The sequence below is a fragment of the Budorcas taxicolor genome, chromosome 11 (assembly GCF_023091745.1).
Source record: "Budorcas taxicolor isolate Tak-1 chromosome 11, Takin1.1, whole genome shotgun sequence".
Taxonomy (NCBI): domain Eukaryota; kingdom Metazoa; phylum Chordata; class Mammalia; order Artiodactyla; family Bovidae; genus Budorcas; species Budorcas taxicolor.
In genome coordinates, this window is record NC_068920.1 from 42,300,023 (window position 1) to 42,371,168 (window position 71,146).

General features: G+C 52.2%; 1 protein-coding gene across 1 annotated transcript; it reads right to left on the minus strand.

Moving 5' to 3' along the window:
* Positions 1–35,742: 35,742 nt before the first annotated feature.
* VEGFA (vascular endothelial growth factor A) lies at positions 35,743–52,483 on the minus strand. Its single transcript, XM_052648204.1, has 10 exons — positions 52,391–52,483; positions 51,566–51,716; positions 50,575–51,257; positions 47,541–47,589; positions 44,188–44,384; positions 43,323–43,399; positions 42,968–42,997; positions 41,000–41,071; positions 39,782–39,913; positions 35,743–37,668 (listed from the first exon to the last, which is right to left on the minus strand). Exons 1-10 carry the CDS (start codon positions 52,481–52,483, stop codon positions 37,647–37,649), a joined length of 1,506 nt encoding a protein of 501 aa, XP_052504164.1. The 3' UTR covers positions 35,743–37,646.
* Between the last annotated feature and the right edge of the window lie 18,663 nt (positions 52,484–71,146).

A 71,146-nucleotide genomic window follows, 5' to 3' on the forward strand; every position in this document is an offset into this window, starting at 1 on the left:
GTTGGAATTCCCCACAGCTAGTCTTTGAACCCCTTTTCATCCTTATCTTCACTCACTCCCCTGGTGATCTCATCCAGACCAGAGGCTTTCAATATTATTTATAAAAAGATGTCTCCCAAATTTAAATCTCCAGCCCAGACCTCTCCTCTGAATCCCAGACCCACATGTCTATTTGTACATTATCATCTCCACCAAGATGTCTAAGGGGCATCTCAGACTTAGCATTTCACACCCTGACCTGATCTTCCCACTCCCTGCTGACATGTCCACCCATAGGCGGCACATGTCTCAGGATCTCGGTCACCTCAACTCCATCCTTCCAGTTCAGTTCAGTCGCTCAGTCATGTCTGACTCTTTGTGATCCCATGGACTGCGGCACACCAGGCCTCCCTGTCCATCACCAACTCCCAGAGCCTGCTCAAACTCATGTCCATTGCATTGGTGATACCCTCCAACCATCTCATCCTCTGTCATCCCCTTCTCCTCCCGCCTTCAATCATTCCCAGCATCAGGGTCTTTTCAAATGAGTCGGTTCTTCTCATCAGGTCGTCAAAGTATTGGAGTTTCAGCTTCAGCCTCAGTCCTTCCAATGAATATTCAGACTGATTTCCTTTAGGATGGACTGGTTGGATCTCCTTGCTGTCCAAGGGACTCTCAAGAGTCTTCTCCAACACTGCAGTTCAAAAGCATGCATTCTTCAGTACACAGCTTTCTTTATAGTCCAACTCTCACATCCATATATGACTACTGGAAAAACTATTAGCTTTGACTAGACAGACCTTTGTTGGTAAAGTAACATCTCAGCTTTTTAACATGCTGTCTAGGTTGGTCATAGCTTTTCTTCCAAGGAGCAAGCGTCTTTTAATTTCATGGCTGCAGCCACCATCTGCAATGACTTTGGAGCCCCTCAAAATAAAGTCTCTCACTGTTTCTGTTGTTCCCCCATCTATTTGCCATGAAATGATGGGACCAGATGCCATGATCTTAGTTTTCTGAATGCTGAATTTTAAGCCAACCTTTTCCACATTTCTCATTCACTTTAATCAAGAGGCTCTTTAGTTCTTCACTTTCTGCCATAAGGGTGGTGTCATCTGCATATCAGAGGTTATCAATATTTCTCCCAGGAATCTTGATTTCTAGAAATCTATAAATATCCTTCCAGTGGCTCATACCAAAAACCTTGCAGTTACAGTCAACTCCTCTTTTTCTCTCCCACTGCATATCCATATCAAATTTGGCAGCAAACCCTGCTGGCTTGCTACTGAAAACATATCCAGATCCAACCATTTCTCGGTCACTTCCAATCCAGTTCAACCCGCTATCATTTCTCGCTCAGATTTTTGCAAGAGCCTCATGACTTTTGCCCTCACTCTTTGGATTAGTACGGTTCCCTGCTCTGCCCTCCCCCACTAGAGTCTATTCTCAACACAGCAGCCAGAAGCATCCTATTGAAATCTAATTCAGATCCTAGCCCTCCTCTGCTCAGACCCTTCAATGGCTCCTGCCTCACTCAGAGTAGAAGCTGAAGGTCTTCACCGCAGCCCCAGGCCCTTCATGACCCAGTTTCTCCTGCTTCTCTTTCCTTCTCTACTCCATCCCCACTCGCTCCCCCTCATTCCCTCTGCTCCAGCCACACTGACTTACTCGCTGCTCCTCCAACACTCAGCTTGCTTCAGCCTCCAAGGTTTTGCAACTGCCCTCCCTCTGCAGATAGCTACATGCTCCCTCCCTCCTTCCAGTCTTCACTCAAGTCACGTTCCAAGGCCTTCCCTGACCACCATATCTGGAACTGCCCGCCCACCTGTTGGCACTGCTTATCATTCCTTCCCACTTAATTTCTCTCCCTAGCACTTTTTTTTTTTTTTTTTCATTTCTAATTTACTATACGGGGCTTCCCTGGTGTTTCACACAGTAAAGAATCCACCTGCAATGCAAGAGACCCAGGTTCAATCCCTGGGTTGGAAAGCCACCCACTCCAGTATTCTTGACTGGAGAATCTCATGGACACAGGATACTGGCAGGGGTATCAAAGAGGTATGCATGGGGTCACAAAGAGTTGGACATGACTGAGTGACTGGCATGCAATATACTATATGCATTTCTTATTTTGTTACTGTCAGTCTCCTACCACTAGAATATAAGCTCCAGTGGGGCCAGGGTTTTTGTCTGTTTTGTTCACAGCTATATCCTTGGCTCCTAAAACAGCACCTGGCATGCAGTAGAAGCACAATCAATATTTGTTGCATGAACAAGACAGGACTAAGGACAATCCTTGGCCACCATGGCATCCATTGGAAAGTGGAAACTGTCCTCTTTTAGACCTAGCAATACCCTTGGCATATGGTCTTCTAATACACTACATAATTTACTTAATTGTTCCTGGTTTTCATTTATTGTTTGTCTTTTCCTGTAGAACATAAGCTCCATGAAGGAATTTGGGGGCGGGGGGTGGGCACTATTTCCTTCACTGATATATCCCAGTGACTAGGGATATATCAGTCAAGTTGGTAGGCCCTCAAAGAATCTGCTGAATGAGTGGATGGCCATTTATCCAGCTGCTGATTCATAAAACCACTTTAGGATCCAGCTACATTTCTCCATCTTGACCATCAAATTGCCTGAGAGACTGTATCAAGAATTCTGTGGAATTCCCATACTTCCCACAATTTCCACATCTTCCAGTCTCCAATCCTCCTGAGAGTCAGAAAGTCCATTAGTCAGAAATCTTAATATAAGCATATGAAAACTGGAGTCTTCTGTCTGATTACCCAGCACCAGTAAGATCTAAAAGTTTGAAAACACAGTGTTAGCCAAAATACAGGGAGACAGACCCACTCATATCTTCAAGATGGGGACAAAAATTGGCACAACTCCTGTGGAAGCTGACAATTTGACGATATTCTATCAAAATTAAATATGCACAAGGACTTCTCTGGAGGTCCAGTGGTTTCGAATTTGCCTGCCACATGCCGAGGGGCAACAAAGCCCATGAGCCACAACTACTGAAGCTGGTGCACCCCAGAAACAAGAGAAGCCACTGCACTGAGCCCACACACCCCAACAAACAGTAGCGCCTGCTCACCGCAACCAGAGAAAACCCATGCACAACAACGAAGACCCAGCAACAGCCAAAAATAAAAACAAACGAAAAAGAAAAGCAAACATGCACATATTCTTCAGTTCAACCATTCTACCTCTGAGTATTCTATAAAAACACACACGTATCACAGGTATCAATCATACAGAAAGTGACATATATACAAGGTTATTCGCTGTAGAGATGTTGATGACAGAGAAAGTCTGGGGACTGTGGAGGGCTGGCTGAATAAACAATAAGAGCATTTGGATCATGGCTACGCCCAGGGCGTTAAAAAGTGAGGCAGGTCCACATGCATGGCTATGTAGAGATCTCCAAGATAAATTGTTAAAGGCAGGGAAAGATTTTTAAATGACAAGTGAAATATACTTTGCCTTTTTAAAGGGTAGGTGAGTAGGTAGGTAAATGAATGGATGGATGGATGGATAGATAGATAGATGATACCACCTACAGATATCATCTATGGATAGATAGATAGATATCACCATAGATGATATGCATCAGCGATGGTAACACCGATTGCCTTTGAGGATGGAAACTGGGAGGTCAGAAGGCAGGGGTGAGAAAGAGACTTTTCACTGTATACTCTTTGATCTTTTTGAATTTTATTCCATTTTATCCTTATCTATTTCTCAATACTCTGGTTTTTAATTGGGAAATAGCAACCCATTCCAATATTCTTGCCTGGAACATTCCATGACAGAGGAGCTGGGCAGGCTACAGTTCACTGGGTTGAATAGAGTCAGACACGACTGAGTATACACGTACACACACACTCACACACACTTGTTTTTAATTGGCTTGACCCACTAGTCACAGTGAGCCCTTCCTGGTGACCCCTTCCTTTTCTAAGTACCCACAGACCATTTCTCTCATAGTCTATAAGTACCCTGGCCCAGGACTGCCCTCGGCTATGTAGTTGCAGGTTCCAACCTCCTCCTCTTTTTGGGTACTCAGAACCACATTTCCTCTTTACCGCATACCCATGCTTTAAACTTCTGCTGAGGGCGCTGAGTGGACCCAACAGACTTGTTCACAGGCTTCCTTTTTGCCTGCAATGGCGCATTATGCGAGGAGGCCCTGCTACCTCCCAAGGGGGCTTCTCTTTCCTCTCCCAGCGGGGTCCTGGCCTCTGGGTCTGAAGGCAGGTCTCCTGGCTTCTGGAAGAGGGGCAAACCCGAGGAGTGCCCCTCTCTCCACTCCGCATCCACATTATCCCACCAGGCCCAGCGGCAGCCTCTTCCTCCCTTGGTCTCCCCCGGGGCTCTGATCCTGGCCAAAAAAGCTTGAGTAGCCGCTAGTGTCTTTCACAAAGTTCTGCTTGTTCTTGTCTTCGAGGCACCAGGTTCCCAGGCCCATAGCCCTGTCTCATATGTGCCCTTCGCGTTGCTCCTCAAACCCTCTCAAACCAGCAATCTGGCAAAGCCTGCACTGCCCACTGTTTCTTTGGCCACCTTCCCCTCATCCTTGAAACATAAACCAGCCTGTGTGTGATTGCACAGTCTGATGGACACTTTTGGGAGCTTCCAAGCCCCCTTGAGACATCTTTCCCTCCCAGAGATTCTTTTCATGGAATCATGCCTATCATCGCTGAAATATTCCCAGGCTGACTATGGAAAGACTTACTCCAGGCCCTCGGAAGCACTCATCAGGATATTTGCAAGAACATTCCTGTTTCAGTCTGAGTTCCTTGGCCTCTCTCATCCATTCTCTGCACCAGCACTGAGTGATCTTTCTAAGATGCATGAATAGGGACTTTCCTTGTAGTCCAGTGGCTAAGATTCCACGCTCTCAATGCAGGGGGCCTGGGTTCAATCACTGCTCAGGGAACTAGATCCCACATGCCGCAAGTAAAGACTCCAAGTATTGCAACAAAGATCAAAGATTCCGAGTGCCACAACTAAGACCTGGTGCAGCCAAATTAATAAATATTCAAAATAAGATAAAATGCACAACTAGCCAAGCCCTTCCACCATGGAAAGCCATCCAAGACCCTACAGGATAAAATCCAAGGTTGCCGCATGACTTGCAAATCCCACCATGGTCTAGTTTCCATAACACTTCTCCATCTGCACCTCCCACCTCTCTCTTTCTAACTTAATTATTATTATTATTATTTTTTATTGGGATACCTAGCCAATTAACAGAAAATGCTGTGATAGTTTCAGGTGAATAGCAAAAGGACTCAGCCGTACATATACATGTATCCATTCTCCCCCAAACTCCCCTGCCATCCAGGCTGCCCCCATAACACTAAGCAGAGGTCCCTGCGCTGCACAGTAGGTCCATGCTGGTCATCCATTTAAAATATAGCAATGTGTACTGTCCATCCCAAACTCGCTACCTATCTCTTCCCTGTATCCTTCCCCCTGGCAACCATTAGCTCGTCCTCGAAGTCTGTGAGTCTGTTTCTGCTTTGTAACTAACTCCATTCTTTAACTAAATCTCTAACTGTGCACACTTTCCTAGACACAGTACATTATTTCCCATCTTCATTTTTCCTCTCTAGCTGTTCCTTCAAATTAGGACAAGCTTCCAACTGTTCTTGATAAAGGTACTCTGGGCCTCACTCAGGGGCCCCCTTTCCCAGGAAAATGTTCCCCTTCCCTGACCCCCTCTTCCCCGGGTAAGACTAATTCTCCTCTGGTTTCTCTTTGCTTCCTGGGACTGAACTTGGCTCTTTTTACACATGGAAGACCCTGCTCGTTCTCCTAGCCGCCATGCCCCCTACCCCTACGCCTACCTCTACCCCAGAGCCCATATCTTTCCAGGTGGTGATGTATCCAGGCCCAGAGGATGAACAAAGCTTCATCTGAACATCTTGTTGCCAGCCCCCTGACCCTCACTTTCCCTACCTCCCTTGCAGCATCCTCTCTTACTCAACCAGTGAAATACAAGAGGTCATTTTCTAAGGGTGCTTCTGGGGAACATGTTTCTTGCCCAATGAAAATACAGTCCCATTACCTAGAGATTGTCATATTGAGTGAAGTAAATAAGAGAAAAACAAATACGTGTTATTGCTTATAGGTGGAATAAAAAAAAAATTGTACAAACGAACTTCACAAAATAGAAATAGAGTCACCGATGTAGAAAACAAACTTATAGTTAACCAGGAGGGGAAGCCAGGGAGAAGCGGGGGTGGAGGAGAGGGATAAATTGGGAAATTGGGACTGACATACACACACTACTATACATAAAATGGATCATCAATAAGGACCTACTGTATAGCACAGGGAACTCTGCTCAGTACTCTGCAATGACCTATATGGGGAAAGAATCTAAAAAAGAATGGATATTCTGCCTGCCAACGCAGAGGACATGGGTTCAGTTCCTGGCCTAAGAAGATCCCACAAGCAGCAAGGCAGCAAAATTCGTGTGCCACAGCTACTGGGCCCATGTGCTCTAGAGTCCGTGCTCCCCAACAAGAGAAGTCACTGCAATGAGAAGCTCACACACTGCAACTAGAGAGTAGCCCTCAGTCACTGCAACCAGAAAAAGCCCTCAAGTAGCTACAAAGACCCAGGGCAGCCAAAAATTTTTTAAAAAATTAATAAAAAGTGAAAGAGTGAATACATGTATATGTATCATGGACTAACTTTCCCATACATGAGAAACTAACACAACATTGTAAATCAACTATATTCCAATAAAAAAAATTTTTTAAGTACAGTTCCATTTTCTTCTTGGTCTTTTTCTTTTCTTCCTTGAATATAAATGTGGGAGGTACCATAGCTGCCAACTTGCAACCATGAAGCAACAAGCATTTGGAAAAACAGCTGATATATTGAAGATGGCAGAGCAGAAAGAAAAAGCTGGAGTTTTTTATAACCTGGTTGAGTCCTGCCACCAAGCCTGAAGCCACCTGCCTCCAGACTTCCTGTTGTGTGAGACTGATAAATGTCTTCATTGCTCAAGATACTGTCCACTATGTATTCTCTTACTTGAGACTAAATCCATTCTAAACTGCCCTAGCATGGTACATGAAAAAATTCTTGTTGGACTCTGTCTCCATGACGAGGTGGTATGCTTTTGAGGGCAGGAATGGTGTCATATTTCTCTTGGTGTTACCAGAACCTAACACAGAAATGATGGTTCAGACCTGGTGGTCCAGCGGCTAAGACTCCATGCTCCCAATGCAAGGAGCCTGGGTTCAATCCCTGGTCAGGGAACTAGATCCCACATGCTGCAACTAAAGATCCCACATGTTGCAACACCCAGCACAGCCAAAATAAATAAATACACTTTTTAAAAAGAAAGAAAGAAAGAAAAGAAATGATGGTTCGACTGAACTAAACCAATTTCCCTTCCCTGACTATTAAGAATACGAACAAGCTCACCTTGATCCCACATTGCCCACATCAATGCCACTCTGTCCACTGATCCTGCCTCCATCTACCTCCCCAGCCCTCTGAGAGATGGAACGGTCCCCAGTAAGAACTAGTCAGGCGCGGCGAGTGCTCTCAGATGAGGTCCCCATCTGTTGCGTCCCTCCCTGGGCCAGGTGGGCATTGTGCATCAAGAAAGCACCATACCATCCCTGCCCTTCTGTTACCCTGGTGGCCCCGGGAGCAAGACACAACCTGTCAGCCCAACTGGATGGCCCCCCTTACCAGCACCTGGATCCAGATCCCTACGGTTTCAGGGAATCTCACCACCTTCACTCTCTTTAGGAATAGATGTTCCTCAAAGGCAGAAACTTGGCCTTCAGGATGGAGTCCAGCCTCACCAAGTACAGCAGACACCTCAGTAACAAACAGGGCACTCCTCAGCCACTCCCAAAGGCGCTAGCTACTACTGCCTCTCCCAGGGCTTGACTCAGGAAAATGAGAAGTTCCAGAGTGAACCGCCATCCCTGCCCACTCATTATTAATAGAGATACAAAGCATACTTTTTAAACCTAATCAAACTGAGCATTTCAACCACTCAGCATTTCATATTGATTCCCAAGGCCTCCGAATATGTGTACTTAATACTGAACACAGAATTCATCTTCTGGTTAAATATAACAGGGTGTCACCCCAGAGACAGTTCTCCCACTTGCCCACATTCTCACCTGGTGGCCCGCCTTGCCTGAGGCCTCATCTGATAACTCTGCACTGCCACTGAGAAGCCTGAAAACCGATGCCCTCTGCAGGGAGGGCTTGGGCCAGCTCCCCCTCCCTAACCCTGGGGAAGCTCTCCAACATGCCTGTCCATCTCCACTCCCACCAGTCAAGCCACTTGTGTCCCAAGAGCCATTGTGTTTGTCCCCAAATCTGTCTGCCAGTTGCACTCATTATTATAATTACGTAAGTTAATTAAATATGACACAAAGCAATGCAATATGACTGTGAAAAGAAAATTTTTCTTTTTTAATTAGAAAATACAAGTTGAATGCTTTGGAAGGTTTGGTAATAGCAAACCACTGAAAAAAATTGCCATTGAGTCAAGTGGAAAACAGATAGATGGTAAAGAGGGAAGCTGGCAGGCTGTTGTGGCGGAGAGGGCTATTGGGAGGGCAGGAGGGTCTAAACATCTAGAGGAATCTTGCCCTCAACTGGTTCTTAAGTGGTATGATATTCTACCTCTACTTTAAATAAACCAGAACTGGAACCCAGAGAAGACAGAATGTCACGGGGAGGTTTCTGCAAGAAAGATCATTCAAGGCTCAGGAGGGCATGGGCCCAGGGGAGGGACCCAGTCACACATCTAAACTCAGGCCAATGTTAGCGCATCCATGAGTCTCCAATCAGAATGAAATATTTGCCCTGCATTCGTCTAATTATTTTATGACCCCCATTCTAACCAGCCAAGTGTAAGCCTTGATGTTATTAGATAGGAGGGCTTCACAGCGCCAAGTCTAAACCCTACAGCAGAGGGCTTATCACTCTACGCCTCCGTTTCCTCATGGATTATCATCTGACCTGCCTCAGAGGGCTGTGAAGATTAATTGGGAGAGTGAAATAGCAAATCGCTCAGCACATGGGAAACACTCGATTCACCAGCCAACCAATTAAGCAACTCGGACATTTTGGAGTCTCTCCCAGCACCTCCCTCTCCCTCAGCTCCCAAACTCCTTCAACTCAGCCTATCCTGGTAACCCAGCCAAGCCCGCTGCTGAGAAGGCTCCTGACTCTGTCCTAGGAGCTCCATCCTCATAGCCACCACCCCAGGCTGAGCCACCTCCTCTCTGGAGGAAGGTACCAGGTCCCTACCCAGCCCTGCTGTTTGCCCTCTCAACCCAACACCAGAGTCCAACCCCCTCCAGCAATGGGGAGTATTTTTGAAACACAAATCCGATTATTGTCACTCCTTTGCTTGAAACTCTTCAATGACTTTGTGAATTTCAAATGACTGCAAAAGCCCTACATACATACACACACACACACATGCACAGAGGAATCCAGCTGCACCAGCCACCTGACAGCTACCAGAATGCATTCTGCCCCACCTGCCTCAGGACCTTTGTACATACTGTGCCTGCCATCTAAACAGTCCTTACCCCTTGTTGGCCCAGTAAATGCCCCCTCACCCTTCAGCCCTCTTAAATGCACTTTCTCAGAAATGCTTTCCCTTTCACTTAAAACCTATTTCTTCAGCACCTCCTACATGCCAGGCACAGTTCTAGGAACTGGAATACAACAGTAAGCAAAGAAGACCAAATAAATGCCTGCCCTCCTCAACATTATATTCTGGTGGGAAAGAAAGATAACAAACAACTAGACTGAAGGCAAAAGAAGGGAGTGGCAAAGGATGAGATGGTTAGATAGCGTCACTGACTCAAGGACTTGAATTTGAACAGACTCCGGGAGATGGTGAAGGACAGGGAAGCCTGGAGGGCTGCAGTCCATGGGTCACAGAGAGTTGGACACAACTTAGTGACTGAACAACAACAATCCAAACACAAATCATTTTCTTATCAGAAGATGTAAATTATTAGAAGAAATGGTTTACATTTTTAATTGTTTAATAAAATTGTTTTAATATATATCAAAGGCATTTATTTTGACATATAGCAAATATATATAGTATAAAGACACATGTGTATATATGTGTGTATGTGTGTATGTATGTATATATATATATATATATATATATAATGGGGACTGCTAGCATTTAATTCTAGAATGCTGTTTCTGTTTGTGTAATTTGGAAAATGTGACTCCAGCATGCTCCCTCAAAACATAAAATAAAATACAGTGTCACAGCTCATGGATATATACATGGGCACACACACACCTCAAAAGTGACACACAGAGCCCATCACAGGCCACAGGCTCACACATGTTTATATACACAAAGATAAACCATACTTGAAACAACACATACACACACTGACAGTCATAAACACACAGAAACCACCCCCCAAAAGCCAGCTGGAGGTGTGATAACCGAGGGTAACAAGTCTCTCCCCTCCTATGTCATCATCGTTTAGATGATGATCAACAGCTGGGGGAGGTTGGGGGTGGCAATAGGAGGCCCTAAATTCTACCCCCATTCCCAACAGTTACCCAACAACCTGACCCCAGCAGAAGCTGAGGTTAAATTAAAACAGAGATCGAGGCACCTTGTAATTTGTGGTCACTCTCTATAGTGACCTCTGCTTAGCTCCCCAAGTCCAGAACCAGTACCAACCCCATTCCCAATACAGACCACCCCACTCACAGTACAAGCACCAGGAGCACACACTCTGCCCACCCTCCACATCACCCCACTCCTCACATCCCTGCACTTACACTTAGACCACACACTCATGCACAAGCCCGCCCCACTCTCACGAAGATGCAGGTCAGCTACCGGGCTTCTCAATCGATGGGAACATCTGGGGTGTGAACCCAGGTTCCACACCCCTTCCACACCCCACATACCCAGTGCCCATGACCTGCCCTCTCTCCTCCTTGCTGCCTGAAAGTTATGACTCATGGCTCTTACACACAGAGCCACCCATGCAGGGCCCATGCCAGCCTCCAAGCCTCCCCATCACCCACTGGCATCTGACCCACCAGCCACTCTGCCTACGAGCATCAGAGGAAAGACCAAAGTCTTCAGGCACAAGGTTCCTCCTGAGTGGGGAGGGGCGAGTCACAGGATCCGAGTGACGTCAGGGGACTCGGGACCTCAGGAGCCCAGGGAGTGCTGACCCCTGGGCAGAGGGCACAGCTGACTGCCCAGGTCCACGTGGGCCTGGCACCCTGGGGCTCAGGTGACTGTGGCAGCAGGGCCCAGTGAATGGAGGGCAGTGGGGCAGCCCGCAGAGAAGTCTGTCCCGCTGTCACCACACCTGGGGAAGCATCAAGGCTGTCCCTCCACCCTCACTCTAGGGCTTGGCTCCCAGCTGCCTCCGGAAGTAACAACAGTGCCAAGGGGATGATCCAAAGAATCATCCTGGGCTTTTCTGGTGGCTCAGTGGTGAAGAATCTGCCTGCCAGTGCAGGAGACATGGGCTGGATCCCAGATCTGGGAAGATCCTGGATCATGCCGTGGAGCAGCTAAGTCCATGCACCACAACTACTGAGCCCATGCTTTAGAGCCAGGGAGCCGCAACTACCGAGCCCACACACCCAGAGCCCAAGCTCCACAGTAAGAGAGGAGCCCCTGTTCCGCGCAGCTACCGAGCCCGCACACCCAGAGCCCAAACTCCGCAGTAAGAGAGGAGCCCCTGCTCAGTACAACTACCGAGCCCGCACACCCAGAGCCCAAGCTCCGCAGTAAGAGAGGAGCCCCTGCTCAGCGCAGCTACCGAGGAGCCCCTGCTCAGCACAACTACGGAGTCCACACACCCAGAGCCCAAGCTCCGCAATGAGAGAGGAGCCCCCGGCTCACCGAAACTATGGAGCCCGCACACCCGGAGCCCAAGCTCCGCAATGAGGAGCCCCTGCTCAGCACAGCTACCGAGTCCACACACCCAGAGCCCAAGCTCCGCAATGAGAGAGGAGCCCCTGCTCGCGGCAACTAGAGAAAAGCTGGCACAGCAACAAAGACCCAGTGCAGCCAAAAATAAACAAGTCCATAATATATTAAAAGAGTCACATCCTAGAACATCTAGGAGGAGACAAGACGTCTTTCAGAACATCTCTTCTCTCTGATTCCCTAGTTCCAAGAGAGAAACAAGGCAGCTGGCAAGCCACACCGAGAACAGGCACGGAGTGGTTCAGGCCTCTCCATGGGGATAGAACAGCCCTGAGACTCTGTGACTCTAGGACCTGGGGCAGGGATACAGAGGACAGATGGAGAGAGGCGGCCCTCTGCCAGCCTCCACTCTTGTGACTGATCACCCAGCCCACCCGGCCCCAGGCTCCCTCCATGAAGGACTGAGAACCAGTTTTCCTTCCTAGAGGTCCTTTCCAGGGTGAAACAAGACCAAGACTAAGCTGAGCAGCAGGACCATGAATAACAGGACTAAGAGTGTCAGGAAGACAGCAGGAGAAACTAAGGTCGCAGTAAAGAAGGACTGCCTGGTGGACAAAAGACAGTTTAATTCAGTTAATAAATACACCACGAGCACCAGCTTTGCGTCCGGCGCTGTTCGAAGTGCTGGGGCCACAGCGAGGTGGGGAGTGTGTTCTCTGCCCTCAAACTGCTGAGACTGTGGTGGAGTAATAATAACATCCAGCGCCTGTATAATGTTTATGATATGCTAAGCGCTATTCTCCGGGTTTTACAAGCCATTTGATTCTCATAACCAATCTTCTAAACTAGATACTATTTTTACTCCCATTTCAAAGACAGCCCAGAGATTGAGGCCTAGAAGGGTTAAGTTACTCACTCAAGGCTGTGCAACCAATAAGAGAGGATTCGAACTGGGCACTCAACTCCAAAGTCCGTGCTCCTCACCGTCTTGCTCTCCTCCTTCTGTTGGCAGCAGCAGGCTGTCTCGTGCCTATTTCTTTTTTTTTTTTTTTAATTTCTATTTATTTATTTATTTTTATTTTTGGCTGCGCTGGGTCTTCATGGCTTTGGGCCGACCTCCCCGCTCTGGGGCGAGCTGGGGCCACTCTTCCTTGTGGTATGCGGTTCCTCATCGCAGTGGCGCTCCTGTTGTGGGGCACAGGCTCTAGGGACACGAGCCTCAGTCGTTGGAGGACACGGGCTCTGTAACTGTGTCTCACGGACTCTAGAGCGAGGGCTCAGTAGTTGTGGGGCATGGGCTCAGCGGCTCCACAGCATGTGGAATCTTCCCGGACCAGGGATTGAACCCGTGTCCCCTGCACTGGCAGGCGGATGCTCACCCACTGTGCCACCAGGGAAGTCCTCTTGTACCCATTTCTCCATAATGCTGGGGCCCCTCATCTCTCCTGCTCCCCCCGCCAACCCCAGCCTGAGTGATCTGTCATCACACGTAGGTCATTTTCACCCATTCACCAAACATACACTGGGCGCCTGTTCCGTGCCAGGCCCTGTGCTGATGCTTCAAATGCAGACCTCAATCAGGTTGGAGCTCGGCCCCAGGGAGCTCCCTGTCCATGAGAGGTCAGCAGGTAAACAGGCCATCAACTCAGGGAGACAGGTCTAGGGGAAGCTTGGATATGGGCTACTCTGGAATGCCATATGAAGGAGCCCACCAACAGCACCAAGAACTACTGGAATTCATGGAGTTTTAAAATACTTTGTGTATCAAAACATACTATCAACAGAGTAAAAGGGTAACCCATAGAATGAGAGAACATATCTGCAAGTTATATATCTGAGAAGCGATTAATATACAGAATATATATAGAGAAAAAAGAGTATATATATATACAGAACTCCCCAAACTCAATAACAACAACAAAATCAAACAACCCATTTCAAAAATGGGCAAGGAGGAACTTCCCTGGTGATCCAGTGGCCAAGACTCTTTGCTTCCTACTCCGGGGGGTGCAGGTTTGATCCCTGGTTGGGGAACTAAGATCCTATATGCCATGTTGTCTGGTCAAAAAGGAAAAGGAGTTTTAATGGGCAAAGGACTTGAAGAGATATATCTCCAAAGAAGATGTACAAAGGGCCAATAAGCACACGAGAAAGAGCTCAACGTCACAGTTTGTTAGGGAAACATAAGTCAAAACTACAATAAGATACCACCTCACACCTGTGAGAATGGCTGCTATCCAAAACACTCCAAATGATATATTTTGGGAGGATGTAGAGAAATTGGAAATTTTGTGCTCCACTGGGAAGAATGTAAAATGGTGTAGCCACTATGGAAGATACTAAACAGAGAATTGCCATACGATCTGGCAATCACATTTCTGGGTATATACCCAAAAGCATTGAAAGCAGGGTCTGCAAGAGATATTTGTACACCCATGCCACCCACAGCAACATTGTTCAGAACAGCTAAAATATGGAAGCAACCCAGGTGTACACGGATGGATGAACAGATAAACAAAGTATGGTCTATGCATACAAAGGAATATTATTCAGCCTTAAAAGGAAAGGGATTTCTAACATAGGCGACAACAGGGGAACACCTGGAGGATATTTTATTAAGTACTGTTCCATTCATGCAAGGTATTTAGAGTAGTAAAGATCAGAGAGACACAACGTGGAATGGTATTTTCAGGGGCCAAGCAAGAGAGAACAGAAAGTTGTGTAGTGGGTCCTGAGTTTTAGTCAGAAAAGATAAAAGTTCCAGAGACTGTGTTGACCATCGCACAACGAGATGAACGTTCTTAATACCACTGAACTGGACTGTATCTTACATGGTAAAGACAGTAAAAGTTATGTTATGTGTGCCTTAGCACAGTAAAATAAGTCAAAGAACTGGAGGCAAAACAGAACTGCTCAGCCAGCCAGAATGTGATGGGAAATTTCCCCGAGGCAGGGACACAACCGAGGCCACGATGGAAGCAGCAGGAGGGTCAGCTGAGCGGAGGTGAGGGCAGAGCTGACCTCTGCCACCAAACCTTGTGTGTCCAGTTACTTCCTCATGCAAAGGTTCAGTTTCCTCTCTGTCTTGTGGGATTGAAAAAAACCCTGCTCTGCCAAACCCATAGGAAATTGCCTGTGCAAAGGGCTTGGGAAAGGATAAACCGGCAGCTTGTATTTGAGTCAGGTGTTCAGCTCAGTTCAGTTCAGGCGCTCAGTCGTGTCCGACTCTTTGTGACCCCATGGACTACAGCATGCCAGGCCTCCCTGTCCATCACCAGCTCCTGGAGTTTACTGAAACACAGGTGAGAACCGTTGAAGGCCACAGCCGGGTGTGGAAGGCGTTAGGTTTACACACCTGGAGAAAGCTTTCCTGAAGAGCTCCATGAATCAGAGGTAGGACAGGAGTGCGAGTTTGAGGCCGCGCCTTCCCAGAGGTAGGGACAGGCCTTTCCCTAGGGGGCTTTCCTGAGAGGGTCATCTTGTCCATCCCTCTGCCTCCTCCAGGCCTGTCCTACTTGACAAGCCCCTCAGAGCCTCTGTCCCTGGCGAGCCCCCAGGGCAGCAGGGAGGCCACAACCACTTGCAGCCACGGATCTCAAGGCAGTGATGAGCGGATCCAGCCCAGCTGAGCACAGAGCACCTAGGTTCTCACCAGGGGAGGACAAGGAGGAGAGACAGAGGCTGGATGGATAAATCTCGAAAGCTCTCCAGAGGCCTGGTTGAGCCAGACCAGCAAGGAAACAGCAGGCCGCAGCCCATCACCCACAGTGGCGAAAAGCTCTGAACTTTGACACAACCCAGGCCAGGGGTCAAGTCCTGCGCTGCTCCTTGCTCTCTGTGTGATCCTGAGCCATTACATAAGCTCTCCGGGCTTCATTCTTCACATGGGTAAAAATGAGGGTGATGTTTGTACCCTTCTTACAAACGGAGAGTTGTTTTAAGGAGTACAGGTGGTGCTATATAGTGTCCCCAGGGTCCCACAAAGTTATTATTATTACTTGCGCTCTGCTTCCCAAGGCTGGGGTGGTAGTGTCTGGGGCACCTTCCAGTGTCTGAGGGTAAGGGGCCTTCCCGGCCAAGTTCTGACCCCCTGAAGTCCCAGATGTGCCCCTTCTTTTGCTGTGGCTAGGAGCCCCTCCCACCTATGGGAATCCCAAACCTGAAATGTTTTTTCCTCTCCCCGAAAATTGCTCTCCTGTCAGTGTGGGGTGGGGGGGCAGCACCCTGGACTTTACCCTCCCTTTGGGGTTCACAAGTTCCATGGGCTGTTTGCCCTTAAAGACCCAGGTCCCTCCTTACGACCCATGCATGGAGAGGAGCCAGGCCCAAGAGGAGGCATTCAAATGAGCCATCTTCCTCCTTTTTGGGCTGCCCTGCCCTGTCCTGGGCCACCCCTCCATTCCCACCTTCCAGCTATTCTTACACACATTGACATCTGGGGCTGTTGGTGACCCAATAGGTAATCATTAGCCCCAGGGAAGTGCTGGCCCTTTAAGGCTGCCCTGGGAAGAGATGACAAAATCACCCCACTGGACTTTGTGCCCCGAGGCAGCTATGGAAAACAAGGTCTGGGAGCTACGTGCAGCCTGCCCAGGCAGGCCCACAGCCGGAGTCCAGCCTGGAGTACGGCTTCTCCTGGCCCCTTTCCCTTTCCCTCTCTCTCCCTCTGATAAACTTGCTCTGCCCATGAAAAACGGAGCCAGGCTGAGCACTCAGGTCTCCAGGAGTTGTATTCTCGAAGATGGGCATCCTACCCGAATAGTGAGGCTCGGCTCATACCCGCCTCCTTCCAACAGGTGTCTCAGCCTGGACCACCCTTTTGGTGTCCATCTTTCTCTGTGCAAGAAGAGGAGCCCTGGAGGGTCCGCCCATCTGTGCCTAGCACCCAGCCCAGAGCTCAAGGGGCTGACTGAGCGAAAGCACTGGCCTAGTAAAGACAAGGGCAGGTGGGCATCTAGCGGGTGGGAGTCAGGACACTTGGGTTCTGAACCCAGCTCGACCTGGAGTCATCCGGGGCCTCAGGAGTGTCTCTGCCCATCTCTGAGCCCAGTGTGTCTGACTGTTGGCAATGGGTCTTCTCTTTGCCAGCCAGTGTCTGTGGCTCTCATCCCTCAGCCTGCAATGATTGGGTAGGGGGTGCTGATGCGGGGCATGGCCTCCACCTTCCTCCTCCTCCCTGTGAACCAGGATCACAGATGGGTTACAAGCATCTCTTGGGCTGACCAAGATAGGCAAAAGCTTTCTTAAACTGCTTACACCAGATGAGTGGCTGAGTAAGAATCTTTGAGACTTCCTCAGGGAAGACTTCTCTGACAGCCCCAGCATTTGGCCGCAAAGCTGAGGCACTGTGCTGGTAAACATCTCTCACCTCTCTGAATGCTTTGTACTCCTGGGGACTGGGAACTGAATCACCTCCGACTCAGTCAGAGCAAGCCCAGTGCCTGGCACATGCAAGGCCCCAGGCAAATGTTTTTTGAGTGAATAAATGAATAAATGTCAATGGTTTTAAAACAGCACTGTACATAGAAGGGAATCCCAGATCTGAGTGATGATGTGCAGGTTGGGCCAAGACAAGACCAGGTTCTTTCATAAAAAAGATAGATGAGAACTTCCATAGTAGACCAGTGGTTAAGAACCCGCCTGCCAACGCAGGGGACACGAATTCGATCCCTAGTCCAGGAAAATTCCACATGCCACAGAGCAACCGAGCCTGCCTGCCACAACTACCCATGTGCTCTAGAGCCTGTGCTATGCAACAAGGGAAGCCACACAGTGAGAAACCCAAGTGCCACAGCTAGAGAGTAGCCCCCACTCACTGCGGCTACAGAAAGCCCACACAGCAGCAGCAGAGACCAAGCACAGTCCAAAAAAAAGGGTAGGTGAACTTGATTAATCTGACCTTCCTGGTCCCACTTTGGCCCATACCCTACAGGCCAGTTAGTTGGTGAGCATCCATTAGGGGCAAGATGGGAGAATCAGAAGACATAGTCTCTGCCTTTGCAGAGCTCACTGGCAGTCAAACGCCCTCTGAAATAATATGAGAGCAACTGCAAGGAGAAATCAGGATGGGGTAGACAGACCAAAGTTAGGAATGGGGGGGCAATAGACCAGGATGGAAGTAATCCCAGGAGGCTGCCCAGAGGAGGTGAGGTTTACACTACAGTGTAGACCCATAACATTAGTCTCATTCATCCAACTGTTGAGAAAGATATTGTTAAAAGCCAGGCTCTGGGGGTACAGTGGCAAATGAGCACGGTCCTTACCTCAAGGATCTTACAACCTTACTGAGAAGCCAGCATCTAAACCCAGATAACCACATGGTCTGAGATGTGACCTGAGATATATACACTATGTACCAGAAACTGGAGAAATGGGGAGCCTCTTGAGAAGATCAGTTATGAAGAAATCCCCACCAAAATCTGCCCAGTGGATCTGAACTTCTAAAGGAGCAGGAGACACAGGTAATGAGAAGGGGCAGGAAGAACCTTGTAAGGCCACAGGTATCTGGCAGGTAAACAAGGTTAATGAGGACCTGCTGTTTCTCTAGGTCCTTGGTGACCTCACCTTTGACCAACAATTTCCTGGCACTGGCTCAGGCTGCCAAGGGGGACAGAGGGGGAGGAAGAGGATGGTAAACAGCAGGTAAGGCCAAAGGTGGCTCTGGAAGGCAAGGGGCACATTCCTAAAAGTCTCCCCAGCCTGAGGCCTGCAGCAGAGCCCGAAGTCCGAGAGCAAACCCACACCTGCATTCCGACCAGCCGAAGAGGTCATAAATACCTGAGAACCCACCAAAAGGGGTGCTTTTGGCTGCCTCGGCATTCCTCCCCTTCCCCACTCCACAGCTCAGTTCCTCCTCCAGGAGGCCTTCTGGGTTCACTTCAGGTCCGAAGGTTCCCACCAGGCCTGACCACCTCCCCCTCTTCTCCCTTCTCTTCACTCTCCTCACCCGGACTGGCCAGTGGGAACCCCAGATGTCTTAATGTGTGCAACCCTTGTGAAATGTGAGACCATCTGTACAAACCTCTTTATCTTTCCAGGTGAGGAATGGAGACAACAAAACGTATACTGACTCGCTTGAAATCGCCCAGATAATCAGTACAGGGGCCAGGCATTAACCAACTCAATCCCACAAGCAGGCACCAAGGACCTACTGTGGGTTCTGTGTCCTGCTGGCATGGGTGGGGCCGCCAAGAATTGATGAGCTGTAATTTGATTGGCCAAGCCAGCCTAAAATCCTTGGAATGAGAGTGTAAACAGGTTACCAACTTTCTGATTGTGTAAGAGAGCTTGCAAAATCGCTAGAAGTTCAGCAAAGGCAGAATTGGAGCCTTCATCCATTCGACAAATATGTATTGAACCCCAAACACTGGACATGGGCATACAGTGATAACTCACTGGACAAGTTCCCTGCTTTCCTGGACTCCGAGAGAGAGAAAGAGAGAGAAAGACAATAAACAAGTAAACATACCAGATTAATTCAACTAGGGATAAATGCTATAAAGAAAGTCAATAGGGTTATCATTGAACAGCTCAGTGATCTAATTTACATTGCGGTGGGGGATGGTCTTCAAGGAAGGCCTCTTGGAGGAGGTGACATTGATCTGAGTCCTGAAAGGTGAGGAGAAGACATCCATGCAAAGGTGTGGAGCCAGAGTGTTCCTTCCAGGAGGAAAGAGAGCAAAGTCCCTAAGGCAGACATGAAACTGATATGTCCAGGAATGGAGAGGTCAGTGTGTGCAGGGGGTGAGGGGCCCCCTCGGGGAGATAGAAGGGGTTGCCAGGAGGCAGATGAGGAAGGCCGGCTTTACAGTACACAGGGAGGGTTTAAGCAGACAGCAGGATGCTGTGTGTGTGCTGTCAAAGCTCATCCTGGCTGCTGGGAGGGGCAAGAATTGGCGGGGCTGGAGGGGGCAACCAAGAAAGCCACGAAGCCCAGGCCAGAGAGTGGGAAAGGGGGAGCAAGGGATGGAAACATTTTTGAGACAGAACAGGCCCCAGGGTTGCTGATAGAGTTGGATGTGGGAGATAAAGCAAAGCGCTGATCAAATATGAACGCCAGGCTTCAGGCCCGAGCCACGGTGGTGATGGAGACACCATTCACAGGCTGAGGAGAGTAAGCGGTTCCTAGGGAACCAAGGGTTACGAGTTGTAGATCAGGGGAAAAGCTCAACGTTCTTTGCTCACAAAACCTGTCCCGTTTGAAAGTGCTATATAATAGTGCATCCATATGACAACAAAAGATAGAGCCTTTTAAAGAATTCAAAGGAGGTTGTGACAGATGGGGGAAGCAGAGGCCAGGCTCTGACAATGGCCAAAAATGTCCAGAAAGGTATCAGTCATGAGTAGAATTTCAAAACCGCTTTCCTTCTGGGTTTTCCACACCGTAAGGCAGACAGCCAGGCCTCTCCCCTGGGGCCAAAGGAGAGCGGTCAGGGACAGCGGGCTGGCAGGGAGACCTCGTGCCTACTGTGTGTGGTTCTTTAACTCTTGCTCACTCTCTCATTCCATCTCTGTGTTATGGGAATGGTAATTATTAGATTTTGATTTTTTAAAAATAAGAGTTCCTTCCTACTGGAAAAAAAAAAAAAAATATATATATATATATATATATATATATATAGGGAAAGGAAATGGCAACCCACTCCAGTACTCTTGCTTAGAAAATTCTATGGATGGAGGAGTCTGGTGGGCTATAGTCCATGGGGTCACAAAGAGTCAGACACGACTGAGCGACTTCACTTACTCATATCAGCTGGAATCAAATATGAAACCAGCACTCTGGGACTTCCCTGGTGGTCCACTGGTTAATAATCCACCTTGCAATGCAGGGGATGTGGGTTTGATCCCTAGTCAGGGAACTAAGATCCCACATGCCTCAGGGCAACTAGGCCCACATGCCCCAACTAAAGAATCCATGCCCCAAAACAAAAGATTCCACATGATGCAACAAACATCCCAGGTGCTGCAACTAAGACCTAACACAGCCAAATAAATAAATATATGTATTTTTAAAAACTTAAAAAATCACACTCTAGGTGCCATGTTCTGCAGGAAATGTGGGCATGGATCCTGCAGCAAGAGCTCCCACTGGAAGCCTTCTGGATTACAGGGTGACACCACCCCTGTGCCTGTCACTGCAAACCCCAGAGGAAGACCCAGCAAATTCCTTCCTCCAGGGATTCTAGTTGAGAAACTCAGCCTCCTCCTCCAAATGTGTATCCTGCAAGGCCCCCTGTGCCTCAAACCCACAATCTTAACCAGCCACGGCCTCAGGCCCAGGCTCAGCCTGGTGTCTCTCCTGGGCTTCTGCTGACTTAAGCCACATCCTTCCTCTTTCTCCCCCATGCCAGCACCCCGCCAACACGTGGTCTTTTCCTTCTGACTGGAAGCGTCAGATGTTTTCCCTCCAGGCTGGTCTATAACCAGGCCACCTCCTCCAGAAAGCCCCAGGGGTTAAGTCTGATACCACCAACATCCAGCTAGATGTAGGGCCCAGCTCCCATGAAACTGGCATTCTGGGTGGGGAGTCAGATTATTAAAAAGGAGGTGGATAGGGGAGTGGAGAGAAGGTAAGAGTAGAGACGGAGAGAGTCAAGATCTCTCTAACAGGGATGCAGTCCGTTCACTCACTCGACACAGTGAATACCTATGATGTGTTGGGTGCTGTTCCAGGGACTTAAGATACAGCAGCAATCAAAGAGAGGGATCTCACTGGTGGTCCAGTGGTTAAGATTCAATTCTTTTGTTGCAGGGGGACAGGCATTTGATCCCTGGTTGTAGATCCTACATATTGTGTGGTATAGCCACAAAACAAAACAAAGAGAGAATTCCTTGGCAGCCCAGTGGTTAGGATTCCATACTCTAACTGCCGAGGGCCCAGGTTCAATCCCTGGTCAGAGAACTAAAATCCCACAGGCCACAAGACACAGCCAAACAAAACAAAGATATCTGGCCTTATGGAACTTAGGTCCTAGTTGGGCAGAGAGACAGCACACAACACACATAACGAATAACTGCATTTTATAATACAAGACTGTTAGTGGTCAGTGCTTAGAAAAAACAGTCAGGTAAGAGAGACAGGGTGGGAAGCACGTTGCCATTTTGAACAGGACACTCAGGGGAGGGGCTTCCCTGGTGGCTCAGATGGTAAAGCGTCTGCCTGCAATGCCGGAGACCTGGGTTCAATTCCTGGGTCGGGAATTTCCCCTGGAGAAGGAAATGGCAATCCACTCCAGCACTCTTGCCTGGAAAATCCCATGGACGGAGAAGCCTGATAGGCTACAGTCTATGGGGTGACGTCAGGAAGGTTTCTCCGAGGAGGCACGTCTTAGCTAGGGACTGAGGGATAGAGTATGGACACTCCCACCCTTGCATCCCTCCTCTTCCTCAGGCTGTCAACCAGGGAAAAGCCTTCTGCTGTCCAGCTACCCCTCTCTTTCCTTCCCACCCCCTCATCCTCTTTCCCTCCCTCCCTCTCCTCTCCCACCCCTTTGCTGACCCTCCCTGTCTCCCCATCTCCCTCCTCCCCCTCACCTACTTTTCTTTTTAGCTTCACCCCATGGAGATAAGGGCCTCTCCCTTCCCAGGATTCTTAGAAAACAGTTGTAAAAAGCAGAAAGAAACCCCGCAGCAGGCCCTTGGCAGGAGGGAGGGCAGCAGATTACAGTGTCTGGTGCTGGTCGCTCACCCTGTAATCTTCAGTGTGTCTTGGGTGGACAGAGACCCTGGGCCACGGGCCTGCTGGGCCAGGACTCCCCTGCCACAGCCAGCCCTGCCCCAAGCCCCCACCTCAAGCACAGGGGAGGTGGGAGGGGGCATCTTTTGAGTCCTGGCCTCAGCCCAGCCTTCAAGCCCTGACAAGGGATAAGCTAAGATGAACCGCCAAGCTTTCAAACACAGCCCCTCATAGTACAGAGGGTGGGACAGAAGCCTCAAGAAAAAAACTGTGCAGCTCCAGGTCACGTGATCAGAGTCGACCCCAGGATGCTGTCCACAGCCCAGACTGTCTCATCCTGTGGCCCAGGCTTTGGTCTCAAGGAGCCGGTCGAGGCTTTGGCATTCCTAGTCTCAGACAAAGAAGGCAGGGCTATCGTGGGCAGACAGTGGGCTCTAAGGGAGGGGAAGGGGGGCGCGCTGCAGGACACCAGTTCCACACGGCCAGGAAAACTCTTTCCCTTGGTGACTGGCCCTAACCCCACAGCTCTGGGAGGTCAGCAAAGGCCCGTCCCAGCCTGCTCTCACCCCATCAGCCAGCCAGTGGGTTCAAGGCTGGGGAGGATGGGGAAACCAACGGCCCTCTTGTCAGCCCCACCCCAAGGGCCCAGGCTCGAGGCCCAAATGAGAGGCCCTTGTTCTCCCAGGAAGGAGACTCCCAAGGTCAGCCTCCTGGGTCATCTGTCTGTCCGAGAACAGGTCCAGCTCTTCTTGGCTGTCACGTGCCACGCGTGGCGGCAGCCTCCAGCACCTGAGTCATCTGTGACTCATTGCCCTCTGCCCTTGATCTCGAGAGGGCTGGGCCAGGTGGACTTGGCATAGGGATGGTGAGACCTGTGTAGTATCCCTGGTCCAGCCTGTCCCTCCCCTTGCCTCCACCCTGTACAGACACAGGAAGAACCAGACCACGCGCAGAGGATATTGTGTGAACACACGTCTGCTCACAGAGGACCCAGAGTGGCTCATTTCTCTCTTTCACACACACACACGCACACACACACACTCGCATGCGGGTTGGCCCCACATCCTCCAGAGTCTCCCTCAGACTCAGAGCTGGGGCATAGAAGTTGGGCTCTGCTGTTACTCCCTGTGTGACCACAGGAAGAATTCATCCCCTTGCTGGGCCTCAGTTGCCTCCTCTGATTCTGGGACTGTCCGATCTGTAAGACCCCTTCTAGGCCATAATCTAGGAGGCAAACTTCATGAAGTGATTTCAGACCTGTGGTCAGTCAGCAAAGTGGGAGCCAGGAGGGTGATGGGGGCCGCAGCAAAGGTGGGGACTCCTTCCTGGTACCTTCCTGAACCCATCTAAGGCTACAGGCTAGCAGCAGAAGCGGTGATAATGCCCTGGACTACTCTTCCCAAACCAGCTGACTGAGAACCTCCAGGGCTCCTCTGCAGCCACCATCCCTAGGGGAAAGGCCCAGATGGTGGACTTCCATAGGGCTCCCCTCAGACCTGGGCTCCATGAGGCAGGGCTGTGTCCCCTCAGACCTGGGCTCCCTGAGGCAGGGCTGTGTCCCCTCAGACCTGGGCTCCCTGAGGGTGGGATCGTGTCTCCCCAAGACTGAGGCTCCCTGAGGCAGGGCTATGTCCCCTCAGACTGGAGCTCCCTGAGGCAGGGCTGTGTCCCCTCAGACTGGAGCTCCCTGAGGCAGGGCTGTGTCCCCTCAGACTTGGGCTCCGTGAGGGCAGGGCTGTGTCTCCCCTCAGAATGGGGCTTCATGAAGCAAGCAAAGCTGTGTAACCTTCAGTTTGAAAGCCCCACAGGTCAAGAGTTTTTCATTGCTCCTTTTTATTTCACATTAGATCTCCTCCTTTCTTGCATGCATCTGACCCCTCTCCCCTTTCTGCCTGTTTCATGAGAAGTGACTTGGATGCCAGGGTGCTGACACCCACAGGGACAGAGATGAACAGACCTGAGATGCTATTCGCATCTTCCACCTGTTTTACCTCAAATCATCCCAGGAATGTGGGTCACACCTAGATCGCATTCCCTAGAGGAGAGACAGGGCAGAGTTTCAGACAGCCAGGTATTTGCCAGGTCACACAGCAGGGGGTCCCTAGCTCCTCACCCTCTATCTGTTGTGTGTATCCCCCCCAAGACCCCACCACTCCTGCTGAGGGCCAACTCCCCCACTCCCATGAAGGGTTAATGAGCACAAGGCCTCCTCGCAGGGTGGAAGGTGGTTGGGAAAGCTAGGGAGGGTCAGCGTTTCTCCACTTGGCGGGCACGTCGGTTTCCCAATCCAGTGTTACTGGGGGGCCAAAACCAGAGCCGGGTAGGCTGGGCACTACCAGTTACAGATCCCGGCACTCTCTCCTGTTTGGCCGTGGAACATGACTAGCCCCTGAAGGCGCTTGGCCTGGAGGGGTCTGCCCTCTGGGGATGTGGGCCCAGGCCCAGGTGAGGCTAGTACTTAGAGAGAAGAACCGATTCGTGTTGATGTAAGGCAGAAACGAACACAATAATGTCAAGGAATTATCCTCCAATTAAAAATAAATAAATAAATATAATTTTTAAAAAAAGAGCCCTAGAGAGGAATTTGCCAGCATGGGGGCCTGGCACCCATGAAGTGGAGAAGCAACAAACACCCTCTTCTGGGTCTCCAACTGTCCCTACCACCCTTCTGTCTCAGCTTCTAAGATATCACCTTCCCGATATTTTTTTAAGGAAAAACTTTTTTACAGACTTCTTGATTTATTTTTGGCTGTGTTGGGTCTTTGTTGCTGTGCACAAAGTTGCAGTGGGCAGGAGTCTCATTGCAGTGGCTCCTCTTGTTGCAGAGCTTGGGTTCTAGAGCGCTCAGGCTTCAGTAGTTGCAAGGCAAGGGCTCAGTAGTAGCTGCCCACTGGCTTAGTTGTCCTGAGGCATATATGGGATTTTCCCGCACCAGGGATCAAACCGGTGTCCCCCTGCATTGACAAGGGGATTCTTTACCACCGAACCACCGTGATAAGCCCTTCCTGACATTTATGCTTTACCATAACCCATGTGAAAAAACATACACTCTTCACAGGACTCCCTGAACATCCATGCACACACACATACCCCAAGAGTTTCAAGAAACAATACTTACCCTTACTATGTTTGAGCTTCTCTGAATATTTTCGACCCTGTTCTCCTTCATATGAAAAAGCATCTGGTTGGTGGCAAACCACTCATCTGACCTCATGACCCATTAATAAATGACAATTTGCAGTTTGGAAAACACTTCTGCAAGCTCACCAAGCTAGATCCATCACCATTGCACAGATGAGGACGCTGAGTCCCAGAGGGGGCACCGAAGCCTTCCCAAGGTCACTGGACTGATCAGTGACAGAGTTCCAGCCAGAGCTCAGGTGACTCCCAGGGAAAATTTTCCACTGTAAGTTTCCAGAGCCTGGGGGACTTCTTGAGATAGCTGCCTGCAAAAACAAGGCTGGGGATGAGGATTCCCACTGGCAGATGGTCAGAAGAGATGAGATGGAGGTTGTTAACAAGCAGGCTCTCCTAGGCCTCCCCCAAGTCACAATTCTTAAAGCCATATTGAACCTGTGGTGAGGTCAGCCATATTGAACCTGATGACTGTCGGGGGCGGGGGCGGGGGGCGGGGGGCTGTTGCTCAGCCTCCAGAAAGCACCCAGTGATGAGAGAGAGGTGAAAGGGAGGCTCCTCTCCCTCAGGGAGCCCCCATCTGAGGAGGGAGACCCTATCTCTGCTGTGGGCAGAAATGGAAAACATATCCAGAATGAGGCCCCGAATTCCACACCTGCATTCGGAACCTCACTGGCAGAGCAATGAGAAGGGTGGTGGGGAGAGAAGCTTGAAGCACCTGAAGGAATCACCTGAGTGCAAGGACCAGCCATTCCCTTCAGGCAGAACTGCCTAACTAGAGGATACTCAGTCACTGTGAATTTCAGACTCACTATGAAAATGAAATTTTAACTGGGCATCCTGGATTTTCATCTACTGTATCTGGCAAAATGCCTCCAGGACAGGCCCTTCTCAGAGCCAACAGGTCAGGCTGACAGGGACCATGGGGCCCACCTGAGACTAACAGCAGGAGAAAGGCAGGGATCCAGATATCCAGTCCTGAGTAGGGGGACCCTGTCAGCCCTCAGGAGGCAGTCCTCAGACCCACAGCCACTCCCAGCTTGGGCGGCTGCCTCCACCCCACCCAACCCCACAAATGTAGCTGGGATGGGGAAGGCCAGGGTCGGCCTCTGGAGTGGGCATGCGGTGGTAGGCAGGGGGGCCATCAGCTTCCTCTGACCCTTCTTTGCAGCCCCACCGGGCCAGTCGAGATAAGATGGTCTTCAGGGAAACTTCCTGTTAGGCAAACGCCAACGGCTGGGCCTGGCACACCACCGGCATCTGGAGGCCGTTTCTCTGAAACCATGGGGCCAGGGGTGGGGGGAGGGGTTTACCAGCATTGAGTCAAGCTTTCCCCCACCCTCACGTCTCTTCTGCCCTCCTTCCTCCCTGCAGCCCCCAACACACACACCCACAGTTTTGGCTTTTAGTGTGGCTGCTGCAATCGGGCAGTGCCAAGGGTGTGGCTACGGTGGCCACAGCCAGAAGGAAAGGGGGTGATCCCACTGGCCTGAGCTTTCATAGCCTTTGTGGCCAAAGACGTCCCCTTCCCCAGACCCAGGAGGGGAGCTCAGTGCTGGGTCCCAGGCCCTGCCTGGATCTCATGACTGAGAGGAAAAGAAAGTAGTTTCTATTTCCCTGTGGGTTTCTACACTGGCTGTTTCCACATTCCACACCAACCAAGGGAATAAACCACCTAAACTGCTCAGCCTTCTTTGAATACTATAGATCAGCCTTGAAGAGGAAGCTCATAGTTTACACCCTCATTCTCAGGGCGTACCCAGGCTGATGAGAGAGAATCCGTATTGGTCCTTGGGGACCCTGGCAAAGTGATGTGACTAATGCCCACTCATTCATTCATTCAACAAGTGCTCTCTTCATTGAGCCCTCTTAAGTGGAAATCACTTTATATTCATCACCTAATTTAGTCCATATTACCACCTGGGTGATAAGTGTCCTCAAGCCTATATGAAAGAGCATGACGATGAGGCCCAGACAGGTCAAGCGACTTGCCCAGGATCACAAAGCCAGAAAATACTAATGATGTCAGAAGTACAGCCCCTAACTCTGTGTAACTCCAAATCGTCTTTTCCAGACTTCCCTAGTGGTCCAGTGGGTGGGGCTCTGCCTGTCAGTGAAGGTGACATAAGTTCCATTCCTGGTCTGGGAAGATCCCACATGCCACAGAGCAACGAAACTCATGCCCCACAACTACTGAGCTCATGAGCCGCAAGTACTGAGCCCATGTGCCTATAGCCTGTGCTCCACACCAAGAGAAGCCAGTGCACCGCTGCCAAGAGTAGCCCCCGCTTGCCCCAACTAGAGAAAGCCCGTGCCGCAGTGAAGACCCAGCACAGCCAAAAATACTTTTTTTAAAAAATCCTCTTTTCCTACTACTCCATGCCCATTCACAACAGCAACAATAGCTAACCCTTTGGGGCCCTTACTACATGCCAGTCACCACCCTTGGTCCATCCAGGTTTCCCCAGGTCTCATGTCTCATGGTACCTGTTAAAGAGACAGCTGAGTTTCAAAAAGGTAGTTTTGTCCGAAGACACGTTTAGAAGCTGTCAGGGTTGGGCCTATGTTTAGGGCTTGGGTTTTGGACATAATGGGCCCAGAATTCTCCATCGGGATTTGAACCCAGGCTATCAGGCCAGGCTGGGCCAGAAGGGACCCAGTGCTAACATTTCTGCAGCTGCCAGACAGCAGGTTATTAATAGCTGCGAGGTGTTTATTATTGCTGAACAGTCAGCAGCTCCCAAAGGGGAGAGCAGGGTCATGGGACTCCAGCCAGGTCAGCCCCCCACCCCCAAGCCCCACGGGAGATCGTCCTGAGGAGCCAGATCCCTCAGCTGGGCCCCACAGCCCCCGCCCTGGGAACCCTTACCCAACCAGGCCATCACCCTGTGACTGGGAGTGGTGACCCCTGTCACACTTGTGAGTGTGCGAGCTGTGCGGAAGGAGACCTGTGACCCGACGTCTTGCTCCGGGTGAGAGGATGCAGCAAATGCCAGGGGTCATCTGTCCCACGTTTCCCAGCAGCAGGGCCCAGCAGGCCCCAAATCCAGGCCCAGCCATCCTGTCTCTTTCTCCAGCCGGACAGAGAAGAGCAAGGATGGAGCAGCTGGGAAGAAAACCCTGGGGAAATGAAGCAGAGACCTGGGGTGGAGTGGGGAGGTGGAGATTCTTCTATAAGGCAAAAGCAAACAGGTATGCCAACGCCCTCTCTGAATTATTTCCCCAGAAGTCTTCTTCCTGCTGCTGCCCCAGGAGATGCCAGCTCCCAGCTCACCACCTCTCCAGGAAAGCATACTTCTCCCCACCATACCAAGCCCCACCCCCACCAGTATCGCACACCTTTCCCCCAAAGATCCTGGAGTCTTCCTGGGAGGGCTTCTGAGATGTACACTCCTGTGGGCCTGGCTTGCCTCACTCCTCAGCAGGGGAGAAGGGATGAACACTTGCAAAAATGGGTATAAAACCCAGCCATGGTATTTTGGTTTAAAAATTAAAAAACAAGGCGGGAAAAAACAACCAAAGTATACTGAAGTAGGAGAAGAAAAAGGCATTGACGTGAGTACTAGAAACAACAGCGTAATTATAAAGACCATTCTGAGCACACCCTACATACTGGGCACTATACGGGCATTTTTGCACATCAACATCACTTCTTCCCCTCAAGTTAAGTGCAGGCATGATTGTTCCCATTTTGGAGATGAGAAAGTTGAGGCCCAGGGAGGTAGTTCAGCCAGTGGCCAACCAGGATTCCAATCTAGACCCGTCAGAAGTCCTGGCGGGGAATCGGGCAGCCCGCATCGGGCTCTGCCGAGGCAGCAGGCAGGGCATGTGAGGAAAAGCCGCTTCGGGCTGGCCTCAAAGGCCATCACTGCACCTGCGGAGGACTTCCAGCCTCAGGATGACTGCATCAGCTGCAAATGGGGTGGAAAGTGGGGCCATGGTCTCCCTGCACGGAGTCCTAGGAGGTAACAAAATGGGGTTTTCAGAGGGGTCAGGCAGGGCCCTAGGAAGGAGGTATATGTTGGCATCTGCCCGACTTGGAGCCAGACCTAGGGAGCATCAGGAGATGTGTGGGGAAACATCAGGGCCCAGCCATTGTTGGCTCAAAAATGGTACAGAGAGAAGTCCTGTGGGGACTGTACACACATGCTGGGAGGCGGGGAAGGTTGCAGGCCCTGAAAGGACACCAGTATCCCATGATTCCAAATATCGATAGCAGCCAAATGAAGGTCGGGGGGTGCCTTCCTAAGAATGCTTTCTGTCTTTATCAATAAAGAAATGTCTGGACTTCCCTGGTGGTCCAGTGGTTGAGAATCAGCCTGCCAGTGTGGGGGACACGGATTCAATCCCTAGTTTGGGAAGATTCCACATGCATGGGGGCAACAATGCCTGCGTGCCACAACTGCTTAAGCTTGCTCATTCTAGAGCCTGTGCTCCGCAACAAGAGGAGCCGCTGCAGTGAGAAGTCCATGCTCACAAGTAGAGAGTAGCCCCAGCTTGCTGCAAGCAGAGAAAACCTGCCCCCATCAACGAAGACCAAGCACAGTCAAAAACAAATAAATAAATAATTTTGTAAATGAAATAAATAAATGTCTGACAGCAGGGGTTTTGTCTTCTTCCCGAGACTAGAAACTCTAGGAGGGCAGGGAGCAACCTGAAGGCAAGGACCATGTCACCCCACCTCAGACTGGGTGCTCCCTGGGGAGTACTTATACTTTCTTTACTAACAGACTGACCACACAAAGGCAAATGCAACCTTTTAACACCTGTTTCAGATCTCATGATCCTGAATAGACCAGGCCCAGTATTCCTCCCATAGGCACCTATGCCCATCGGGGCCTTTTCCTTTGACTCCCTGCTCCCCTTGGTTTTAGCTCATCCCCCTTCTGAATGACTCCCATCCCCTCCTCTGCAGATGCTCAACAAGGCCCTATCTTTCCCTTGCATTTTCCCTTTCCAGGCAGATTATACATATTTACTGATTCCTTCCTTGCCCTCCCCCTGTTCCCCATGTCCTGTGCATGTAGCTGAATTATCTTCCTCCCAAGAACCCTGAAGCCAACGTGGTGGAGGCTCCCAAAGGTCATCTCATCTGGCCCCATCTTTAGGCTGGTACACGCTAAAACTGGTCCTAGTAAGTGTGAGTCCATTCTGCAACAGGGCATAAAATATGGTAGTCCGGAAATGGCAACCCACTCCAGTGTTCTTGCCTAGAGAATCTCAGGGACAGGGGAGCCTCATGGGCTGCCATCTATGGGGTCGCACAGAGTCGGACACGACTGAAGCGACGCAGCAGCAGCAGCAGTCCATATGGATAAAAGGAAGGAAAGGAAAGAGAAGACCCCATAGCCTTTTCCCCCAAATCTCTTGCACGTCTCTCTCTGCCAGTTCTTCTCAGCCTCTAGCCTCTCTCTCTCATGGTGTAAGTGAGGCCCACTTTCTCTTGGTGAGACTTCAATAAAACTGAGTCACTCCTCGTTCTAGAGATCTGGACGATACTTTGTCCTGCCTGGGTCAGCCTTTGCCCTGAGTCTTCCCACCAGGGCAGACTGCTGCTGGACTCTGATTCACTTATAAATATCCTTCCTGGGACTTCCCTGGTGGTCCAGTGGTTAAGAATCCACCTTGCAATGCAGAAGATGTGGATTCGATCCCTGGTTGGGGAACTAAGATCCCACATGTTGTAGAGCAACTACTGAGCCCGCATGTTCCGGAGCCCATAAGCCACAGCTACTAAAGCCAGCACACCACAACTGGAGAGTTCATGTGAAACTAAAAGATCCCGCATGACACAGAAAGACCCAACGCAGCCAAAGAAATATTTTAAATAAATAAATATCCTTCCTTCCTTGAACCTCCTTCTATACCCTGAGACCATCATGCATATACTAAAGCCTTATGGATGGGAAGGGACTACAGTCTTAGACCCAAAGAAATGGCCCTTTCGGTGGTTCAGATACGATCAGTGGGTAGCAATCACACCAACACTTCACAGTCTGCGACAACAGCTATATATTTACTCACAACATTGTACATTTGGGAAGAAGATGGCTTCTCTCCTTTATGTGTCATTCCAAGAGTGGCTCACCTGGGGCTAGAGAATCCAAAATGATCTCTCTCACATGTCTGGGGCTTCAGCTTGGGGTGGTTGGAACAGCTGGGGGCTGCCTGAGTCCCTCTCTTCCTCTCTACATGGCCTCTCTCTCCAGCAGGGTAGTTAAACTTCCTTACAGCATGGCAGCTGCCTTCTAAGGCTGGGGGAGGGATGGAAACTGCAATGCCCCTTAAGGCTGAGGCCTAAAAGTCCAGCACATCTTATTCTGCCCCATCCTCTTAGTCACAGCCAGTCCCAGGTACAACAGAGGAGAAGTAGATGCTTCTTCTTGCAGCATGCAAGCCTAGGAGTGGGAAGAGCTGCTGGCAGCCATATTTGGATCCAGGCCACCACAGCAGTCCTAATACATGAAACCAATCCAAAATCACCAAGTTCTGTGTGGATCTATCCAGCTTCCTTGCAGGAGGGAAAGAGTAGGCTGGTGGGTTCCTGAGAAAAGCAAGTGTTCCTGAGGCCTTTTGGGGCTGTGAGCTGGGTAGGTTGCCCCTTAGGGAAAAAGGGCGAAGGGCTCAGGGTGGGCAGAGCAGAGACGAGAAGGAGCTCTGGATCTCCAGGGAGACAGTACCACACCAAAGGGGAGAGTGTGAGTCCCACAGTGGGGAGAAAAGCTGGGACAGCTTGGAGCTGAGCCTTGGAAGGTCCTTGGGGAAGGCTGCTGGGGGTGCATGAGCAGGTCTGCTACAGTTGGGGGGTGCAGTGTGTACATTTTATCCTTCTTTCCTTCCAAGTCTATTTAAAGACTGTTTCTCTTTTCCGAGGCCGTGTGTTGCAATCCCTTTCGTGCTTAGATTTCGGATCTTCTACTGATGAGCTCCAGCCCCTAGAGAAATCTCTTGCCTTGCCTTACCACACTTGGGGGAATTTGGCTTTCAGCCGTGGGGTTGGCCACTACCACATCCTCCCCCTGTCCCACTTTTCTTGTGCCTGTTTGTATTCGGTCTAGACAATTCATTTTTATTTGTGGATGCTCTGCCCTAGCCTGGGGCAGCTGTGGTGAGGTGGGAAGAGCACTGGAATTGGAGTCAGAAAAGCTGGTTTAAATTCTGGTTTGGCCATTTACTGGCTGGGCGTCAATTCAGGCAAGTTATTTAGTCTCTCTGAGCCTCATCTGCCAAGGAAAAATAATGAGCCCCATCTCCAGGGTGGCTAAAAGGAGGAACCAGGGCCTGGCACAGAGAAGAAGACTTCTAATCCCCTCACCCAGCCCTGCTCAAGTCTCCACCTGTTAACAAGCCCCTCTACCCACCACCCCAGCCAGAGCCAGCCATCACCTACCATCCACAGTCCTGGGATGAAATAAACCCTCTGTCACCTGGCCTCAGTGTCAACAATGTCAGTCAGATTACAAATGTTTATTGAGCATGTTCTACATCCCAGGCCCGTTCTAGGAGCTGGAGATACAACACTGAACAAAACAGATAAAAATCTTGGTGCTCACGTTGCTTGCATTCTAGTAGTTGGGGAGACGGGGGGAGGGTAAATTTTAAAGCTACACTGTCCAAAATGGTAGTTACAGCCTCACGTGTATATTGAGAACTTGAAATTGTAGCTACACCCAACTGAGATATTTGATGAAAGCAAAATACATATTAGATTCAAAGACGCAGTAGTGAAAAATGTAAACCCTCTGATTAATCATTCTTACATTGATTCGATGTTGGGATGATATTTTAGATATGTGGGGATTAAGTTAAATGTATGATTAAATGAAATGTCATCTGTTTCTTCTTACCTTTTAAAACCTGGCTCAAAGGACATTTTAAATTACGTATGTGGTTCACATCATAGTTTTGTTGAACAGTCCTGTTCTGGAGTACGTTAGTGGTCACATGTGCCATAGAAAAAAAAAAGAGGGATGATGAAAAGAGGACCCCAAGTGCAGAGGGAAGAAGGGATGGTGACTATAAGTGCATTGGTTAAGATGGCCCTGCTGAGAAGGTAACGAAACTTGAGAAGTGAGAGAGCCCCGCATGTCATGTCTGGGGGAAGGGAACTCCAGGAAGAGGGAACAGCATGTGCAAAGGCCCTGAGGTGGGAGCACTCCCACGGTCCCAGGAACAGAGAAACCAGTGTGGCTGGAGCCCAGTGGCCAAAGGGGGTTGGAGGTCATTGAGTCAGGGAGATGGAGGCAACACAGATGATGCAGGGCCTTTTAAGGCCATTGCATGGACTTTGGCTTTTTTCTCCGAATAAAACAGAGTCTGCAGGGTTTCGAGCCAAAAGGTGATATGATTCAGCTCACATTTTAACAGGCTCACTCTGGCTAACTAGAGTGCAGGCGAGAGAAGAACCTGGGAGGCCAGGTGGAGGCTCAGGCAAGTATCCACTTGGGGTGACAAGAACCTGACCTCACAGGGCCGTTGCGTGGATTGTTAACCAGCAGAAGAGCTGCCGGTAGCAAGTGCTTGGAAAATGAGCACTTAACTAGATCCAGAGCTGCCTGAGGGCAGGGACCTCACCTCCTGTTCCCCCGCCCCCTCCACCCCCAGCGTGGCCAGAGGAGGCAGGGGGTGCCCTCCCTGATCAGCCACTGAAGCCACTTCTACCCCTCTCAGGGCATATCCCCTGGGAAGATTACAACAGCCTCCTGTGGCCTCCCTGCTGGTGTGCTCCCTCTTTAAAACCCCTCAACTGCTGCTCATCCCCAGGTCTAGGCTCCTGGCACCATGGGCACTACAGGAGGGGCTATTCCTACCTCTTTCTCCCACCTTTGACCCCTTACCCACTCCCTTTCTGAGCCCCTACTCCGTGCCTTTGCTCACACCCCCTCATCTGCCTGGGATGTCCACTTCAACCCTTCCACCCTCCCCTCCCTGTTCTGTCATCTCCTTCCCACTCACCATTACCTAAGGGTAGTGTCATAAGCAGACCCCCTAGACTCCACCACCTGCAGTCCTTTCCTACTCCAAGCTGGATCAAATGTCTCCCAGACCCTAAATGTTCCCTAGAGGTCCAGTGATTAGGACTCCATGCTTCCACTACAGGGGGCACAGGTTTGATCCCTGGTCTAGTCAGGAAACTAAGATCCCACCTGCCACATGGCCAAAAAAAACGACCCCATCATCTTTTACGTATTTTTCTATTTGTGAATTTATAATTCGGTGTCTCTTCACCCACCCTCACCAGACGTATGACAGTTGGAATTGTGTTTCATTCATAACAGCATCTCAAGCTCTGGCACCGTGGCTGGTGGCCCAATAAACAAAAGAAGCTAGAGAAGTGGACTTGGAAGCATTGCTCATAAATGCCTAAGTCCCAGACAGCTTCCACCTTCCCCGGGACTGCACGCAAGACAGGCCTGAGCAGCACGGCAAGGCAGGGAGTCCACTTAGGGGCAAGCAGAACTTGGGCCCACCTTCCAGAGGTTCAAGGAACTGGAGAACCACCATGTAAAACTCAATTACACCCTGGGGTTACAGGCCCCACATGAGTACTTCTTCCCACTCCCAGCCTGTTGCAGCCAAGGCTCCAGCAGCAAACCCAGACCCTTAGTGGCCTGTGGGAAGCAAGCCCATATAGCTAGCTTCTTCCCTGACACAGGACACCACCTGGATCACACAGCACCTGAAGGCAGCACTACTCACTGCAGGGACCTTGGCTCCAAAGGAGCTGTCTCTCTCCCCAGTTTCCATAGATGGCAAAGAATGGATGAGCTCCCCCAGGACTGGCCCAGCCAGAATGGAAGGACTCTGGCCCCAGCACAATGAAGTGGGTCACCCCATAGCCTATACATCTGGAACCCCTTTCCCAGACCTCAGGCAAAAACCATGTTTCCCACGGGAGGAGGGAAGGGGGGTGCAGGAGAAAGTCTGGAACAAAGATTCAATGGAGAAGGAGAAACCAGGAGGAGCTTTGAGATCAGAATTAAATTCTTTAATACAAAATGTTTTTTTCTTTAAGATATATCTGTATTCCTTCGCTGTTGTTTAAAAATAAATATGTACTACGGAATATCTCGAAAAACTGCACTAGAGACAAAGATGTGATGTTAATATCTTTTTCCCCACAATTATTATGGATAAACAGTAGCACCAATAAATAAATGATAACAAATATTAAAATTAAAAAAGGAGAGAGATTTAGTATGTAGAATTCTCTATTTTTCTTGTTTTGTTTTTACATATAAAAAACAGAATAGCAATGTCTATTTTATCAGAATCACATATATACATAAACATATATATATATATATATATATATATACAAACACAAGTTGCCAAATATATATATAGTATGTAGATGTATATTGAAACCTTATTTCAAAGGAATGTGTGGTGGGGAGCCAGGGGAAAGGGGAGGGCAGAGTTGAGTGTTAGCAAAATTAAATATCTGTTCAGGACAAGCTAGTGACTGTCACTGATCAGAGAGAGAGATTGGAAACAGGAGTTTTCTACACAAAGACCAGTACAAACAAGAGAGAGCAAGAAAGCAAGAAATACATCTCATAAATAGTTGAAATTAAATATTAACCAAGAATACTGAAAAAAACCCTACTCTTTAATTAAATTAACTGTTTTAATTTCTAATTAAAAAGGGATATTAAATAAGTACCGTATATAAAACACTTCTCTTTTCTCTGCCTCCAGGGTGGGCACGGGGATCCTGCCCTGTCTCTCTATGCCGCGGGAAGGGTTGGGTCAGGTGGGGTAGGGTGGGGTGGGGGGATGGAGGTGGGTTAACCACTCACACACACACAGCCAGGTCTCCTGGAGGGGACAGAACTAGTGGTTTCAATGGTCTGAGGACATCGGGCCCTCCTGGGCTGCACCCAGGGAGCGAAGCTGGGAGAGGGCCAAGGCAGAGGCCCTTCCCTCGGAGGACCAGCTGTCACCGGGGTGGCCCTTCCTCCACCAACGTCTCTTCTCTTCGCTGAGACATGTCGGTGGCCTCCTGGGCATCTTGGAAGCAGGTGAGAGGTGAAGGCTGCCCAGGCTCCTGAGTCTTCCAGGCAGTGCCCCGGGGTGGCGGGGCAAGATGCTCACGGAGGGGGTCTCCAAAGCACAGCAGTGTCCCGAGTCTCCCCCAGACTCCTGGTCAGAGCCAGCGTCCTTGTCCCCTGTACCTGTCGGCTGTCTTTCTGTCCGTTTGACTCGGGGGAGAGGCTCGGGGCCAGGGCTGGGTTTGTCGGTCTTCCCAAAAGCAGGCCAAATTTGCCCCCGTGCCCTGGCCTTGCGCATTCCCAGACAGGGGAGGGGACCCTGGCTGCCATAAGAGGGACAAAAAGACGGTGCCAGACTCTCTCCTTCCGTCCTCCTCCCTGTCGGGATCTGGGCGGGGTCATTCTCCTCCCAAATCAAGTCCACAGCAGTCAAATACATCCAGTGAAGACACCAATAACATTAGCAATGTTAATTTTTAAAAAAGAATATATATATTTTATATATATATAAAATATATATATTTATTTTTATATATATAATATATATATATATATAAATGTATGTATGTGGGTGGGTGTGTCTACAGGAATCCCAGAAATAAAACTCTCTAATCTTCCGGGCTCGGTGATTTAGCAGCAAGAGAAATAAAATGGCGATCCAATTCCAAGAGGAACTGTGCTGGGTCACCCGCCCATGAATGCTTCTGCCGGAGCCTCATGCTCCGGACCCAAAGTGCTCTGCGCACAGCCTCCCTCTTCCTTCATGTCAGGTTTCTGGATTCAGGATTGTTCTGTCGATGGTGGTGGTGGTGGTGGTGGTGTGGTGGCGGCGGCTATGGGTCATTCTGTGTCAGTCTTTCCTGGTGAGACGTCTGGTTCCCGAAACCCTGAGGGAGGCTCCTTCCTCCAGCCCGGCTCACCGCCTCGGCTTGTCACATCTGCGGGGACAGGGGAGACAAAGGCTGGGGGTCAGGGCCAGGGAAGGGGCTCTGGTGGGGAGGCTGCAGCCCCCCCTTTCTGCAGCCCGAGGCGGCGGTGGAGAAGAGAAAGCACAGTCCTAGCCTCCGGGAGCCCCTGCCCAAGGGCCCCCTCCACCACCACCTAAGCAGGAGCTAAGCCCAGGGCTCCCAGGCTGCCCTCTGGACTCTACAGCCCAGCTGCGACAAGACAAAGGCAGGATGACATCTCATCACAAGCAACAAATGAACACATCCCCGAGAACGGTCCCCGCTTGACATTTAAGAGCTGACGGGTGAGTAAAGTTGGACCGAGTTAATCAGCAAAGCGTCCCTGCTGGAGATGTTTCAGGGCGGTCCCTATGGGGCTGGTCTGGGGGAGCGCGTCGGGGAGAGCAAAGGATGGGCCTGTGCAGGGGCCAAGTAGGCCGGCGGGCTGGGGAAGGGAGGCTCGGGGACCCAGCAGGGCTTGAGACCCCCGGGAAGGTGAGGGACACACCTCCCCTCTCTGTTTGTGCCCACTGTCTGGGCCTCCACATCAGGCCCCGGGCAGCAGACTGCCTTTCCTTCTCAATGTGCTATTTAACTTAGGGTAGGGGAAGCAAAGGGGACTCCTGGAACTCTCCCATCATGCTTCAGGCCCGGGGCGGTTCACCTTTTACCCTCCCCATGTGAGGAAGGACCAGAGCAGACCCTCCCTTCTGAGAACCTTGAAATGGGGATTTAAGCTTCCAATCTGAGGATGGACATTCCCCCATACAGCCAGATCAGAGGAGGACTTTGGGTAACTTCACTTGGCCTCAGGTCACTGTAGACATCCCCCAGTCCATCTCTCCAGGATCATCACCATGGTAACCCTAAGATGGTGAGTCCCTTATCTTCTCTGAGGCCCCTGGGACATGCAGAGACCCCCTCATCCAGCCCCAGGGTGAGCCAGAGCCCCCACCGCTCCAGCAGAGTGTACACTTTTGGTCTTCAGGTACTGCCAAGACAGATAGAACCCACAGCAACACCCCGCGGCCTGGTCCCCAGCCTCTCCTGACACTCACAAACCACAGGAACATGGGGGATGGGGAAGACAGCCACATTTGAAGGACCTTGTTAATTAATGAGGCATTTGGACTAGATGGGGGTGGGGGGCGGGGCGGGGGCTGGCCCTGGCCCTGCCTGGGAATCCCCATTAAAGCCTCTCATCCCAGGGTGAAGCTTGCGCTGGCCCAGAGGGCTCCCTGCCTTTGAGCACAGGCCAGACAGTCGAAACGCCATCAAAGGCATCAAAAGACTGCCAGCCACCAGTCATGGGCTCCTGTTCCTGTCCTCACCCCTGAAATCGCTCATGTACACTCACTCACCCGCCTGACACTTCCCTGGCCCCCGGTGTGCACAAGGGACAGAGGTACAGACACCCGGGGGGTCACACAGATGAATAAAACCCAGGCGTGAGGGACTCACAATCTAGTGTCAGGGGAACGTGTGTGGTTCCTTCCATCCACCCATCCTAAGGAAATAACAGGTGGGCTGTTCTGGGTTGCTGCCATGATGACCGGAGTATTACGGTATCAGCTGTGCCCTGACGGTAATCTCCTATCTGCCCTAAACCAACAGCCAGGGCCCATGCCCTCCAGGCCCCCAGTCTGAGGATGCACTCAACCCCTGTCCCCACAGAGAGACACTGAGGGGATGAGAAACCCAGCGGTCTGCACGTTGTAGAGGCAGCATGCCCCCCATGCCCGGACGGGCCCTCCCTATTAGTAGCAAAGGTAGTCATCATCAGGAGCAACAGCCACCAGGAGCAGGACCACAGGACACAACACTCAGCTTGCGTCCACACCACCACAGGAAGCCACGCGGGCCTGCCCACTCAGGCAACCAGGGCAAGCTCTGAACGGGCCCTGCCAGGCTGGCCAACGCCTGCCGCCCAGCACGAGTGGAGGCCCCCACGAGCAGAGAAGGCAGCAGTCACCAGGCAGGCAGCTAGAAGCAGAGCAAGCAGCTGGCAACTCTCGCTCACTCTCTCTCTCTTTCTCTCTCTCTCTCTCTCTCCCCATCTCTGAGCAAAGCCCCTCTCTGACTTGCTCGCCCTCTGGGAACCAACCTGCAAGTACGTTCGTTTAACTCAAGCTGCCTCGCCTTGCAACGCGAGTCTGTGTTTTTGCAGGAACATTTACACGTCTGCGGATCTTGTACAAACAAATGCTTTCTCCGCTCTGAGCAAGGCCCACAGGGACTGCAAAAGGCAAAAGGAAAGACATCTAAGCTAGAGCGTCAGCAGAGAGAGAGAAACAATCCGTGCAACACCCCCACCACGCCCGCAGCTCTGCCCCACCCGGCTCGCGGGCCCCCACGCCTGTCCACGCCCTGGAAGGCTCCAATGCCACAGCGGAAGACAAGAGAGAGCGGCGGAAAAAGAGGCAGCAATAACTAGAAGCCGGCCCGCAGGAAGCGGCAACGTGGCCGGGCAGAGTGCGAGGAGCGGGCTGGGCTATCCCACGGGCACAAGTGCAAGTCTCAGGCCACGGGGCCCAATGGCTACCACCCCCAAGAAAGCACACGTTGACTCTCCAACCTGCTGGGGATGCCCATCGGGGCCAGCTTCTCCCTGTGTGAGGGCTCACACCCCGGCCCCTCCACCAAAGGGCTGAGGCAGGGAGTGATGGCAGGCCAGGCCTCTGGTGGCCAGAGGGTCCCCTACTGCCTCAAACCCAGAGGAAGAGGTCACCCTTGGGGAAGGCTTCTGGGAGTGCCACGGGTTGGGCTGGAATACGGGGCTCCCCTCTGGAGGCCCCAAGTCCGCGAGGAGGGGCCGCAGGGGTGTTTGACCCCACGTCCTCCTTCAGCCAACAACAAGCTGCCTCCTGTCATCTGCGCCCCTTCCTCACACCACATCTACCCTCCCCACCCCACCCCCCAGCTTCCAGAGAAGTGCGGAAGCCTAGAGCAGTGGAAACCAGTTGGGTGAGCAGGCATCCGTGCCTGGCACCCGTGCCAACATGGGCCCGCCACCAGTGCCCAGTGGGTGAGGGAAAAGGCGGTGCCCCAGCCAAGCCAGAGCCCCGCTCCCTGAATCCTGCAGGCCCACTCTGCCCACCCTCCCGCCTCCAGCCCTGGACCGGTAATGCCACCACCATGCCTACCCCCTTGGTGCCAATTAGTGGAGTGAGAGTGAGAGAGAGACACTGGGAGGAAGGAGGCTGGGAACTGGAGAAGGAGACGGGGGAGGAGGGGGGCAGCTCTGGGGTCCTGCAGGTGGGAGTTTGACTGGGGGCCGGGGAGGCTCCGGTGGGGGGAATGAGACGGCAGCGGCACCACGTACGCGCTCCAGGATTTATACCGGGATTTCTTGCGCTTTCTTTTTTGCCCTTTGCCCTTTCCTCGAACTGATTTTCTGGAAAATAAAAAAACAGAGACAGACAGAGAGAAAGCGAGGGGGAAGGGGAGAGGAAAGGAAGCAGTGAGGGGCGCAGGACACGTTCCGGGGCACACGGGAGAGCTTGCACACAGGCACACAGGCAGGATGGGGACGGGGTGGCAGGCACTTTGAAGGCACTTTAGCCACCCTTGTGGGGGGGAGCATGGTGGCTTCACCCACTTTAGCCACACCCTAGCAAGGCTGTGAGTGGGAACCAGAGGCTGGGTGGAGGACACTGGACCTGCAGGCCTCCACACTCGTGGTGTCTCCTGGTCCCAGGCAGGGGGAGGGGGGTGCGGGGGGCAAAGCTTAGAGGCCCGGCTCTGTGCCCAACAGCCTTGAACAGGTCTGACCCTGAAGGTCAGGGGCTCTGGAAGGCAGGTCAGGATTTGGGGAGGAAGTCAGAGGCCTGACTGGATGACGGGCAAGGGAGGGCGTGTGCAGGCGTGTGCTGCAGGCACCTTCTGCCTTCACGTCCAAGTACAAGGGTGAGGGGTCCCTCCAAGGGCCCTGCCTCTGTGAACCCCAGTTGTGGGGGAGCAGCTATCTTGGAGCTGGCACAAAACCAAGGGCAGCACATGAAAGGCGCCAGCTAGCCCAGCCATAACCTGGGCCGAGAGGCGGGGCTGGGTGCCCTGGGAGCCCCAGGCAGGCAGCAGGGCGGGGTGGGAGTTAGGGAGGCGTGGGGAGGAGAGGCCTGGGCGGCACTCGGCAGCAGGTCCTCTCCCCAGCCTGTCAGAGCCTGCTACACCGTCTCACCAGACTCTCTTCCGAGCCCAGGCGAGCCCCCACTCTCCCTGTGGGCAAGGCAGGGATTTGGGGAACAGGCAGGTGGCGGGGGGGGGGGGGGGGGGCGCAGGCTGAAGCCTGTCCCCCTCAAGGGAACCAGCACTCTCTACACCTGCCCACACACACCCCCAACACCCCCACCAAGAATACCCCTCAGGAGGACAGCCACAGGGGACCACAGGGGAGAAGTAAGGGGGAGGGGATGGAGGAGAGGGAGAAAATACTGGAAGAGGAGGGTCTGCACTCACTCACACATTCTCTCTGTGCCTGCTGTCCCCACTCACTGCTCTATAGCCACAGCAATACTGGAAGCTGGGGGCTTAGGGCAGAGGCAAGGGGTCGAGGCCACTGGGGCTTCAGTGTCACCAGAGTGTTGGGGGGCAGACGGGATGGTGGGTGGGAGCAGGGTGGAGGTACTCTCTCTCAGTCTCTTCCCCTGCAGGCTCTCTCCCATGCCAGCTGCTCACCCCATCCTGAAGGCTCATGGCCCCCAGACCTCTCCCCACCTGCTCTATCCTGACCTGACCCTCCACACTGAGCAACTGGACGCCTCAGAAGATGGCCAACATTCACCTCTTTCTCCCTGGCCAAGGGGGCTGAGCGGCTCTGGCCTGTCTCACTCCCACAGGAGGGCACACATCAAGAAAACACCCAGCTGGCCCCCCAGTCCAACTGCACCACCACTGTAGCCACTGAAAGAGGCCACTTCCTCTAACACACAAAAACTGGCCTCTCTGCCACCCACTCCCTCTCCTTGCCATGGGTGATGGGAGGCTAGAGCAGGCCCAGGAGCCAGCGTCCACGCTGGCCCCACACGCAAATCCTGGCCAGGAATGGCCCAGAGACGCATCATCTCTTCCAAAGGAAGCTTCAGGCACCAGGCCGGGTTTTGTCAGTCATTCTAGAGCTGTCATCCTAGGGCTTGCTCCATCTTGCTGCTGCTACCACGAGTCCCCATGAAACCAACTCTCAGACCCAACTGACCCCCCATCAGACCCCCGCCCCCGAGAGAGGAAGCCAAGAGCCCCAAACCAAGACAAACTGTCAAGGAGAGGGAGAAGGGCGAAAATCGTGGCCACTTACTTTTCTTGCCTTGCTTTATCTTTCTTTGGTCTGCAGTGGGTAGAGAAAGAGAAAATAGCAAAACAGAGAGGAGTTCAGCTGGTGATAGTAACAGTAATAGTATTTATGATACATCAGTACAGTTTTAATCTCTTGACATATAACAACTCACTTAATCCTTATAACAATGCTAGGCAGTACGTAATACTATCATTGTACCCACTTCACAGATGTCGAAACTGAGGCACATTAAAATAAAACTGAAATGCCCACAGTTATACAGCTAGAGGGTGAAAATGGGCTAACATGCTTAACTCTGGTCCAGAACAAGCCCCCTGCAGCTGTTCACTGAATAACTCCCAGACTCCATCCTCACCTGCATTCACATTTGTTATGCTGTAGGAAACTCATCTCTCCTATGTGCTGGCTTTGGTGAGGTTTGATCCGCATAATCTAAAGGGAAAGGAAGCAGATCACAGAGGTTAGTGACCCAGCCAGCCATACCCGGGTGGGAAACCCCATGGCTCCTGCCACTCAGCACCCAGGGGTTCTACAGAGCAGAAAAGGGTGGTAGAAGTGTGGGGGGACCAAGGGCTCTATCAGAAAGAGCCTCAGGCCCACCCCAACTCCTCCCACCCTGCTGACCTCAAGGAGCCCCTGCTTCTCTTGAGGGCAGACAAGTCTGCAGGGTTGGCCAGGCTGGGAATTCAGGTCCTGGGTTCTTGCCTCTCCCCCTCCCTCCCCTCCTGTTATTCCCTCCAGGCCTCACCCTACCCCCAGGAGCCATCCAAGAGCCATCCACTCCTCCCTGGGGTCTCAGAGTTCCCTCCAGCCCCATCCAGGCTGAGACACGCCCCGTCACCAGGCTTCCCCACAAACCAGACTCATCCAGCTTCCCAAACAGAGCCCCCAGGGAGGTAGGGCTGTCTTCCTCCAAGAGGGGAAGGGAGGGGCTCCTGTCACAGGTGTCAGCCCTCTCCGGAGCCCAGGGAGCAGAGGTTAGGAAGGAGGAGGAGGTGATCAGGGGTTGCTGGAAACCTGGGCTCAGAAACGCAAGCATCTTTTTCTCCAAACAGGGTCAGACGCCCACATCTCCCCTTGACTGACTCCGCGGCAGTAGCTGGGCAAGGCAAGCCTAGCTCCTCCCTTTAAGAGCTGCCCAGGAAAGGGCTGGGGAACGCCTGTAGCCAAAGCCTGAGGGCCCACCCCTGCCCCCACCCCAGCTCCCTGCCAGTGCCCACCTGCATGGTGATGTTGAACTCCTCAGTGGGCACACACTCCAGACTTTCGTCATTACAGCAGCCCCCGCACCGCATCAGGGGCACACAGGACGGCTTGAAAATGAACTCAATCTCATCTGGGTACTCCTGGAAGATGTCCACCAGGGTCTCAATGGGACGGCAGAAGCTGCGCTGGTAGACATCCATGAACTTCATCACTGTGTGGGAAGGGGGTGACACGTGAGCCCAGCAGGTCACAGAAGAGATGGCCAGCCCCGCTCTCCACCCAGCTCTGCAAGGCCTCTCCTTTCTGTGAGAGGTAACCACCATGGGAAAGGCCTTCCAAACATCTAACTTAAGTGTCTTGGGCCGCGGTTGAAGTCCTTCCCTAACTTTCCACCGCCAACACTGATGAAGACCTGTGTTTCCTCTAAAGATGACATGGTGTTGTCAGGTCCCAAGGGAGTCACCCTGCCATATCTGGTCCCCTTGCCTCACCATGACAGCCAAGCTGATTCCTAGGTCAACTGTGAGGCCAGAGGGCAGTTGGGGTATGTGTATACCTGCTGGGGGTCTCTAAGCTTCCCATTAAAGGAGGAACAGCCAGCTCGGCAAACCTGCTCTCCATTTCCCTCCCACCTCCACAGCAGCCGCTGCACCATTAGCTGACAGCCACTTAAAGAGCGCTTCTTCTGTGCTCTGGCGCTGTGTACAGGAGTCCGTGATGTTATCCCAGACAATTCTCCCCCCATGGTACTGCAAGGTTCTAGTAGGACCCACCCTCCCCCTGGCTTTACAAATGGGGAACTAGAGGCTTAGAGAGGCTGAGTAACTGGTTCCAAGGCCACACTGCCATTAAGTCACACAGTTAAAGTTAGCTCTGAACATCAAAGCTTCCCCAAGCCAATGTCCTGTGAAACAGAAGGGGAGCCTTGGGGGGCACTTTGCCACCTGCCAGACCCCCTCCCCAGATATGGGCTGAGGAGGCAGTGGCATCGGCCCAGGGGCTGGGTCCGCCTGGAATCAGCAGGTGGCTGTGGGCGGGCACACTGCGCTGGCCCTGCCAGCCACCGATAACCCCACCCAGGAGGGCAAACTGCTTGCATCATGGAAAAAACGGTGCTGCCACTGCAGTCACAGAGAGCTTCTAGAAGCTGATCTGGAGGGAGACCAGGGTAAAGACAACTTCCCAGGCTGGCCGTGGAGCCTGGGGTGCACCGGAGCATGAAGGGGTGATTCTGGGCCACAGGGGCGGGGCCCTTGAGAACACATGAAGTCAGGCCTCCGAATGGCTGCTTCAAATTGCAGCCTGGCCTGCTGCTCCCGGTCACCCCTACATCACCACCACCACGGAGCAATCCTGTCCCTTAAATGAATTTCCCCTATACAGAAGGGAAAAAGCAGCACCCAGCTAGTGAGGAAGCCTGGGCCCTGGCCAGGACTCTGTGTGACCTTGGGCCAGTTCCTCCCTCTCTGGGCCTGAGGCTCTGCATATCTGTGTAAGTGAGTTGGGTGGATCGCTAAAGACACCGAAACAAGAGGCTGAAGTAGAGGGTTTTGCCTTCCAACTCCAGCCCCAAGAACAAGCTCCCTTTTCTCAGCCCTAGAGACACAAAGTTGGAACCCCACCACGGCATCTCAAGTCCATCTCAAGTCTCCCCTCACTCCTCTCGCCAGAGGTGTGAAGGAACATGAGCCTGGGGGTGGTGGGAGTATACAGTGGATTAAGGATAATGGGAGGAGCTGAGGGGAAGAAGGAGAGGCTGCAAGTGTGAAAACAGGAAAGAGAACAAAAGAGGCTCCTCGACTCGTCTGAGGTTTCTGCTTTCCCCATCCAGACAATGGGCACAGAACTCTCCACTGCTAAAAGGCTTAGGATCAAGTGTCATCAGAAAGAGTATAAACCAGAGCAGGGACCTGAAGAAGTCCTTTTCTAAGCCAAGTCTATATTGAAGAAGATGACTAATCAAGAATTCTTAACCTGACACTTCACCCTGGTTGGGAACAGAGGTGGCCAAAACTTTGGGGCCACAAGAACAGGATAGCAGAATGGTCTGGCCTGGGTCATGAGTTGGTAGCTGGGGATAAAAAGATCCAAGGTGGAAATTTCTTGGAAAAGCTCCCTGGGATCCCTGAAGCCCCCCAGGAGGTGGAGGGGGAAACCTCATCACACCCATCACACCCCAGCTACTGTCTCCAAGGAAAGCTGTCCTGCTTTTTTCTCAGGCATGGGCACACATACACTCCAACTTCAGACTCGTGGCTTTCCTTATTTTTTGAAGACAACCTTTTTTCCCCAGCAGACAAAGACCATTTGTCTCGCCTCTCCCAGACCACAGAGAGAGACCACTGGAAGCTGAGGGGGCTGGGTGCACCCTGGGAAGGGGCACTGTCAGTGGCACAGCAGGGAAGCCAGGCCCTGGGTCCAGGAAAGGACCCCTTCCCCCTAGGTGAGGAAGGAGGCAAAACCAGGCAGGCACCACCAGCGGCCTGGGGAGTGTAAACACTGGCTCTGGCCACCACCTGGGCTACCTGATTCGGGTCTGGGAAACTCGCCTGGAGGAAGACCCCAGGGCCTTTCCTTCTCAGAGGCAGAGCACGGGAGTAGAGGCTACATTCAGTACTGGGGAGAGCCAAGGCGTCCCTAGAGAAATGGGAGGATCCGTACTCCAAACCACAGTGAACAAAAGGCAGGCAGACTCGGGCTGGGCAGAGGGGCGGGGCTCCCGGGAGCTACCACCAGCCCTCTGCTGGACCGAGAGGGAAGTTCACAAGCACCCAAACCTGCTCCTCAGGCGGGCATGAGGAGGCTGTCGGGCTTTCTCTCTCTACCCCCAGAGGAATGCACACCGGCGGGGAGGGGGTTCCACGAGGCTGCACCCTCTGCACCTCCAGCTCATGCACAGCCAGCAATCGAGACAGCAAGGGTCACAGCCCCCACCACACAGACCCCACAGGTGGGACCCGGCCGGGTTGGAAGGGACATGGACTATTCATCCTCCCCTGGGAGCAGAGGGGAACGAGGAACACTGCCCTTGACATCTGGGATCCTTGGATACTATTTATCTTCCTGGCTGTGCTCATGGCTCCCTCTCCAAATAAAATTTTACTGGAAAGAGCAGAGGAAAAAGACCACGAGTTCTATTTCTAGCAGCGGTCTGAGTAGGTCAGAGTCCCCCTGAACTGAAGGGTTAACCTCTCAGCACTCACCCTTTTCCTTTCTAAATCTCCTTTCTAGATCACCAGCCCCAGTTTCCTATGCCCCTTTACCCCCACAACCCCGCCCCAACAGACCTTCCCACCCATCTGCTGGGGGATCAGGGAACCCCATCCATGTGCAGGAGGGGTGGGGGCCAGGGTGGGGGGCCACTTACCTTCATGGGGTTTCTGCCCTCCTTCTGCCATGGGTGCAGCCTGGGACCACTGAGGACAAAACAAAGAGCGAAGAATGGGCAGGGGCAGGGGCAAGGGTGCACAGGCCCAGCCAACCCGCCCCTGCTCCCTCCTGGAATCCCTCCCAGCCTGGAGCCTCTGGCTTCTCCCGGACTTCTGAACCGAGCAGGGCACCTCCAGGGGCTCCCTACAGCACAAAGCACCCCCTCTCCGAGCTGCTCCAATTCTGAAGTCAGGGAAGATAATGACTGACCAGATATTGGGGGTGAGGGGCTCTTAGAACAGAGAAGGAAAACACCAGAAAGCAACGCTGTTCAGGTCCCCGCCCCTCCCCGACATTTCCCTTCCCCAGCTCTCAGCGGCCCCTTGCTGAACTAGGACAAGTGAAGTCCCTCAGCCCCCCTGACTCCCGGGTCCAAAGCCATGGGCAAGTCTTAAGGTCAAACAGGAGGACAAACGTGGACTGGGGCAGGAAGGAAGGACTGGGGGTGAGAAAAGCAACATGGTGACCTTCCCCTGCTGACATGACAAATACCAGGGTGAGCTGGTGCTGGGGCGGGGGGTGGTGCAGAGGGCCGCAGGGCGCCAAGCACCCTCCCCCCCTCAAACGCTTCTGTTCTCAGGAATACGTAGGAAAGCCACAGGTTGCCTAAAGAGTAAAACCTGGGAGGAAACCCTGGGGGAAAGCTGGGGGAGGGGAGGGCCCCGTTTTTCCCTAAGAACCAGTCTCCCCAGAACCTGAATGTATCTCCAAAGCCCCGAGGCTCACACTCCCATCTCATTCTCTGGCTTCTTCTCCGTCCCAGACTGAGGGGGTCCCCAAGTCCCTCTCACCTGCCGGGCACCTTCCTCCAAGGCAACCAGGGAAGCCTTTAATGCCTTAGCACTGCCCAACCCCTAGGGGGCCCCCTACACTCCCTAAGCCTGAGGCTTCTGGTTGCTCCCCACCCCCACTAGATCATTCCTCCCCTCCCCAGAAGCTGTGAAGGTCAACTAGCCCGACCATGCGGACCTGACAGCACCGGGCAGGCGAAGGCTTCTCCCAGCCCTTCCAGAGAGTCTCCAGTCGTGGCCACCTGCCCACCCCACCTGCCCCTCTTTGGGGCAGATCCAGAGCAGCAGAGCAGCACTCTAGCACACAGAACTGCAGACTCTGCAGAGAGAGAGTCTGTCTCCCTGTCTCTCTACCCACACCCTGCTGCAATACACCCCAGACCCCCAGCCTCGCCTCCAGGGCCAAGGTCAGATAACAGTTTCCAGGATCCCAGATGGACAGCCTGCCACTGCAGCTCCCTCAGGGACCCCCATGCCCAGGGGCCTCTGCCTGAGCCCCTTACCCATCTCCATGGCACCCCTGTTACTCTCTGCCAACATTCCTCCTATGCCCTCCACTGCTCCTGGGCCCCAAAGAGCAAAGGAGTCAGAAATTTCATACCCCCTCCAAGGCTAGGGGCACTGGGAGGGGCAGTTCTGGGCGGGGAGGGGCCAGGTGCCCTTCTCTGGGGGCCTCTGAAGGTCACACTGTGGCCAGGCAGCCTCTCCTCCCCCTCCCCCCCCCTCCCTTGGAGGCCTGGAGCCAAGGCCTTTGTGCCAGGGTCTGAGGAACTCCTGGTGGCAGCAGGGACCCCAGCCCGTTTCCTTCCTTCTGCCTCTCCAAGGGCGCTCTGAGCAGAAAAGGACCCCTCAGGTGGTTTGGGAAAGCAAGCTGGGTGGGCAAGTTTAGAGTTCCCAAAAACCACCTGCTCCTACTCCAACGCCCATTTCACCAGAACAAAGTGTGTTTGCAAGGCTGGCAGGAGCTCTCTCCAAAGGTTCGGGGAGGGCTAGTCCCACACTGCCCATGTCACAGCAAATTTCAAATCATTTTCCCAAAAAGTGCAAAGTGGAATAAGGACACCCTTTAAACCCTCCCTGCGGTCGCCCCCCAAAAAGCTAAAGCACAGCTCACTCGGAAGTATGGGGGAGGGGAGGGAAGCAGACTGTCACCGAGTCGGGACTTTCGGTAGAGTCTCGACAAAGCCCCGGGCTGGGCCGGGTAGCCCGACTCCTGACAGTGATCTTTCTTTCCTCGGAGTCTGGGGCTGGAGAGAGGTTATGTGGGTCTTCTCAGCAAGAGGGAGTTAAAAATAAAGGGGTGGCGGGGGCTTCTATTCGAGCAGGGGAGGAAACTGGGAAGGGGCGTGAGGAAATGCCTCCTAGGAGGGGTTTAAGGGCTGGGGACAGCGGGAAGGCACAGGGATGGTTCTCCGGGTCCTCGGCGTGGGGCTACCTCGAGAGGTCACCTTCCCGCGGAGGGCCGGCGGGGGGAGGGGCGCGGCTCGCCGCCCCGGGTTCCCCGCTCGGGCCGCCGCGGCTCCGGGAACACGCGGCCGGCCAGGCCCGGGCTGATGTAATCGGCTCCGCGCCGCGCGCGCCCGGCCGGGCGGGGGAGGGCGGGCACCGAGCGGGACGCGAGCTGGGACGGGGGGGTTGGTGCGGCGCAGGTGGCCCGGCGGAGAGGGGGGTCCCAAGCAGCAATCCACCCCGAAACTTTTCCCCAACTCGCGGCGAGGGCCGCAGAGATCGAGCGGCAGTGACAGCAAGCCCCATCTCTCGCCTGCCCCCTGCCCCCTCCACGCTCTCTGCCCTCCCCGGGTCCAAGGTCCGAGCACCCCCACCCCTGCCCGCCAGGGCTCCAGCTCCCGCCCCAGCTGCCCAGACTTCCAGTTCGTCGGGAACCAGCGGCCGGGAGCAAACTTCAGCCGCCGGCGGCAGCGCAAGCCCAGCCCCCTCAGCCGCCTCCTCCGGCTCCCGCCCTCCGCTGGTCGGCCCAGATCGTACGTGCGGTGACTCCGGTGGGTGGGCAGGGCCCGCGTGGGCGGTGAGACTCTATCCCGGTGCCCTCCCACCTAGCGCGCGCCCCCTCCCCCTACACCTACGAAGATAGAGGGGAAGCCGCGAGCCCGGGGCCCAAGGACCCGCGTGGGGCACGGAGTCCCCCACGCGCGCGCTCTCACGCACGTCCCCAGCCCTTACCTTGGCATGGTGAAGGTAGAGCAGCAAGGCAAGGCTCCAGTGCACCCAAGAGAGCAAAAAGTTCATGGTTTCGGAGGCCCGGCCGGGGCCGGCGCGGCTCGCGCTCCCTCTCCGGCTCGGGCTGCGGGGCGGCCCGCTCTCCTCGGCGCCCAGGCGGGCTCCTCTTCCTCCCGGAGCCGAGGCCCGGGCCAGGGCCTGGGGCGCGCGCGCGGCTGGAGCACTGTCTGTGCACACAGCCGCCTCACCCGTCCATGAGCCCGGCTTCCGAGAGCCGAGTCGCCACCGCGGCCCCTTCTCCTCTTCCTTCTCTTCTTCCTCCTCCCCCTCCTCCGACTGCGGCTCCTCCCGGCCCGAGCGAGCACTTCTCCCGGTGCCGCTCGGCTCGGCTGCCCCGGCACGGACCACGGCTCCTCCGGAACGAGAACAGCCCAGAAGTTGGACGAAAAGTTTCAGGGCAACGTCGCGAGCCCCGACCCCCTCCACCCCGCCTCCGGGCGCGGGCTCCGGCTCCTGCCCGCGGCTCGCCGCCGCGTCCACCGTCGGCCGCCGGCCGGGGAGGAGGTGGGCGCTGGGGCAGGGGGCGGTGTCTGTCTGTCTGTCCGTCAGCGCTGCTGGTCCGACGCGGGATCCCGAGGGGGAGGGCTCACGCTGCGCTCTGGCGGTCACCCCCAAAAAACAGGTCACTCACTTTGCCCCTGTCCCTCTCGTGTCTCGCTCGTCAGCGCGCGCTCTCTGACCCGGTCTCTCTCTCTTCCTTCACTTCTCTTTGGAGCTCTTGCTACCCTCTTTCTTCTCTGCTCGTTTCCAGAATCCGAAGTGATTTTGGGGGGCAGTAAAAGAGCAATCTCCCCAAACGGTCGGCCCGATTTAGTGGGGAATGGGAAGCAAAAATAAATTAAAACGGAAAAGAATACGGTTAAAAAAAAATGTTTCAGAAAAAAGGAGGAGGGTAAACCCTGGATAAATGAATATCAAATTCCAGTGCGGAGACCCCTGGCCGGTGACCCCGCCGGTCCGTCCGCCTCTTCGATGCGTCTCCCGACCGAGCGCCGCTGCCGCCGGCTCCACTCGCCCCCCAACGCCGCAGCCTCGTCGCAGCCGGGCTGCCCCAAGCCTCTGCGCTCCTCACCGCTACGAGCCGACTAAAAAGAAGGCAGGCCCCGCCCCGACACGCCCAGGGGGCGGGGCCAGACCCAGCCTCAGCTCCTGGGTCCGTCCCCTCTGCGCCTCTGGCTACTACCTTCCCCTGGGGACACCGACCGAAGCCCGGGCCCTCACCCACCCCAGCAAAGGGAGTGCTCGATCCCCACCAAGGCGCACAGCCTGAACATTACCTATCGCCCCCTCTGCCGGGAGACACACACGCCCGCGCGGTATTTGCGGGGCGGGTACAGGAAAGTGAGGTTATGTGCGGTCAGGGCTCCAGAGCTATTCCCTTCTCTATGCTGGGAATATTGGAGGGGGCAGGGGTTTGAGGGAGTCGGACAGGGACGGGTGGAAAGAGAGACACACAGATCCGTTGGAATCCTGGGGTGACCCCTGCCTTCTCCACCCCGCGCCAAACACTCTCAACTACCCGCCCCCCCACACACACATAGTCACAGGCGTCCTCACTCACGCAGACGCTGCATCCCAAGTTCACCCAGCTTCCCTGTGGTGGCTGAGCGCCCCCTAGTGACTATCGGATGCACACCCCATCTCAAGTTCAAGAGGCCTCAAGAAGAGGGTTGAGGGAGATTACCCCTGACACACCCCCCTCCACCCCCCGTTTCTGACCTCTCAAACAGTGGCACGTCTGGGACTCGAGTGGTCCCACGTGCACAAAGCCCAGTGCTGGGCACAGAGGGCATGATGTATCCATCCGGACTCTGTGCTCATCTCCCGGCCTCATCTGGCCCGCTGACATCATGGTTAGCTGCAGCCAACAGGCTGGGGTGACTGGGGTCCTTTGGGAAGTGTTCAGGGAGGCTCCCCTGGGGGTAAGTATTTGGCACTATGTTTGTGGGGCTGAGAACAAGAAGCCATGTGGTTCTGGGGTTAGTCAATGGCCCAGAGAGAAGAGGACCTGTTGGAGCCCACGTATGCACTGTGGAGTCTGGCAGAGCCCAAAGGGAGAGGCAGCTGGGCAGACAGAGGCCCTTGTTTCTGCTTCTCCACCCCCCTCCCCCAGATGTTGCCAGGGAACTGAGGCCAGGGGGCTGGTGGGGGCGGTTGGAGGCCAGGGCTCGAGTGATGATTCAAACCTACTCACCAGCACTAAGGAACGTCTGTAGGCCAGCTGCCCGGAGCTCCCACCAGGCCGGAGGCCAAGGCTTCTATCAGTCCCAGTCCAGGCTCACAGCTCATCTTCTGAACAGAACTGGGGCATTCTCCTCAGCAGCCCCCAGACCTTCAGGAGTCACTGCCTACTTCTTGCAGCTAGCAGCCTCTCCTCCCTTTTCCCCAAGTCCCCTCTGTTTCTTCAAAGCTCACCTCTTCCCCAACTCCCCATGTCTTCCCTAAGTGCCCCCCAAGACCCCCCACCCCACCCTTGCATATAGGAACCAGCCTGGAAAAAGTCCTGGTTGGGCTTGGACCCAGCAGCTCCCAGTCTCCCCCAGGGAGGAGGAGGGTGCACGGGGGTGATACCTGTGAGAAGAGAGGGACTAACCAGTCTCATTATTCATCTAGATCTGGCCTGGGCCTGCCTGGGACTGATGCAGCCTCTGTGAAGGCCCAGGCTGAGAATGGGAACTAGGCTGAGACTAGAATGCACCACTTCCCTCAAGTTGACCCAAACAATACAAGGAGGTTACTCAGCCAGCCCCTGGTCTCAGCACATGGTGCTGTGCTTTGGTGGGGGTGCTAGGTTACCCACTTAGTGCCGCAGTTCCCCAGAGTGGTGTCCTGAGGCCCTTATGGGCAGAGGGGCTGGCTCAGCCTCTACCCCATCCTACCCTCTCCATCATTCATGCCTCCAGTCCCGTCTCCACCACCTGGCAGGCTCCCCAGCAGCAGGGACAAGGTCTTTTTACAGTTAGTAAATGTTTATTTGCTGGCTCAGGGCCCCTCCCAAGCAGGCTTCCTCACCAAAGCTCCACGCTCCAAGAAGCCACGTGCGTCATGGAAGCGAAGTCACTAAACTTCCTCCTTGCCCAGCCTGGTCCATGTCTAGCAACCTCAGAGCACAAGATGTGGACACCTTACCAGGGATCTCCTGCCTTATTCCTGCCCTGGTGCCAGCAGAGCCCGGGACAGTGGCTCCCAGCTTTACCACCAGGGATCACCCTGCCCCCTTTCCCCCCCGCATCCCTTCTCATCCCAGAGCCCTTGGTCCCTGGAGAGGCCTAAAGAGGGCTTAATAAAGGACGCTGAAGTTGGGAGGAAGACGGAGGGGTTCTGAGGAGGGAGGGCCATCAGTTGTCATTTAATAGCCACAGGTCTCTGCCCTACCTGAGTCAACCATTCTTCATTCAGCAAAGTGTGTTACAGCAACCTCTGTAGGCTCTGCCAAGGAAAACAGAGGAATGTGGCAGCAAAACTGCAGCCTTGCCTGAAGGGTTCTGAGCACCCTTCTCTGGGGTGAAGAGGGGTCTCCTGTCTCCATCTTTCATTTCAGAGCCACAGCCTGGGGGTGACTCGGGGGAGGGGGATTGGTACCACCCCCAGTGTGGTGTCACCAGCTTTCACAATAATACACTGCCCTGGACTCAGCCCATGAGTGAGAGTCCCATGCACCTGGATCTTCAAGAACGGGGACCAGAAACACACAGAACAAGAACACAAGTCAATGACCGTAAGACCAATCGCGTCTGTACAGCCTCTTCTCCCATGGACGTAACTCCCTCCAACAGACTTGATCCCACTGATCCTCCCTCGGCAGGCCGCTTCAACCCCGGAATATCAGGGCAGACTGTGGCCCCAGAGGGACCCAAGGTTACCCAGAAGCATGGCAGGGAGGAGGGTGAGGGGGGCGCATGGAGCAGAGAGCAGCCCAGACAGAGGTCAGGCCTGACCCTCTCAAGGGGCTACCTCAGCCCCACTCAGAGGACCCCACCTCATGGCCAGGACAGCCTCGGCCTGTGGCTCTGAAGCAGTTCAGAAGAAGCCAAAGAGGAAGGGGAAGGTGTTTCAGGGGAGGGGAAAAGAAAGGCAGGGGTGGTTGGAGAAGAGTGTGAAAGGTGGCCAGGAGCCAGCAGTAGCCCCAGACAAAGAGAGTAGTGATCGGGCCCAAGGCACAATGGTTGTACTTTGTCCTGCTGATCCTGACACCTCTGAGGTTCAGGGTCACTCTCCCTGTGTGTGGGGGGAGCTTCCCTGCAGGGATGAAGAGGCAGAGCCCCTCCAAAGGGAGGTCGGGGAGAGAGCTGGTAAGCCTTGCTGTTGTCTAAACATTTCTCAGTGTGGTTCCTCTGTGTTGGAAGAAATGTTTCTCCCTCGCTCCATCCCCCAAGCCCCAGGCGCCTAGCAGGACACAGAGCTGATCCACCGCAAGGGCAGGAACAGAATATGTTGAATTGGAGAAAGAACTGGGTTGGTCTGCCTCAATTCTCTGTCTATCTGTCCTCTCTCTGTGTGTGTCTTTACAATAAAACAAGGAAGAGAGCTCTGTTTTCCCAGTGCCAATGTTGTATTCCCATCTGGATCTGGAGGTCTGATTCGGGGTAATGATGCCACTTAGGAAACAAGATTAGAGCAGAGAAAGCCCAAAAAGAGGAGCCAGTCAGGACAAGGGGAGGCAAGAGGGAGAGGGAACTGGGACTTCTCTGGGGGTCCCATGGTTAAGAATCTGCCTTGTGATGCAGGGGGCATGGATTCAATCCCTGCTCTGGGAACTAAGATCCCATGTGCTGCAGGGCAAACAAACCCGTGTGCCCCGGCTACTGAGCCCCTGCGCCCTAGGTCCTGTGCTTCACGACGAGAGAAACCACCGCAATGAAAAGCCCATGCACCACCATGAAGAGCCTTTCGCCTTAACTACAGAAAACCCACACACAGCAACAGAGAGCCCCTGCGCCACAGCAAAGACCCAGCACAACCAAAAGTAGTAATACTAAAAATAAATTTTTTTAAAGATGGAGAGGGAGCAGAAGGGACAGGGTAGGGCCACACACTGAGGGAGCGCCCCCACCCACAGAGCCCCAGGCCCCATCTGCCTCTCCTTCAAGGGCCTCAGTCGAATCCCCAAACACCAGGCTCTCTCCCTGGATTGCTGCTCCCCAACAATCCCAGGCATGTTCACTTCCTGACGCTCCAATCTTTGCTACCCCTCGGCATCTGACCCCCATCCTGCCCACTGCTGCCCCTTTTTCACACCCTTGCCCAGTCTAGGAGGGAGTCCCTCTGCTGGGAAGAAGGTGGTGGCAGAGGTGACAGCTAAGGTTCTAAACCCGCATTCTCCCTCCCGACCTGGGGGGTGCCTGGGAGCTGAGCTGGGTTCCAATCTGTGGGACTTTACCAAAGCCTGGGGGGCACCAGGCTGTGCTGATATTATAGGAGACACAGGGCCATCTAAGTAGGGCCGTGGAAAGCGCAGGGACTCTGGATCCAGATGCAGCCAAGTGATACTGCCACTCTTTGACTGTGTTTCCTCAGGCAAGTTACTCAGCCTCTCTGATCCTCTTCTGCAAAACAAGAATAAAACACCTCCGTTGGGGAGTTCCTGCACACCGACAGCTGCCCACAGCTACCCAAGAAGGTAGGATGGGAAAGAGGCCCTGAGAGAGACAGAGAGAGTTAGGAAGATGCTGAAGCAGGGTGGTCAGAAGAGCCAAAATGGGCATCAAGAAGGGCTTTGGGCAGGAAGAAGCTCAGAACGTTTATTCCACAAGAATTATTGGGGCTTCCCTGGTGGCTCAGATAGTAAAGAATCTATCTGCAATGCAGGAGGCCTGGGTTCGATCCCTGGGTTGGGAAGATCCCCTGGAGGAGGGCATGGCAACCCACTCCAGTATCCTTGCTTAGAAAATCCTATGGACAGAGCCTGGTGGTCGCAAAGACTGAACAACTAACACTTTCACTTTCAAATATTAAATTCAGCCGATGAGCCCTGTTTTGGTCCAGACCCTGGGGCTACAACAATGTAGAAGGGGCTTCCTGTGTGGAGCACACTGAAAATAGAAACTCCAAAGGGGCACTCTGGGAGTGGGGGAAGGCTTCCTGGAGGAGGTGACACTAGAAGAGCAGGAGTCTAGCCAGCTGAGTGGAGTGGGGATAGGGAGCAGGCAGGAAAGTGAGATCTGGAGGACGCTGCCAGCTCCCTCAGCTCTCCCAGCTCTTCCCTGGGTGACAGAGCTTTTGCAGAGCAGAGGATTAGGGCTTCTTCTGAAACATTCCCAGCCAAAGTGCATAGGGACAATGCTGCTCCCTGGAGGGGTGCGGAAGTGAGCCCCACACTGGTTTCCCCAGCCCTCTGGGACAGCATGTCTCTGCCACAGTATTTGACTAAACAAGCAGACACTAGAGGTAGGTCCAGCTTGCACATCAAGCGCTGCTGTTGTTTGCCCAGGGGCGACAGGAGGCGGGCAGAGGACACCAGCCTGTGACAAGCACAGGTCACTCAGCTGGGGTGGAGCTCAAAGCACAAAGACCTTTCCTCCAGTTCTGCCCCTCTCCTATCCCCACCTGGTGCCTAGAGCCTTCCCATCTGCCTGCCACAGACACGTGGAGACTGGAAACAGCACTGGGCAAAAAACTCGAATAGGCCGCCTGCAGTGTGACCTCCACCAAGTCAGCCCCCTCTTCGGGACCTCAGGCTTCTTCTGGGTGAAAGCCTCTCCCTAAGCTTTGACGTTCTGTAACAGCTCCATCAAACACTCCAACTGAGATCGCTGATATAAAACGTCGTATCTTGGACTTCTCCTGTGGTACAGGGGTTAAGAATCTGCCTGCCAATGCAGGGGACCTGGGTTCAGTCCCTCCGGGAAGATTCCACCTGCTATGGAGCAACTTAGCCCATTCCCCACAGCTACTGAGCCTGCGCTGGAGGACCTGCGCTCTGCAACAAGAGAAGCCACTGCAATGAGAGGGTGGTCTAGGCACTGTGCCTAGAGAGTAGTCCCCACTTGTCGCAACTGGAAAAAAGCCCGCATGCAGCAATGAAGACCCAGCGCAACCAAAAAAAAAAACCAAACGTCACATATCCCAGGGATTTGTGTGTTTCTAAAGTTTCCTGGGGAGGGCAAGGCTTAACTCCAAGAAATTTAGCACGAATGGTGACATCTGGAGCACAGCACCGGTGGTAGAGGGGAGATGTGATTCCAAGAAACCCCTCGAATCCCAGCAGATAGAGAACTGCTTCTGCTCTTACCTGGCAGGCCAAGACCTCTGTCATTTTTGAAATGACACATCAGCTTGGAGAACCTTCACTGTGAAACACCCCAGCCCTGGCTCCCTAACCACACCTTCCTCACGTCTAACATGCAGTGGAAAAAGCCAGAGAGACTGGGCTCAGTCTTCATTCTCCATGTCCAAGCCATGAGACTTAGGACAAGCAACTGCATCTGTCTGAGCCGCAGTTTCCTCATCTGTAAAACAGGAGTCCTCATGCTTCCCTTCCAGGGTTATGGGGAGATGTACAGAGACAGTGAATATGAGCAAAGCTCTTGGCCTAGAGTAGGTCTCACGTAATGTTACTTCTCTTCCCTTTTTCCTGTCCCTACTGCCATGTGTGAGCAAACCCTCAGAGAATGCAAACATACTATCATTTGGCTAAAGTCAAACAGAAAGGAATAGGGAAATGGATTTATCCCATCCTTCTGTTGGAGGAGGGAGCAAAGAAAGGAAAGAAAGAAATGGAAGAAATCATACGATGCCTGCCAAAGATGACTAGGGCTTAGTTCCTGCTTTAGCCTCTCTTTGGAGCAACTGTGTCAGCAGGCAGTCACTGAGTTGGCTGTAATGTAGTTTCCTTCAGGGAAATCCTAGGGGGGAAGAAAAGAAGAAGAAGCAAGTGCCCCCCACCTCTTAGCAAGAAGGGTCCCTTCTCTCCTCCTCTGGAGAGGAGGCCCATGACCGGAAGTCTGGCCCATGACCCAGGCGCCCTAGGACGGTTCACAAAGATAAAGCCAGTTAATGACTGGCCCCCTGAGAGGAGTCACCCCACCATCCTGCCTGCCTTCCCAGACCCAGAAGTGCAGGGCAGGCCATGGGGAGTGGAGGAGACTTCCCCTCAGCTTCCAGGAGCAGCCTGGCCTAACATCCTAGAGATAATTAGTGAAGCAGACAATTAGTCAAGGGGTATCTGTGTCAGGAGGACATGGGACCGATTCCTGGAAGCCTGGGGGGTGGGGGGTGGGGGGGTGGGGGCTGGGGGCGGGTGTGGGAGTAGGCAGACAAAGCACACTCGGTTTCATCTGCCCTGTTGATTGGAATTTCACTTGGGATTTCGTTTGAAAAAGGCTCCACTGCTAAAGAAGTATGAAAATCCCTTCACTGGCCAGAGGACCCGAAAGAGGCCCAAGGCCTTATGAAGTCATCCACATCTCTTGACTCACAGCTCAGCCTCCCAGCCACCTCTCCACGGGCCACTTGAACACTTCATCAGGACCTAGCACTGAGCCAGGCACCTTTGGGGTGCGTGGGACTTCTGCCCTCTGGAGAGTCAGGCGATGCCCAGGAAGGGTGCTGGCCCTAGGTGTGCATCTGGGGCAGGTCAGTTTCTGGGCCCAGGGCTCATTGTCAGCTCCCCCTCCCCACAGAGAGGGGCTGAGCACACTTTCATTCCAGGTAGTGCCCTCCAGAGGGCGCTGCTTGTGTGAACCATGCCGCACTGGGGTCCCCTGGAGAGATGGCTCTTTGCACACGTCCCCATCTGCCAGCCCCTCATTCAGACTTAGCTCCTTCCAGAACACAGCTGGAAGCATCAGGAAAAGTGAAGGTGGGCACACTGCAGGCTGCTGTGCCCGCTCCAGCTTCCCCAAGTCCCAAGACCTGGCCCTGGTCAGCTCCAGCTTTGGGGCACCAGCCCCCCACCCTGTGCCCACCTCCCCGCCGAGAGTGACAGCCGAAGTAGCTAACACCCATGGCAGCCCAGGCAGAGCCTACATGGAGCTGGGGGCAGGTGCCGAGCCAAGTGTAGATCCCTCAGTCTCTGGATGGCAGGGAGGCCCAGAGGACCAAGGAAGGGACTAGGGTGGCCAGAGAGGCGTACGGGGAACTCAGGGGCCGGGACAGCAGCTGTTTACCAATCAGGTGGCCGTGCCAGCCTGTACCAGCTGAGCGTCTGCCCTGCCCCAGTCCCCTCTCAACCCTAGGCTGGAATGCGTAGTTCCCAGCTGAGAAGGAGGCCTGTCTGGGGCCCTGGTCAGAACGCCCCCATATATCCTGCACTCCCGGGAAGACCAGGGCACGACTCCCCGCACGCTCCATCCACAAGTGTAGCCCACGTAGCAGAGACCCCACCGCTCACCAGTTCCAGGCATGGTTGAAAAATGGGCAGGTACCCCAGCCAGGATTCCCAAGTGCCCAGATCATGGACGGTTACAAGTAGTCAGCATTTTCCTTCCCTTCTGGTCTCTCTTCCTTTGACTATCTCATCTCACCTCATCTCTTTCTCTCCCACCCCTTTCTACTGCTTCCCATCACCCCAGGAGACTTCCTAACCAGTTCTGTTGGCCGAGCGCTCCTCCAGCCTGTCAGAAACCTCAGCTTCTCTGAGACTGCCCCCCAGGGAGATGACCACTCCCCACTCACTGTTGGGGGTGGGGGGCAGGCAGGGCAATGGGGGACTCGCTAGGGGAAAAGATGGTCTTCACATGTCCCCCCTGCCCTCCAGGGACTAGGGGACAACCTGTAGAAGGGACAGCTCTGAGGAGATGGGACGTGCCCTTGCCCACCAGGCACCAGGGGCATTGGGGTGGCAATCCTAGAGAAAGGCACAAGCACAGAGAGGGCGGCCAGACCCCCTCCGCCAGGCGCTCAGCGTGACCTGTGCCTTCAGAGAGGACAGAGGTAGGCACTGTGAGTCTGCCCTGCCCCAGCCCCTCACCATTGCCCTGGGGGGAGCTGACCCACCCCCCACTCCATGACCCTCTCCCCACCGCGCGTCCGCCGGTCTCTTCCACTCCATCGCTCCTCAGGTCTCCAGGCTGAAGGCTGCAGGGACTGAAAAACCACGTGTGCACTCCAACACACACGCGCGCACACACACACACCACCGACACCACCGCCCATGACAGGGCCCCACAGAGAGGAGAGAGTGTTCCCAGAAATGCAGCTGCTCCAGAGCCAAGCCGATCTGGGTCACGGCGCCCTTCCCACAGGGGCTGCGGGGAGGCCGGGCATCCCCCGAGCGGCCCCTCAGTACCTCCGCCGCAGGAGTTACCTTGAAAGTCCCTCACACAGAGTGTCTCTGAGGCCCTGCCATTAGCACTGCTGCTTCCTGAGCAGACCTCCTCAGAGACGCCTGTGTGGGGCCGCGACTGGGGGTCCGGACTCCTGAGTTCACAGCCAGAAACTGTCACAGTCTGGCTGTGTGACCAGGAGCCCACCTCTGACTTCAACGTCTTCTGTGTAGAGTGAAGACGCAGACGGGTTTCTGAGGCCTGTTAAGGCTCCCAGTCCAGGTGTGTAGGGGAGGCAGAGGAAGGGGTCAGGGTAAGAGCTGTGGATACTCAGGCCTGTGGCCTGGCAGACTGGAAGAGATGCAGGGAGAACCAGCGAGCTCCACTCCGGCACCACCTCTCAGAGGTCAAAGGAGGGCTTCCCAGGTGGTGCAGTGGGAAAGAAACCCACCTGCCAACAAAGGAGACGCAAGAGATGCAGGTTCAATTCCTGGGTCAGGAAGATCCCCTGGAATAGGAAATGGCAACCCGTTCCAGTATTCCTGCCTGAGAAATCCCATGGACAGAGGATCCTGGTGGGCTACAGGTCCTGGGGTCACAAAAAGTCGGACACAACTGAGCATGTATGCATGCATGAAGATCACAAGGACATAACGCATGGGAGACAGCAAAGGGCCAACTCTGTAGTCTGCGATCTGAACAACAGCCTGGGTTTGCCTGTTGCCATTGACCAGAACAGCTGGGACTGCAGCAAGAAGGATCTGAGTTAGACACGCTGGGGCCTACCAAACTCATCTTCTCCACAGGGAATTATAGGATGAGAGCTGCGGGAGGTCTGTCTTGAGACTTCTCACTGGTAGCCTGGGTGAAATGCCAGGAAGTGGGAGAGAAGGGGAGAGACAAGAGGAGAGGAAGACAAGGTGTTAGCTCCCGTCCCCTCCCAACCTTTTAGGAGAGAAGCTGGGTGGGGTGCCCGTGCCTCCAGTCTTGGAGCTGAAGTGGAGGAAGGAATTTGTCAGGGGTGTGGTGGAGCCGAGCGCAGGGCAGCAGGGAATGGAATGACAAGGCTGTCAAGTGGCGAAGCAAGTGTTTGTGGGAAACAGAGAGAAAGCCCCTTCTCTGGTGGGAGGGGGTGAGAGGAAGCCTCAGCCCGGGTCTCCCTGCCCAGGCACCCCAGCCTCACTCCAGGCTCAACAGAACCTCACTGGGGCAGAGCCTGCCCCTCCGCTGTGACTGCGGCTTGGGCAGGGGAGCCCAGAGCCACTGTTTGAGAAGTAGAGTGACACCCGTGCAGCCTGGGCCCAGGTACTAGGGAGGGGAAGGCTGGGGGTGTCCCCAGGGCAGAGTGAGCACAAGGGGCCCACCTTCCCCCGAGACTGCAGGACACTCAGGCCAGCTCTGCCTTTTCTCTGGGCGTCATGCCCACCCCTCCCCTGGGAGCAGCTGGGCAGGCTCTAGGAGAAGGTCTGCCCTTGCTCTCCTCCTGGCCCGGCCCTCGGGCAGGTGGGAAAATTCTGAGACTCATTCCAAAGTCCCTCCACCTCTGTCCCAAACCTGGCATCTCTGGTCTCCTGAGGGGATGGAGGCTGAAAAACCACCCATGAAGTGCCTTTTTTTCCTCTATCCATCTTAATTTTTTGCTGCAATGAGGACCAGGTAAGGAGAAGTTTGAGCAAGGCTGTGTGGCCGGGCCCTGCAAATACCTCAGCCAAATAATGAACAATCTGAGGTGAGGCCGGGGTATGTGGATGGCGGCCGGGTGAGCAGATGAGCCCAGAGGCTGTGCACGTGTGTTTCAAGAAGGCTGCTCAGCCATCCAGCCCCCTCTGGAGGTCCAGGTCCCCAGCACCCAATCTTCCAGCCTGGAAAGATTTATTAACGTAACTCTATGCCTCTGTCCAACCCACCCCCACCCCCCAGGCTTTCTCCACATCACCGTCCTCCTTCTTCTCCATCTCTTCTACCCAAGCAGGAGGAGTTAAGATTCCCCCCGACCCACCACCTTCCCACGTCTCTCCCTACAAAGTCACCTGGGGACACACCCCTCACCCCACCTCCCCTCCTGGCCTAAGGCTCTTCTGGAGATTCCTGATTGTCAGAGGACAGGGACACAAATGTCCCCCATGCACCCCAGGGCTGGCAGAGGCAGCCTCCAGCATCACTGAAGCTGCCCACGGGGAAGGTGAGACGTGGAGCAGGGCTATCCTGATAAGCTGGCTGGGTGCTGACTAGGGAGCCCCATCTCTGGCTGTCTCTGGCCCAGACAGAGGTGGGGGGCCCTGAACCCCTTCTACCTGAGCCAACAGCGCAGCCCCACTAGGCACTTCCAACAGCAGGCTTCAGATGAAGCTGTGGTCTGACTGCGGACACCTTCCAGACGTCCTTGGAAACCCAGGACCCCTCCTCAACCAGGACCCCTCCTGCGTGCCTCACCCATCCTGAGCCTCTAGAGGGCGAGGGAGAGCAGCGCTGAACTTCCCGCCCTTGGGGCGTACCCCGGTGGCCCTCGGCACAGGCCCCTGGGACCAACCAGCTGTCCCCACCACCTTGCCCCTGGGGGAAAGGGGCCCACGCTAAAGGCTGGGCAGCCAAACTCACCATCTAGGGGCAGGAGAGTGTGGGCCAGGTCTGGGAGGGGCGCTGCTCGGAGGATGCAGGCACAAGCAGGCTGTGGGGGGTGGGGTGCTGAAGAAGGATGAGTATAATCAGAGGAAAGATTATCTGGAACCAATCCGAGATTATTCTGCTATTCATCTGGGAACGGAAAGGAGAGCTGTGCCCTGGGAATTTCTGGTTATTCCCTGATCTGGGAATAACGAGGGGCTTCTTGGCCCACAGAACAAAGCTGCAAAGCTCCCTCACCCTCCCCAGGATCAGAACTAGGGTGAGGCAACAAGGGCACAGTTTAAGGAGGGGCTCATTGTCAAGTGCAGGGTTGGCCCTACCCATGAGTGCAGAAGAGTCCCTTTTTTACACTGGATCCCTCGAAGGAAAGAGCTAACCCCCAATTCAGCGAGAGGGGAGGGGATGAGGAGGGACACAACTGTTTGTTAACTGAGCCTAGGTCCCTGTGTCTGTCTGTCTGTGTCACTGTCTGCATGCATATTTGTGCATCCAGATTGTGGGTCTGCAATTTTTAGCTGTGAGTCCTTGGGCAAGCTCCCCAACCTCTCTAAAGTTCTGTTTCCTTGAAAACTTGTAATAATAATACCCATACCACAGGGTTATAGTAAGAATTGAGTGAGAAAATATATGAAAAGGATGAAGCATAAGCACCTGGCCTACACACAGTAGAAATTAAATTATTGGTGATTGCTGTTCCCATTGTCAATAATGTTATGGAGTATGTGGCTTCAGCTTACGTTGCAGCCTTATTTCCCACTATCGCCCTATGTATAGGTCCCATTCCAGCCAAACAAGTCTTCTGATAGCCCCAAATACACACATTGCTTGTTTCTTCCTCCTGGTCTATGCCCCATCAGTTGAAAATGCATCTCTTAAAACAAGACTTTCAGAGCACTTTTGTTCCGTGGTCTCCCCAAAGCTCTTATAGCATGAACTGTCTATACCTCTCAGGCCAGCCTCAGTGTGCTGTTCAAAGCAGTTAGCTCTCTGGGGTGTGTGTGTAAGTGGACTCTCTCCAAGCACACTTATACAGAAGGGGCTGCACTTTCCAGTGGTCTGTATCTCCCCGACCCCAGCCCAAGGACTAATACAAGCCTGTAGGTGCAGGGAGCCACGTGTAGGCTCTTTGTGAGTAATGACGATGAGAGTGGGAAATACTGCCTTTGACTGCATTCCTACTGCGTGCCTTACATGAGCTAATTAATCCCCGTAAATTATCACTGTAAAACTACAGTTTGGAGAGTTTAAGTAACTTGCCCAAGGTCAAACCGCAAATAAACAACAGGGCTGGGATTTAAACTGTCTGGCCCCAAAACCTGCACTCTTAAGAGTGCAAACCACTATGGTTTGAATAAAAGAATGAACTGAAAACCAGAATTTCCTTTTCATACTCTAAGAAGGAAACAACAGGAAAGCAAAATGATATCAGAACTTGAGTCAAATGCTTTCAGGGTTTCAAACCAGAGTCCAGTCGGGGGGGATCCTGATCCCACACTGTTCAGAGTGAGGCCAGAGACCTCAGGTGTTGCCTTACTCACTATGGATCCGGGGGGGGAAAAAAAAACGGCAAATGAAGTTGAAAAAATATTCACCCCAGAAAAATCACTTACCTTGATCACCAGAATGTTCAAGTATTTTGTTGTAGGAGAAACTTAACTTTCCCTTTGTTGATCATCAATTTAGCAACTTTTTTATAATTAAATGGGTGACATTGGCCAGTCAGCAAATATTGCATGGAGTAATCGCCGGAAAACATTTCACTGACTGGTTTCCACACATATCCCCATGGATCCCCAGCTGTTATAATAAAATTTGGTCATGGCTGTGTTCTCTTTTGCCATCTTCCTTTTGTCGTTCCGGGGCTGGGCCACCTTGGAATGTTCTCTCCTCCTGACTCGGTTTTCTTACCTAGAAAATGGGGATAGGGCTTTCCTGGTGGCAGAGTGGTGGAGAGTCCACCTGGCAACGCGGGAGACATGGGTTCAACCCCTGATCAAGGAGATTCCACGTGCCACAGAGCAGCTGAGCCCTGGCTCGTGCGCCGCAATTACTGAGCCTGTGCTCCAGGGCCTGGGAGCCACAACTGCTGAAGCCCATGCAGCCTGGAGCTGGCGCCAGGCAGCAAGAGAAGCCCCCACAGTGAGAAGCCCCAGCCCGGCCACCGGTGAGTAGCCCCTGTTCTCCAAAACTAGAGAAAAGCCCTCGCAGCTATGAGGACCCAGCACAGCCAAAAATAAACAAAGAGAGAAACTATTTTAAAAAAGAAAATGGAGACAATAACACTGCCAATTCCACAGAACTATGGCAAGAACCTAATGAGGTGACATGTATCCATAAAGCACAGGGGTGACTTCTCTGGCGGTCCAGGGGTTAAGAATCCACCTGTCAATGCAGGAGGCTAAGATCCCACATGCCAGAGACCAACTATGCCCTCGCTCCACAACTACTGAGCCTGTGCCACAACTAAGCCCTGATACAGCCAAATAAGTAAATAAATATTTTAAAAAATAAAGCACAGGAGTTGGCATGGAGTGAGTGCTTAGAAACATGTCAGGCTATGGTGGTGTCATTTTGAGCAGGGTAGAGCAGTGTTCCCGGTTGCCAACCCCACTCTGGCCACAAGGAAGCAGCTTCTCCCAGCGCCCCTTCCCTCCTGTCTACTAGGATGTGTGTTCCCAGAAAGCTGCCTTCTGCACTTTCTTACCCAGCCAGTCACACCTCAGCCACCCAAAGACTTAGAATCATCTTTGAACCCCAAGACCTCTTCCCGTCCAACTTTGTTTTTTCTGACTTGGAGGGCAAAACCTTCTGCTATCTGTACAGCTTGCCCCAAATCGTATACCATTTGCTTCCAGACGACCTGCAAAATCCTATATATCCCCAAAATGGAGCTTTACACGCCTTGGCCAACAAAATCAACTTTGCTCAAAACACTGTGGACTCTATTTCTTTTTGTGAATTGACCTCAGACTTCATTGTACACCAAACAAGGAAATCAATCTCATAATTTGGTGCCACACCTTGTCTTGAACCCAAAAAAAAAAAAAAAAAAAAAGGTGTTGTTATTACCTGTTCAGTTTGCTTACTCTTCTGGGTCACACATCTTGGCATTAAATAACTTTTGGCTATTTCCACATACTATTCAGTTCCCAAAGATGAAATCCTGATATCATTGAGGAAATTTTTGAACGGAATAAAGGTTCTGAAGCCACTTCGTTTGCTCATTTCCTGATTCATAAATTCAGTAAATATTTCTTGATACTTTCTTACATACCAACCCCTGGATGAAATACTATGGTAAAACAGACCGACACAATTTCTGCCCTCTTGGAATGTACAAGTTAACTCCGGAGCAGAACATACATGGCCTATGATTATGTGGAACTGGTAATAATAAAAAAAGCCTCTAATAATGGATTAAAGGAACTTCTAGGAAAAGATGCCAGCCTGAACACCTGCATCCACTTTTGCTCTTTCCTGAAACGCCACTAAACCAAAGTGAAAGGCTTTCCAAACTTTTCTTTCATGATTTTGCTTCTTAAGGTATATACCCACAAGGACAGGAAGAATGGGAGAGAACAGCAACAAAATTTTGGAAGCTAGAAAGCAAGTGGAAGAAGAGTAAAGACTATGAAACAGGTGGCGATGAAAACCATCACCACCTAACCTGTATCCCAGACTCCGCCAAAGGCGCAGGAATTGGTGACACCAGTTACCTGGGGAAGTGAGCGTGAAGTGGATTGAGTAAATAAAGAGGACTGGGAATGTGTTTTTTAAAAGCAGTCAGGGGGACTTCCCTGGTGCTCTAGTGGTTAAGACTCCAAGCTCCCCATGCCGAGGACCTAGGTTTGATCCCTGGTGGGAACTACACCCAGAACGCCGCAATGAAGGAGTTTGCATGCCATAATTAAGACCCGACCCAGGACAGTCAAATAAATGTTTTTAAAAATAATAAATGAAATAATTAATTAATTAATTTAAAGCAATCAGATGTTTCCCCTCCCGAATATAGCCAGTCAAAGGATTGAAGCGGTTCCCTGGTGAGGGGAAAACAGGTCTCTAACAAGGAAATTCCAGGAAACACTGAAGGAAGGAGTATCTCACTGAAAAATGTTCACATAGTGGATGCTGAGACCTGGGTCCTCTTACCCGCTGGAATTCCCAGAACACTGGCCATTGTCCTCCAGGATGGAACCTGGAGGGTGTACCTCTGGGAAATCTGATGAACCTGAAAGGAAGAAAAGACCAAGGATACTAACATTAGAGGCTTCAAAATGAACTATTCCAACCAGATCACCCTAGTGTGACGCTCACAGACAACAGGCCACACACACTCACGCACACATACACACAGAAGAACTTCCAACCAGCTTTTCAGACCCTTTTATTTAAAAATCAGCAGACAACCAAGTCTTATGGCACATCCGAGGAAAGCTATGACTTGGAGGAAGCTGAGCCTATGTAGCAAGAAGAAAGCTTAAAAATAACATTATCATTATATCCTGAGCATGATAAGGAAAAAATATTTCAAAAATGAAACAAAAATAGAATAGTGTTTTCTAAAAAGAGAACATGAGAGAGGTTTTAAAAATCAAACATGTCATAGCAGAAATAAAAAGCAAACTCAGTAGAAGTTTAGAAAACAAAGCTACGGAAATGTGTACAAGGTAGAGGGAATCTAACAAAAGGATGGAAAATTTTGAATGACTGTGCAGTAAAATTGGGGGACAAGATCAGGCAATAATAACCAAATAACAGGAGAACATCCAAATAGCTGGAGAAACAGAGAAACTAAGGGCAAGACATCATTAATGACACGCTCTAAAAAAGAACTGAAGAACTTCTGAGATCCCAGTGCAATGGATAATCATTTTTTTAAGTATTATTTTAAATTTCAATTTCCAATTGTCCATTACTAATATATAGAAATACAATTGATTTTTGTATATCTAGCTCGTATCTTGCAACCTTACTAAATCCATTTATTAGTTCGAGTAGCTTCTTTGTATATTCCATCAGAGTTTCTACATGGATAATCATGTTGTCAGCAAATAATGACAATTTCACTTCTTCCTTTCCCATCTGAATGCCTTGTATTTATTTTTATTGGCTTACTGTACTGTTAGAACCTCTGGTACAATGTGGAATGGAAGCAGTAAGAGCAAACATACTTGTCTTATCCCTGATCGTAGAGGAAAAAACATTCAGTCTTTTACTGTCACAGGTTTTGTTTGTACAGGCTCTTTATCAGGTTGTGGAAGTTCTTTTCTATTCCTGGTTTGTTGAAATTCTTTTATCAGTAATGGTGATTGAATCTTGTCAAATGTTTCTTCTACATATATTAAGATGGTCATTTTTTTTTCTTTTTTAATTAGGTAGTACAATGAATTACATTGATTTTTTAAAAATGTTACCAATCTTCATTCCTAGGATAAATCTCACTTGGCCATGATGTGTTAGCATATCTATAAAGATAGAGTTAAATTAGATTTACAAAAGTTTTGTTAATAATTTCTGCATCAACACTCATGAGGGATACTGGTCTATAACTTGGCGTACTTGTAATATCTGTCTGGTTTTGATATCAGAGTAATGTTGGCCTCATAGAATGAGTTGAGATTTCCCTCCTTAATAATTTTCTAGAAAACTTATATAGAATTGATATTTTTTTCTTCCTTAAATGTTTGGCAAAGTTCATCAGTAAAGTCATCTGGGCCTGGAGTTTTTTTTCTAGGAGAGGTTTCAATAACAAATCCAATTTTTTAAAAAAATTGATGTAGGTCTATTTGGATTATCTGTTTCTTCTTGAGTAACCTTCTATAGTTTGTGTCTTCAAGGAATTTGTTTACTTTATCTAAGTTATGGAAATTATTAGAGTAAAACTATTTATAATATTTTCTTATTATCTTTTAAGTGTCTGTAAAATCTATAGTGAAGTCACCCCTTTAATTCTTGATACTGGTAATCTGTGTCTTTTCTCTTTTTTTCTGCTCAATCTGACTAGATGTTTATTCTTTTCATTGATCTTAAAAAGTGGTTTTTGGTTTCATTGATCTTCTCCAATCTTCTATAATATTTTCTGCTGCATTAATTTTTCTCTGATATTTATTATTTCCTTTCTTCTGCTACTTTGTGCTTAATTCGCTTAAGTTAAAATGTTTTAAGTTCAGGAATTCCCTGATCATCCAGAGGTTTAGACTTAATGCTTTCACTGCCGTCACCCAGGTTCAGTCCCTGGTCAGGGAACTAAGATCCTGAAACTGTGAGGCCCATGCAGAAAAAAAGTAAAATAAAAGTTTTTTAAGTCATTAAAAATTTTAAACTGTGAAGCAAGGACTTCCTTGGTAATCCAGTGGCTAAGACTCCACACTCCCAATGCATGGAGCCCAGGTTGGATTCCCTGGTCAGGAAACTAGATTCCACACACCACAACTAAGAGTTCGCATGCTGCAACTGAAAGGTCCCACACGCTGCAATGTAGATGGAAGCGCCCATGTGTTGCAACTAGGAGCCAGCACTGCCAAATTAATTAATTAATTAATTTTAAAAAATGTTTAAAGCAAAAATAACACAAGAACAAGTTTTCATCTGTTTTGTGCTCTGGAATAAAATTTCCATTTCAAAAGCTCTCAAGAGGTAGGAAAACACATCCAATCATTCATACAACAAATATTGAGTCCCTGAAAGTGTTGAACACTATTCTAGGCTCTGGAGATAGAACAGCAAATAAAACAAAGTTAACGCCCTCAGTGAGCTGACTTCTAGTTGAAGGACACAAGGTGATGCATAAGTAGGCAGATACATGTATAAGATGCCAGGTAGTAACAAATGCTAAGCAGAAAAATAAAACAAGATGAGAGGGGATAGAAACTGAGCAGGCTGAATGGAGCTATTTCTATTTCAAACGGGCTCAGCAAACAGCCAGCTTTGAAAAGAGACATGGAGGAAATATGGAAAGCCACAGAATGTCTGAGAGAGCAGCAAGCCTGAAGTACCCAAAGTTGGAACTTGCTTCTTTTTGAGGGAAAGTGAGAATGTCTAAATGGCAGGGGAGAGAGGAAGCTAGGAGGTCAGAGCATGTGAAGTCTAATTGGTGCTGTCGAAACTTCGTATTTAATTCCGAGTGTGGTAGGGAAAACTCTGGGATAGCCTCCTAGGATTCCTCACCTGCTGTGCACACACGCTGTGCAACCCCAGGACAGCTCTCACTCCTGCGATTAGGTTCTATTACATGGCACGGCTGACTCTTGAAATGAGAGGCTGTCCCAGTGAGCCGGACCTAGTCACATGAATCTTTTTCTAAATTTAATTTTTATTGGAGTATAGTTGATTTACAATGTTGTGTTAGTTTCTGCTCTACAGCAAAGTGAATCAGGTATACATATACATATACACACACTCATTTTTTAGATCCTTTCCCATACAGGTCATTACAGAGTATTGAGTAGAGTTCCGTGTGCTATACAGTAGGTTCTTACTAGTTATCTATTTTATATATCAGTAGCATGTGTATGCCTGGAGGAGGGCATGGCAACCCACTTCAGTATTCTTGCCTGGAGAATCCCCATGGACAGAGGAGCCTGGTGGGCTACAGTCCATGGGGTCGCAAAGAGTAGGACATGACTGAGCAACTAAGTACACACACACTGTGTATATAAGTCAGGCTTCCCCAAGTGGCATTAGTG

Excerpts from the sequence above, each read along its gene's own strand:
- VEGFA (XM_052648204.1), bottom strand. The coding sequence starts at position 52,483 with ATGATGTCAGCGGGCCAGATGAGGCCGGGAGATGAGCACAGAGTCCGG. Across the intron at positions 47,590-50,574 it reads TCTACCTTCACCATGCCAAG|TGGTCCCAGGCTGCACCCAT; the intron begins GTAAGGGCTGGG and ends TTTTGTCCTCAG. Across the intron at positions 42,998-43,322 it reads CATAACAAATGTGAATGCAG|ACCAAAGAAAGATAAAGCAA; the intron begins GTGAGGATGGAG and ends TACCCACTGCAG.